At 42.3% G+C, this 72089-nt stretch overlaps 1 protein-coding gene across 1 annotated transcript; it reads right to left on the bottom strand.

Annotated features, from left to right (window-relative positions):
- Positions 1 to 18441: 18441 nt before the first annotated feature.
- On the bottom strand, positions 18442 to 42697 carry LOC128645774 (uncharacterized). Its single transcript, XM_053699007.1, has 4 exons — positions 42557 to 42697; positions 40104 to 40421; positions 37907 to 38028; positions 18442 to 18966 (listed from the first exon to the last, which is right to left on the bottom strand). The coding sequence occupies exons 1-4, from the start codon at positions 42582 to 42584 to the stop codon at positions 18751 to 18753; spliced, it is 684 nt and encodes a 227-aa protein (XP_053554982.1). The 5' UTR covers positions 42585 to 42697; the 3' UTR covers positions 18442 to 18750.
- Positions 42698 to 72089: the final 29392 nt, after the last annotated feature.

Here is a 72089-nt window from a genome sequence, read left to right as displayed (position 1 = left end):
TTTCTCCAGGGGGGCACTTGCGATTGTGCACATATGGAGGAGCCTCCACTGATTGACTCTTTATTTGTAGATAGTAAAATGTTAACAAAAATGGAGGATATATCACAGGTGCTTTCTTGTTATTATAAGGATCTATACTCCCTGAAAAACTCAAATGTATCTGCACGTGAAGATTTTTGGAGTAAGATTTAATTCCCGTCATTACTAGCTGATCAAATTGAAAATTTGAACCTTCCTATTTCCGAATTGGAAGTGTCAAGAGCAATCCAAGATTTAGCTTTGAATAAAGCCCCAGGCCCAGATACACTCCCCAACGAATTTTATAAAATTGCAATGGTAATAATTTTGCCATACTTAACCTCACTTTATAATGATGTATATACAAAGGGTAACCCCCCTCTCCTAATTTTGCGGCCTCATGTACTACCTTAATCCTTAAACAAGGCAAGGATCCAAACAAGAAGGAATCATATAGACCCATAGCCTTGCTGAATTCAGACTATAAGATTCTCACCACCATCTTGGCCTCGAGGCTTCAAACAATCCTTCCTAGTGTTATTCATAATGACCAGGCGGGCTTTATGTCCAAGCGTAATTCTTCAGCCAGAGAGGGGTTGGTGAGTGGAGGGGAGGGGGTCACCCCTGACCTAGCAGTTATTGCAATAGATGCTGAGATCACTTAATATATTCTTTACAACATTTTGGTTTTCATGGCAAATTCCTTAACTTTGTCAATAACCTTTATAATGCAGCCTCTACAAAAATGTTAATCAATGGTTGGACCTCTTCAGATATCTGGCTTAAAAGAGGAACCCGCCAGGGGTGTCCTCTTTCCCCTCTCCTCTTCAATATCTCTATCGAACCCTTGGCCATATGTATCAGGCAGCAGTTGGAGGGGATTAGGATTGGCCTGGAGGAGTTGAAAATAGCTCTGTATGCCGATGACATCCTTATATATATGTCTAATAGTACTAGCAATATTCCTAAACTTTTATCTATTATTGAACAGTCGGCTCTTTCTCTGGGTACAGGGTGAATACTACAAAATCGGAACTCATGTGGATTAAACAACCCAAGGAACCTATGTTAAGTATACCTTTTAAAATAGTCTCTGGAGCTTTTTAAATATCTAGGGATAGTGATATCCCCTAATCCAGATAATTCGTTTACCCTTAATATTATCCCAGTACTTAACAGAGTTAAGGAGAATCTGAAAAACTGGCAGAATCTTCCCCTCTCCTTGTCAGGCCGCATAGCTCTATATAAAATGATTTGTCTCCCTAAAATATTATATGTATTACAAAACACTCCATTGATTATAAGAGGAAGAGATTTGACAATATTTAATATTTCCTTGAGAAAATTCTTGTGGCAAAATAAAAAAAACAGAATTTCCTTAGTTAAACTTTCTCTCCCTAGAGAATTTGCGGGGCTGGCTTTACCAGACCTAAAGCTCTACAACTATGCCTTTTTACTGCGCTTAATTAGGGACTGGGTATATGAGAGGGAATATGGCACCAATAATAACCTAGAAAGGAATGTAACATATCCATATCTACCCTTAGCAATTATCCACTGTAATGCTGGTGGTCAACTGTCAAAGGAGGTGAAAAAGATGAGAACAATCTATAATCCCCTCCAAGTCTGGTGGAAAGTTTGTAAACTTCTAAGTGTAGAACACAGGGTCTCTAAATTTATGCCACTATCAGGTAACCCTCAATTTCAAGTGGGACTCCAATTTTCACCCTTCCAGAGATGGAACATGTTAGGTTTGAGTAAGGTTTCTCAACTACTGGACTTTGAAAGGACATGTATAAAATCCTTTGGTTCATTGAGAGTGGAATATAATCTTCCCCAAAAAGATTTATTTGCGTACTTACAAGCAAGGCATTTTGCACTTAACATAATAAGCACTTATGGCTGGAACTGGTCTCAGGGGCCCATAGAGAAAAGGCTTGCTCTAGCTAAATCTGGTCTCATTTTAATTTCAACCAGTTATGAAGACCTGAGCTCTATAAGGGGTGTTTCTAATTTGGAAAAGATCTCCACTAAATGGGCCACAGCTTTAACACAAGATCACATAGAGACTAGTTATATCCAATTTTCAATTTCGGAAACAAAACGAGTCACCCTCTCCTCTACATGGAGAGAATCACACACTAAATTATTATTAATGACATTTTTTACTCCGGAAAAGGGTTCGCGGTATGGTAATCTCAAATTTAACTCTTGCCCTAAATGCTCTCTTCCCTCTGCCAACCTTATACACATGTTTTGGGAATGCCCAAAGTTGCAACAATTCTGGTCCAAATTACAATATTGGCTTAATAACATTTTAGGGACTTCATCCCTGAGATTAAAAGCATTTCATATTATATTTTTTTGGAAGGACCCAGAAGTCCAGCTGGGCAATACTAAAATCGTTACTATGGCCATATTAGCAGCCAGATATTTAATTCTCAAAAAATGGAAGGGAGGGGCAGCTCCAAGTATTCCAGAGGTCAAAAATTGTCTAGAAAAACAATGTATCCTTGAGCAAATGGATACTAACTTAAATGAAGAACGAGAGGTCATTTCAGTTTTTAAGAAGTGGTCATTCTTTATTAATTCCTTTCCTCTGAGCGAGATCGACCTCCTAATCTATCCGTTCAGAAATTCAGAAATTGTATTGCTGGGCATTTGGTAATTTACCCATTTTCCCCCCTCAATCTATTTTTCCTTCCCCCCCCCCCACCCTCTACTCTATTCCCCCTTCTTTTTCTTTTCTTTTCTTTTTTTTTTCTTTCTTTCCAGTCCACATCAAATAGGGATGACTGTTCCTGATAGAAGGGCAAGTCACGATTTATTGTTAGTTGTTATTTGGCTGTATTTTAAGTTATAGGGGAAATAAAAACTTTTTCCATCAGGTTATCATATAATTGAGTGGAGCAATAATTGAGTCTTAGTAATAGGTTGGTTAGCCTAATTTAACGAATCTAGATTTATTTTGCAAGCACCAAGTGAGGTGCTGTACTATGTTATTTGAGCTATATTTTCTTCTTTTTGTATGTCTCCTTATGATAACATATGTTCAAATGAATTTGTATAACCTGTTGGATAATAAATAAAGATTTAAAAAAAAAAAAAGTGGAAAAGGTTAGCTATTCCAGAAATTCTATAGTGCCAGTAAGATAGATATCGAAAAAAAAGGATATTTTTTGGATACCTTAGCCACACCTAGCTTATCATCAGAGCAACTAGAAAGTATCAACCAACCAATTACAGAAGAGGTAGAAACAGTAATTAAAAAAATAAAACCTAACACCCTAACATAAACCCCTAGTCTAAATACCCCTAATCCGCCACCCCCTGACATCACCGACACTAAATAAAGTTATTAACCCCTAAACCGCTACCCCCGCATCGCTAACACCTAAGTAAACCTATTAAGCCCTAAACCGCCGCCCCCAACATCGCCTACACAAAATAAACGTATTAACCCCTAAACCGCCGGCCCCCACATCGCTACTACTATAATAAAACTATTAACCCCTAAACTTCCGGCCCCCTACATTGCAGACACTAAAAAAACCTATTAACCCCTAAACCGCCGCCCCCCACATTGCTACTACTATAATAAAACTATTAACCCCTAAACCACCGTCCCGCCACATTGCAACACAACTAAATTAAACTATTAACCCCTAAACCTAACTTTACCCTATATTTTAAATTAAATTTAGAATATAACTATCTTAAAAGAAATAAAAACTTACCTGTGAAATAAAAAAAATAAGATTAAACTATAAATAAACCTAACATAACTATTTGAAAAAAGAAAATAAAGTAAAAATAAAAAAAACTGCATTACAAAATTAAAAAAACTAACACTACGAAAAAAAAAAAATCTATTACCAAAAAAACCCCACTAAAATGAAATTATGAAAAATAAAAAAACACTAAGATTACAAAAATAATAAACAAAATTATCCAAAATAATACAAATTAAACCTAGTCTAATAGCCCTATAAAAACAAAAAAGCCACCCCAAAATAAAAACACCCCCTAATCTATCAATAAACTACCAATAGCCCTTAAAAGGGCCTTTTGTAGGTCATTGCCCTAAGTTAAACAGCTTATTTACATAATAAAATTACAAAGTCCGCTCTAAAAGTAACCTTCCACCGATCAACCCCTGAAAATAAAAAAACCTAAGTCTAAAAAAAACCTAAGCTACCTATTGCCCCTAAACAGGCATAACACCCAAAAAAAATAAAAAAAAGACCTAACACTAACTTCCGAAAATCTACTCACAGTTCCTTAAGTCCGGACATCCATTTTAATCCAGGTGGCGAGAAGTCTTCATCCAGGCGGCGACATCTTCCTCCATCGCGGGGGAGTCTCCTATCTTCATCCCTGTGGAGCAGAGCTGTGGAAGTGCGGAGCTGATCAGGACTGGCAGCGCCGACAACGACATCCAGCGTGGAACCTCTTCATGCGATCACCACCGCACACTGTAGCTTGAATGCAAGGTACCCCTTTTATATTGGGGTACCGTTACATTCCTATTGGATGAAAAATTCAAATCAGCCAATAGGATGAGAGCGTCTTAAATTCTATTGGATGATTTTGAACAGCAAATAGAAATTAGCCAATCAAATTTCCAACTTACCTATAGTAAGCAGTTCACAGAGATTTGTAATATCATTAAAAATAGACTACCATTACTAGAAAGTGATAAAGATCTACACACAATGGGGCCTATTTATGAAAGCATCAACCGAAAATACGCTGGATTTCCGCATCGTAATTGTTGCGAGATTGATCCGACCTAGTCATCAAAGCGTCAAGATCGGCAAATGTTGAAATTTGTGACGTAACATACGATCCCGCAATCTCAATCCGACGCAAATCAATGCTTACGTCATTACAGATGTTCCGAATACACATTCGACTCTATTTGACACTTTTTCTAATTTGCACAAATAAAAAGAGAGAAATGCTCAACCTGGGAACGAACAATAGCATAATAGCTTTTTACAATTTATCAAACATTTAACAGGTACGCTTGCGGCTTTTCCGACGCAGCGTACCTGGTTTTCAAACCGCCACCCTTGAGGCCGTGGATGCCATAGAAATCAATGGGAGTCTGAAAGCAACGAAAGCTTATGTTCGATGCTGCAAAAGAATAAAATATACCCCATTGATTTCTATGGTTGAAAAAAAAACAGTCTAAACACCCTTAATCTGCCGCCCCCGACATCGCCGACACAAATAAAATGTATTAACCCCTATTCTGCCGCTCCCCAAAACCGCCGCCACTAAATAAATGTATTAACCCTTAAACCTCTGGCCTCCCACATCACCAACACTAACTAAACCTATTAACCCCTAAACCGTCAGCCCCCCACATCGCCAAAAACTAAATTAAGCTATTAACCCCTAAACCTAACAACCTTTTAACTTTAAATTAAAATTACAATTTAAAACTAATTTTAAACTACAAATTAACCTACCCTAACTATTATACTATTAAATTAAAATACCAATTAAATAAACTAAATTACATATTAAAAAACCTAACCCTACTAAAATTATTTAACCCCTTAAGGACCAAGGCCATTTTTCAATTTCTTTCCCTTAAGGACCAGGGCTATTTTTACATTTCTGCTTTGTTTGTGTTTAGCTGTCATTTTCCTCTTACTCATTTACTGTACCCACACATATTATATACCGTGTTTCTCGCCACTAAATACCATTATTTTCATCATATCTTATAATTTATTATTAAAAATATTATAAAATATGAGTAAAAAATGGAAAAAAACACACTTTTTCTAACTTTGACCCCCAAAATCTGTTACACATCTACAACCAACAAAAAACATCCATGCTAAATAATTTCTAAATTTTGTTCTGAGTTTAGAAATACCCAATGTTAACATGTTCTTTGCTTTTTTTGCAAGTTATAGGGAAATAAATAAAAGAAGCACTTTTTTTTTTTTTTTTTTTTTTAATAATTTTTATTGAGGAATATTCAGAGGCATACAATAGTCATAAAAACAGGTTCTTGCATTGCATGTCACGTACAGTAAGATTTAGTGTTACAAGAATGAGAAAACAAACACAGAAAATAAACGCAAGTGTAACAATTTACATATCATGCAACCATGAGATACATAGAATGCCAAATATTGAAATGCCTTTTAAATAAAATCCTAGGCCGCTCTTGGACCATCACAAGCATTTAAGATAAAAGAAGGCATGTGCAAACAAAAGAGACCACTTGTGGGTCTCGTTGGTAAACCTCAGTTTTTTATAATTTTATCTCATACTAATATGAATAGTGTGTAAATTAAGTAAGGTGCTAAAGGGATAGTAGTATTACGTGCATATATATATTTGGACAATCTTGCATAGATTAAGAAAAAAAAATAATGCTGAGTATAATGGTAACCTGCAAGATTTAGCTAGAAAGGAGGGTATATAGGGTGCGGTATATGTGAGAAAAACCGCGTAGTCAGTCCTCCCACTTAAGGAAGGCATATTAAGTGGAGTGGGGGGGTGGAGGTGATGAGTTACCTACGAGAAGTAGATAAGAGATGTCAGCTTGTCTTCTAAATTTGCCAAACAGCTGCACAGGAAATAGGTTGTAATTGGGCTAACTACTATAGGTGGTTATTTAAACTAGGTGGGTAAAACTTAACATGACTCTAATTAAGGTCTCAAGAGCATGTGGAAAACTAGGGGAGAAGTAAATATAGATTAGCTACTCATGATAGTAGCGCTGCATTATGAGTGTTGTAAGTATATAGATCCCAAATGATGGGAATGTTAATGCAGGGCCAGCCTGCAACAGGGACATACTTGGAGTATTGAATTGATGTTGTACTTCATATTGTAGTTGGGCGTGATTTAGATATGTATACTAATCAATATATTAATGGGCTAACAAACAAAAAATAGGGGATAATATTATTCCACGCCGAGATTGATATCTATCTAGGACGAGGAGGGGAACAAAACTTACTATAGGCAGGCTCAAACCTGTTAGGTATTAATATTAGTAGCTAGTTATCTAAGGGGATCTTGCCCTTAAAAATAAGTGAACAGGGAAGCGTCTCCTCACCCCAAAAAATTACACACTGGGACTGAAGAGATAATGAGATTCACAGAAACATATAAAATGCAGATGTTATAAGGGGAAGATTTCTATAGGGAGAGCAAGCGCTAAAGCAGCTGAATAAAACATTAGTGTGCTTCTGCTGCCTAGGCACGGGCCCTATGCCCAGAAACAGGCACACACCTTATATAAACTGTCACCCACATTTAAATGCACCTCAGATGTGGGAGATGTTTAGGGCGGTATAATAGAGATGTGTAAGGAGTAAATAGAGTAAAAGAGCCATCTTTCAAAAGTTATAAAACATAAACAGCTTAGTCTGCTTTCAAACAGTTGAGAGGAAGCATGTAACCAAACAAAAGTTAAATAAGGAATGTTAGTATTAGCAAGGCATCTATCCCATATATGTATCCTATTACTTCACTTGAAAAACAAGATATATTTGTAGATAAATAGTGTCTCAGTTTGTATTGTTGATGCTAAGGAAGCCCAAGAATAATAGGACCCTTAAATGTAAATAGGTAAATAACACTTTAAATGTGAAGACAGGATACTAAAACAGATTATACATTCTAGCATGTATGCCCAGGAGAAAAAGTGCTGTGAGATCTTGTAATTGAGATAGCATCAAAAGTCAAATAGTAACATATAGGGAGAGTACTATTGTTGATCACTAAAACCAAAACTATAAGTGCCCCTGTTTGGAATAAATAGACTAAACTAATAAGATCTACTTTAACTGATTTTCCAATCCAACTTAAGTATCCTAGAAATATGTGCATACCGATATAAACATTTTAACAACCTTAGTGTTGATTCCTACCTAGTCCCTAAATCTGATAAGAAATGTCCTATCTATATATTGATATTATGGGACCTGAGTAGACAGTTTTAATAAATAGACTGGTATAAGCACTCAAAACAATAGGGACACAACAATTAGGACAGATTGTATATAAAGAATATTATCATGGGATATAAAACTATATCTAAATTATAGACTCAGATTAACATATTATGTAGGTATAGAAAATATTATATGTGAGATGGCTAGAACAGTAAACAACATAGCAGATATCTGTTGCGCAGAACTATATATAAACAAACATGAACACTTGGAATTTGTACATACATGAAAATTAGCATAATAATTATAAAGAGAAACATCAAAGCTCATTTGTTGTGATCTCATAACTATGATGAGCTGGAGAGCCAAACAAATACTATACTTTAGATGCGTTAGTCCCGGCACTTAGGCCGACAGTGAGCAAGGGCAAACACAGATCATCAGGCAATCAAGGACTCTATCAAAGTTTGATAGGCAGTTCTCCAAACCTGGTCCTTAAATGGCCAGTGTCGGTAGGAACAGGTAGAGTCTTCAACCAATGCCAGATTTGGAACTAGGCAGCGTAGGGAGTATGATCACTGGCCAGACTGCTTCGATTGTGCTTAGAAAGTCCCAGCTGTTCTGAGCCGGTTTCCCAGTAAATACAGTCTTTCGTGTTTTCTTGCGTTTGGCCCCGATATCTGTAAGACAAGCATTCCTCCTGACTCCTTGTCGCTCACTGTTATTGCGCTCCCAAGTTATGTTTGCTGGTTTATTCTTCTTTGTCTGTGAATGGCTCCGGTCTTGCTCCCGGAACACAACCGTTGTCTTGCTAGTTTGGGCAATGTTTGGAGTGTGCAAGTGCGTGCCTGGGGTACATAGAAGAGATGACAGATCAGCCACTAAACCGACATTATCCAGCTGCTGTCCATACAGACTGTCAGGCGGTTCTGTAGGGACTTGCATAAACATCCCAGCATGTACGTCTCTCTGTTTAACAGGCAGTTCCTCTGTAGCGTATACATCCATGCTCAGTAAGAAAATGTGATCATCAGGACTTGAAGGATCCGTGATTGGTATCTGACTTGGTAGGAGTTTATTCAGCTTTTCAAAGACAATCTCCAAGTCCCGTTTTAGTTCTCCAAAATGGTCAGCCAAGAGTCGTGTCATCTCTGACTCCCATCTGTTCAAAGCCTCCATTATGCTGTGCAGGTAGTTGAGATCTCCTATTGTGTGAACTTTAAGTCCAGCTGGTGCGAGTAGTAACAGGCTGACTATAACTATGGTGTTACAGCCATATCACAAGTGAATCCGAGTTATCAGTCGACAGTGTTGTCACAAGATAGTCAGTTGAAAAGAGCGTTTGTATGCCAAGATGGCGATTCGCGCCTCTGCTGTAATCTATGTAGCATAGATTTCAGTGTCTTTTCTTTCTGTATCAACGCTCCATATGAATGCCTTTGCTTGTTAGTCATCAGTATTAACTAGGCTATCTGCTAAAATCGTAAAATAACATGGTTTTGAGGCAAAAAATGTCATTTTAAACAAAAAGTGTTCAGGAGCTCTTGCTATGTGCGACTGATCTCTTTGGCAGTTGGCTACGGGAGTTCTAGAAATATCAGCCTCCAACGACAATAGGAAGGGGTTAATTAGGGAGCATGCAGGGAGCTTGTAGAGTTAATTTTAGCTTAAGTGTAGTGTAGTAGACAACACAAAGTATTGATCTAGGCCCAATTTGGTATATTTAATGCCACCATTTCACCGCCAAATGCGATCAAATTTTTTTTAAAAAAACAATTTTTTTTCGCAATTTTAGGTTTCTCACTGAAATTATTTACAAACAGCTTGTGCAATTATGGCACAAATGGTTGTAAATGCTTCTCTGGGATCCCCTTTGTTCAGAAATAGCAGACATACATGACTTTGGCGTTGCTTTCTGGTAATTAGAAGGCTGCTAAATGCATCACACGTGTATTATGGCTAGCAGTGAAGGGGTTAATTAGGTAGTTTGTAGGGAGCTTGCAGGGTTACTTTTAGCTTTAGTGTAGTGATCAGTCTCCCACCTGACACATCAGACCCCCTGATCCCTCCCAAACAGCTCCCTTCCCTCCCCCACCCCACAATTGTTCCCGCCATCTTAAGTACTGGCAGAAAGTCTGCCAGTACTAAAATAAATTTTTTTTTTTTTAAAAAAAATATTTTTTAGCATATTTACATATGCTGTGGTGTAGCATCCCCCCTTAGCTCCCAACCTCCCTGATCCCCCCCCAATACAGTTCTCTAACCCTCCCCATCTGCCTTATTGGGGGCCATCATGGGTACTGGCAGCAGTACCCAGTTTGCAAAAAAAAAGTATTTTTTTATTTATTTTTTCTGTGGTGTAGCTCCCCCCCCCCCCCACAGACCAACCCCACCACCTGCCTGATCTTTTTTTTTTTTTTTTTTTTATACTTTTTTTTTTTAAATTTGTACTCCAACTTTTTCTGTAGTGTAGCGGTTCCCACCCGCTCCCTCCTCGTGCACGCCTCCGTGAGTGCCCCCGGACATCCTCGCCCACAATCCCGCCCCCTCCACATCACCGATCAACATCAATGGCCGCCACCCGCCTCCCACACAGGCTCCCACCCACCAACAATACCGGCCATCGATACCGGCCATTGATGGCCAAGGGGTGTTATTGCAGAATGCGTCTGGAAGCGAGACGCTTTAAACCCCTAATGTCGTACAGGGTACGTCGCTGGTCTTTTAAGACCAGGTTGTGTGCGACGTACCCTGTACGACATGCGTCGTTAAGGGGTTAAATATACAATTAAACATTGTTATAAATTACTAAATTGCAAAAAAAAAACCACTAAGTTACAAAAAATAACAAACACTAAATTACGAAAAATAACAAACAAAATTATCCAAAATTATCCAAAGATAGCAGCTCTTTTACCTGTAATAAAAAATACAAACACCCCCCAACAGTAAAACCCACCACCCAACCAACCCCCCCGAATAAAAACCCTAACTCTATAAAAAACCTAAGCTACCCATTGCCCTGAAAAGGGCATTTGGATGGGCATTGCCCTTAAAAGGGCATTTAGCTCTTTTACAAGCCCAAACCCTAATCGGCTGTTCAAATCAGCCAATAGAATTTCAGTAGCTCTTATTCTATTGGCTGATTTGAACAGCCAATAGGATTTTAGAAGCTCGCCTCCAATTGGCTGATTTGAATTAACACTAAAATCAGCCAATAGGAATGCAAGAGACGCCATCTTGAATCGCATCCCTTGCATTGAAGCTTCAGTTTATGGCGGCGACCGTAAGAAGAGGAGCTCCGTGTCGGATGGCTTCAGGATGGACCCGCTCCACTCCGCAGGGATGAAGATAGAAGATGCCACTTGGATGAAGACTTCTTCCGCCTTGATGGATGAAGACATTGTCGCCTGGATGAAGACTTCTTCGCCTGGATGGATGAAGACATCGCCACCTGGATGAAGACTTCTTCCGCCTGGATGGATGAAGATATTTCCGCCTAGATGTCGGAACTTCAGAACTGTAAGTGGATCTTCAGGGGTTAGTGTTAGGATTTTTTTTTAATTTTTTGGGTGGGTTTTTATTTTAGATTAAGGTTTGGGCTTGTAAAAGAACTAAATGCCCTTTTAAGGGCAATGCCCATCCAAATGCCCTTTTCAGGGCAATGGGTAGCTTAGGTTTTTTTTAGAGTTAGGATTTTTATTTGGGAGGGTTGTGTGGGTGGTGGGTTTTACTGTTGGGGGGTGTTTGTATTCTTTTTTACAGGCAAAAGAGCTGATATCTTTGGGGCAATACCCCACAAAAGGCCCTTTTAAGGGCTATTGGTAATTTATTGTAGGCTAGGGGTTTTTTTTATTTTCGGGGGGGCTTTTTTATTGTGATAGAGCTATTAGATTAGGTGTAATTTTTTTTATTTTGGATCATTTCGTTTGTTGCTTTTTGTAACTTAGTGTTTGTTTTTGTAATTTAGTACTTTATAATAATGTTTAATTGTATACTTAAATAATTTTAGTAGTGTTAGGTTTTTAATATGTGATTTAGTTTATTTAATTGGTAGTTTAATTTAATTTTAGTATAATAGTTAGGGTAGGTTGATTTATAGTTTAAAATTAGTTTATTTTAATTCTACAGGTAAGTTTTAATTTATATTAAGATAGGGATCTTGTAATTTTAATTTAAAGTTAAGGGGTTGTTAGGTTAAGGAGTTAATAGCTTAATTTAGTTTTTGGCGATGTGGGGGCTGACGGTTTAGGGGTTAACAGGTTTAGTTAGTGTTGGTGATGTGGGAGACCAGAGGTTATGGGGTTAATAAGTTTATTTAGTGGTGGCGATGTCGGGAAGCGGCGGAATAGGGGTTAATATTTATATTAGTGGCGATGCGGGAGGGTGGCGGCTTAAGGGTTACTAGGTAGTTTATGGGTGTTAGTGTACTTTTTAGCAGTTTAGTTGGTATAAATAAAGTTGTGAAAAACCCGAATAACCGCATCATCGATGACTGTTCATTAACAACAGTCCGATGCTCATCGCACTGTACTTGGTGCGCGTGTTTTTGACGATTTTTTTTAAAAATATGAAGATCGTATTCAGATCCGCATCCGCAATGTTTTGCGATGTTAGGCGAGTGTATTGACGCCCGCGAATGCAACATAAATATCCCCCAATATCTAGACATTGCAAATTTATTTCTCGAAGATCCAAAACTATGAATGACATAGTCAGGAAAGATTTTGCACTGGTAAAATAGGCTTGAGCAGAAATAAGAATTGGTTAACCCTGAGAATAGGCTTTTATAGATGTGGAGGAAAGCCCTGTAAATGTTGTAATTATGCTTATGATGGTGATACATTTGTGTCATCACAGACAGGTAGGATTTTTAACATCAGACAACGTATAAATTGTAATTCTACATGTGTGGTGTATTTGATAACTTGCAAAATTTGCAATTTTCATTATGTGGGGCTCACCTCAAGGATGCTAAAAGATAGATTAAGGGAGCATCTATTGTCGTTGGAGGCTGATATTTCTAGAACTCCCGTAGCCAAGCACTTTTTCAAACATAATTCACATTTGAATGCCTTTAGCTTTCAGGGCATTGAATTAGTGAATATAGGCTGTAGAGGAGGAGATAGATTTCAAGCGTTATGTAAACACAAATCACACTGAGTTACTTAATACTCTAATCCTCTAATCTAAAATTATAGATACCTGTCAGATACATATTTTCACTTATCTTGTTAAGCAACAGTCACTCAAACCTTATCTTACACTTAACGCTCTACATTATAATATCCTATGGAGACGCCATAGTTTAACACCTACTATGACTAACTAACCTACCTACCTAGATGTTACTATTAGTTATATACATTTTGTATTTAATTGAAGGTCCAAAAGTGACCATATTTTTCAGGTTTCCTTTTGTCATTATGTTTTCTAACTTAAAATGTCCAACAGTGACTTTAGCTATCAAAGGAAATAGTTCTATTTAATTATATATATTTCAGTTGCTAGATATGTTATTTCTCCTTGTTTAATATTTATACTATATCAGTTGCTAATTTTTCTCTTTATTTTCTAAGGTCCAAGAGTAACCATGGCAAAGCCTAACTTCACTCGCCCTTGAACCACTAGACTATATGGGTCCAAGAGTGACCGCCTGAGTAAAGTGGGGAACATTCACTAAGATATAAAAATGAGGTTTAACTCTATAAGTCCACATTTATTTATGACACTTATACCAGCTACGGTTCATGTTACTACTCCTTTTGGTGCATATTTTGTACAAGCTACATTTTCCTTCCACAAACTATGGGCATACTATGTACTACAGTATGTATTAATTTAAATTATTTATGTACAGTACATTACAATGGTATGGAAACGGCGTGTACAACTACAACCTATAAGATCTACTATTATTGCTCACATATTTGTCACGTATGATACTTGCATGCACCCTAATATTGTATTATCAGTTGTTAATGGACATATCTTATAAGTTATATTTACTTAAAACCTCAATAAAAGATTAAAGAATATAAAAATAAAAAAATGTAGCCACCAATAAGCAAGCGCTATCCAGGGTGCTAAACCTAATATGGGCCGGCTCCTAAGCTTTCCAATATTGCTTTTCAAATAAAGATAGCAAGAAAATGAAGAAAAATTGATAATAGGAGTAAATTAGAAAGTTGCTTAAAATTACATGCTCTATCTGAATCATGAAAGACAACAATGTGGGTTTAGTATCACTTTAAGTATTTGTTATGGAAAAGCTCAAATACTAATTTTCAGTTGTCCTCTCTAAGTATACAGACAAATATAACATAAGGAGGCTTTGGAGTAGATTTAACAAGCAGTGGATGCTGCTTTCAATCCCTAAAGTTTCAGGTCCACTTGAAACTTAAGTTAAGAAGCAGCAGTCGTAAGACCGCTGAACCTTAACTTGTCTGCTACCTTTTAGGTGTGCAGGGGGCGGCATTGCACAAGTATTTCATGAGAAATGCTTGTGCAATGTTCGGCATTTATCGATGCCGGGTGGACATGATCCGTTACAGCTAATCATTTGATAAATTGACCCCTTTGTGTGTATAAAAAGTGAGGAAAATTGATATACCTGCAAGCTCAACCCTTTATAATAAGTTGTGGCTCCAAAGAGAAAAATCATCTAATTCATAGTAAAAAATAAATATATAGGAACAGTTTCCCATTCATATTATACTCTTCAGCTGGTATAACAAGTCACTGGAAACCCATTAAGGGGAATCCAGTTTTACAGTATATTGTCAGGGTACAGTATTTTTTTTCTCCTAGACACATTCCTAAGCACTCTTTATACAGTGTATAAAATGTATGCTATAGGAATTGCTTCTTTATTTGTATTTATTTTTTTAGTTATAAATAGCTGGTTTTATGCTGCAGCTTTAGTCTATTGAAATGTGGACATTGCTTGCAACAGGTAATTAAAGTCAGGGATTTAAATACTTGTTGTCAGTTCCATCATATTTTAAGAGGTAGATTGTTCTGGTTTTACCCAGTCTAATTGACTACTGCATTCTATGTGTAACCTATATGTTTGTGTTACTGTGAGTGTGTGCGCAAGTATGAAGGTCTATGTGCGATTTGTGTATTTGCGTATGCAGCACAAGAGAGTTTGGGTTTTGTCCTGAACTAAAGGTGGCAACTCTAGGAGCAACACATGGGGACTAGGGAAGAAGGGGTCCACTGAGCAGCAGCACATGGGGACTGGGCGAGGAAGTAGCTGACAACCTCGCACCGCCACTTGGGAATCAGGTAGGCTTTTTTTTAAAATTGAATAAACTGTTCCTATTCCCTTTCTAATGCTTTGCAATTACTAGTTGTCTTTTCCAGGTGATCCTGCATGGGGGGGGGGGGGTTTCAGGTCAATAGTTTAGTATGGGACCCGAAAAATCTAGTGGCAGCCCGGCATTATGGTCTCCCAAGCTACCACCTGTTCCACTGCAATCAATCAAGAACTTTTCTGCCAGATTAATTTTACTTTTCATTGTGCCACAAATACTGCATATCTCTACTAATCCTTCCATTGGTTTATTTTAGCCTCAAGAATAAATTCCAAAATCTTGACCCTAACATATAAAGTCCCATGAATACTGCACCCTCCTGTATTTCTGCCCCTGTTTGCAAATCCTTTCTTGCATGTCTCCTTCACTCTGCCCATGACCTACTTATCTGCACATCTCTCATCACTTCGTCTCTTGTCTACAGGACTAGCCTGACACAAAGTGACACAAATCCCCACATTTTTTTCTCATGATTTAGACAGATCGTACAGTTCCAAAGTTTCCAAATTTACATCTATTATCAAATTTACTTTGTTTTCTTTGTTGAATAGAATACCTAGGTAGACAGCATGCACATATCAAGACTTATATAGCAGCAGTTTTGCAAGATGCTTTTGAGCACTAAATGACAGCAGTGTTTGCACAATCTATAACATTGTTAAAAGCAAAACTGCTGCTATCTAGTGCTCCAGACACATACACGCTCCTGAACCTACATACCTGCTTTTCAACAAAGGATACCAGGAAAACAAGTTAAACTGGAAAGTTTTTTGGGCAAAATTGTACACTCTATTGGAAGCATTAAAGAAAAATGTTGGATTTGATGTACCTTTAAAAACATGTATGTGTAGGGATGCATACAGTCTTCAATAAGATGCTTCTCTTGACTCCTCCCTCTCAACTGTCCTACGTATTTCCTTTCCAATGTAAATGTAATGTGAGTCCACCTCTCCTGCTTACCCCTCTCATGTAAAATTGGGTTATAGCCTTCAACAAAAATAATAAATGAAAAAACCTCAAGGAAACAAATTCCCCTAGGGGGCGCTAATATTCAAACCACAGGTGTATAAATGTTAAGAAATGAAGTGTGGTCCACCAACTTATATTGGTAAGATATAGTCCCAAAACATCCAATGATGATGATCCCAAAGTTTAATTGATTATGGAGTAGATGTATAGGGCTCAAAGAAAGCTCAAAATTTGTCACCTTACAATTCCAAGCTACACACATCCTTGAGCTGCTCCTCTTTGCCAATACCCCTCAGGGGTCAAACAAATACTAGACAAGCAAAAAGAAAAGGGCGCTTCATGTGTAGATCAATATGTGATTCAAAGATATACGTTATGGTAATGCTAGGTACTCTCACAGTGTAGCAGCACCCTAATGTGCTCCCTCCAGCAGGTGAACACCACATGGAAATATAAGGTAGCAATTAAACGATAGGCACTCAGGTTTTTAAAAATATATAAAACAAGTTTAATAAAAACCATTAAGAGTGCATAAGTAGGGGGTTGAGAACCAGTGTGACAAACCCCTTGGTACATGTTTCATTTTAAGATCTAAATCAGAAGTATTAAATGCTTCTGTACCCCAAGAAACTATAACCAAAATCAAACTTACTTGCTCCTTCATAATACAACCTCATAAATTAAAATATTTAGGCGTGTACTTAACAGCCAACCTCCAAGACCTATTCGGAGCCAGCTTTAAACCACTAACAGATAATATAACTAATGATCTCTCTAGCTTGAGTAACAAATCTATTTCCTTGCTGGGCAGAACTCCGGTAATTAAAATTAAAATGCTACCTCAAATTCTCTATTTATTGCAAACGCTGCCTATCCCTCTGTCACATCATTACATTCCAAGGTTGCAAGCAATCATAGGGCAATATATATGGAGAAACATTAGGCCACGAGTACAGAAAAACACAATGTTTCTCTCAAGAGATAGAGGTGGACTGGGTGTACCAAACATAGTCCAATATAGGAAAGCAACAATTCTGCAGTGACTAGTGGAGTGGAGCTTTAACTCCGATGACAAACAATAGGTAAAAAAAGGTAGGGACATACTACAAATGGAAAATGTAGGAACATTAGCCTGGTTCCCACCCAACAAGAGAACCAAAGAGATTAATAATTACCCACTTTTGGTAGAATTACTTGACGTACGGGACAGAATACTAAATACATCCACACACATCTCCTCTCGTTATGCACCCATGACACCCTATAGACACAAACCAGACCTATCACTTCCATCTTGGCCAACCCAACAAACTGCTAACCCTCATATCAATGACTGCATTTAAAAAAAAAAATTGACAGGTAGCAAACTTTTGGCCAGGACTGAACTGGCAGATAAAGACAGGGAAATGTTTTCATCCTGGTTCACCTACACCCAACACTATGTCCTAACACACAAACAAAAGAATGACTTTACCAGACCACTTACTGTATTTGAAAACCTCTGCATACAACAGTCATCACCTAGGCACTCTATTTCTATTATATATAATTTACTCATGTCAAATGCTGAACCAGCCTATCCTTCATACATTTATAAATGGAATGAGGACTTAGGTTTACAAATGAATCGCCGGGACTGGGATAGGGTTTTCGAACACCATAAGGAAGCTTCCATCTCAGCAAGAATCATTTTAATTAACTTCAAACTAAATTTCCAGGTGGTATCTAACTCCACATTAGGGGATGTGGAGAAGAAGAAAATCTAATACATATATGGTCGTCTTGCGATAGATTAGGAAACTACTGGTCGGAGATCACAAAGCACATTAACACAAATTTTAAACATACATTTGCAGGACGACCCTGGCATACTCATTTTTTATTCACTACAAAAATAAAAAATATGATTAAAAAATCCCTTTTATACATCATGGTTAATAGCACTGAAGCCCTCATTCCACTGAGGTGGAAGTCTGAGGAAGTGTCCACTTTGGGGTTATGGAAAAGATAGATTACGTATCTACTCCAATTGGAAAGGTACCACTGAATGGCTACAGGGAGTATAGAAATACATCAGATGTTGCTGGATAATATATAGTAACCATTTTTTCCCTCTTCCTCCCCAACTCCTCTTTCCCCCTACCCGCTACACCATGAGGATACACAATTTCTATATAAGCAAACCGTAATTACCAACTACAACCTAAAAATTATGGACATATTTATTTAGATATGAACATTACTGTAATACATTTTGTTATTATTGTTCTTGATACAAATTTATTTGGACTTTATTGAATTTTGAAAAAAAAAGACTGAGCTACACTATACGGTGGGATACAGACTCTGGGTCATTACCAAGCATTTGTACTCACATGGATTACAATTATGGACCAGTGCTTGAACACATTGTACTTATGACTCATGCACATAATGTAAAACTCTGTATAGTGATATGTACCCCCGATGTTTACATACTTTTGTATATTAATAAAGCTAAAAAAAAAGAGATTTCAAGTTCTTAAGAGAAACATGCTGTTTGTCTCTGGCTGTGCAAGGATGCTGTTTTCAACTTGGGGGCTCAGGATGCTGTGTTTCTCCGGGCGGCTCAAGATGCTGTTGCTGCTTATGTGAGTCGGGCTTAGATTTGTTAACGTTTCTCCCTCTGGTTCCTGAATACAGATCTCATTTTGACTTTGCTCCTCAGCACTTTCAGCTTTGTTAATTCTCTGGAGATATAAAAAATATATATAAAGAATGATGAATACTCAAGAAAAGTTTGTGTTATTGTTTTTTAGTTTTACAGCAGAGACAGCGCCCTCTATAACTGCTTTAGTGCCAACTGATTCTGCAGCACTATTCATTGATTGACATTAAATCATCACACATCTGTCCTGATTTCTTAAGTATTTATTAATTGCTAAAATTGCCATAAAAAGGAGGGAGAACTTGGCCTTGATGTTTCTGATCCTTGCTTCCTGCTGGACGCTGGTTTTTATATTTTTATTCTGTGACATATATGAATCCCCTTGGCATTAACTTGAATCTGGACCCGATAGAGCTACTTAAAAGTTATTTCCATTTATTTATAATGTTTTACTGCAGCAACCAATTGCTGACACAAGGTATCTCATCCCTGGTGGTCAATGATGATAAATCTGGAAATTTAAAGAAAAGCTTGTGCCTCTTTATTTATCGAGTTTGTAAATTTCCATCTAAAGGGGAGGAAAGTCCACGGCTTTATTCATTACTTGTGGGACTTAAGAACCTGGCCACCAGGAGGAGGCAAAGACACCCCAGCCAAAGGCTTAAATACCTCCCCCACTCGCCTCATCCCCCAGTCATTCTTTTCCTTTCGTCGCAGGAGGTGGCAGAGAGGTGCTGGAAAAATGGAGGTCTCTTATGAGGGGTTCTACCCCTCGCTATGGGACAGGAGTTTAAGTAGCCCTTCAAGCTTCTCGATTGAGGGCCTTGGTGAACGTTAGAGTCTGGAGATGCAGAGGGAGCTTCCCTTTGCGACACCATCCCGACTCATTCTAACAGCTCCTACAGCAATCGGCATTGACGAGTTTCACAGATTGCGTTCTTCTTTCAAGTCCATGTCAGGAGCATAGCTACCACCTGTCACACTTGAATGGCCGTGTTCCAGTTCCACGACGTAGATTCTGGTAAGATCGTTTCATATTTTATGTCATGATAACGCAGAAGACAGGGCCACAGTGTGGCACCTTTATCTTTATAGAATCAAGGGTTAATATTCCTATAAGGGGATTATTGAACAGGAGGGGGTATGTACATGATAAGATTATTGTGTGATTGCTGTGTTATGTGCAAGGACATGGCTCTGGCATTTTTTGTGGAATTGACAGGTTCTTTTCTGGGAGTTTTTGTGCAGTCTTTTTTGGCACGCTTTCTTCTCGGCAGGGGCGGTCCTGCGTAGACATCCTTGTGACTGGGTGGGGCCTCTTCACTTCCGGTCTGATCTGCGACAGAGGAGACGAAACGGTTTCTACAGTCCGGGTCATAGGAGGTGGTTAGTGCCTCGGCCATTGGTGGTTATAAGGGTGTCTGTCTTATTTTTTTTCTAAAAGCTATGGAGGATTCTGATGCGTTAGAGGGTACTCCCTTTTTATCTAACTCTTATACCTGTGTTTATTGTGAGGTTTTGGTAGACCTGCCTGCTCAACTGTGTTCAACATGCCTTGAGAGGGCTATAACTTCCAAACATAAGAGAATGTCTAGCACTACTGAGCCGTCCACCTCTGATGGGTCACCGTCCCGTGAGGTGCGCTCCCTAATGGCGTCCCCTATCCCACATGCAGCGCCCCAGGGTCCGACTGTTACCCCTTCGGGGGAGATTGCTTGGCCACCTAATTTTGCGGATAAGCTTGAAACGGCAGTCGCTAAGGTGATCCATGCTTTGCCATGTTCTGCTAAGCGCAAGCTTAGAGCTTTTCATAGTGACCCGCCTCGGGATTTGTCTATGTCGGACACCCCGGAGGGGTGGTAAGATGATGAGGCCCATTCCAACGCATCGGATGGGGCCCTTTCAGGGTCGGAGACCCTGTCATCTAAACCTCCAATAGAGGAGGAGCCAGGTTTTAGGTTTAAGATGGAGAACTTGCGTATCTTACTAAAGCACGTACTGGCTACTTTAGAGGTTCCGGAAACAAAGCTTCCAGAAGAGCCCTCCATTCCTAAATTAGATAAGGTCTACAAGGACAGGGTGGTTTTTCCGGTGCCTGTCAAGATGGCGAACATTATAAAGAATGAGTGGGAGTGGTTAGTTTCTTCCTTTTCCCCCTCTTCTCATTTTAAAAAGCTTTTCCCCATCCCGAAGGCCCAGCTGGAGTTGTGGGGGACCATTCCCAAGATGGATGGGGCCATCTCCATGCTCGCTAAGTGCACAACGATTTTATTAGAGGATAGTTCTTCGTTCAAGGAGCCAATGGATAAAAAGTTGGAAAACATGTTACGAAAGATGTTTCAACACACAGGGTTTGTTTTTCAACCGTCAGCGGCGGTCGCCGTGCTTGCTGGAGCTACGTCATATTGGTGCAATGCCTTATTTGATATGATTGAGGGCGAACCCTCTTTCCAGGAAGTGCAGGAGACGATTAAGGCCCTAAAGGTGGCCAATTCCTTCATTCGTGATGCTAATATGCAAATTATCTGCCTGAATGCTAAGGTATCAGGTTTTTAGGTTCTAGCACGCAGGGCTATGTGTCAGGGTGCTAGGAATCAGACTGAGACAAGAAGTGCAAAAACAATCACACCTTTATTAATAGCAAAAAATAATAAAAAGTCCACAAAACAAATAACAAGCCAGAGCTGGTAGTCAGACGAGCCGAGTCAGGAGCCAAAGTGAATAGTCAGACGAGCCAAGTCAGGAGCCAAAGCGAGTAGTCAGACAAGCCGGAGTCAGGAACAAGGAGAACAGCAGAGTCAGGAACAAGCCAGGAATCAGGAACCCGGAGGAACGTCAGACAGCCAGGAAATACACAAGAGCTCTCACAAACAGGTCTGAGACAACGCAAGGGCAAAGCATACTGAACAGAGGCCCTTTAAATAATAAGTAATGACATCACAATTCTGAGACTGCATCCTGTCTCACACTGATGATGTACACCAGTCTGGCCATAAAAGGAAGTTCAGGAAATGAGCAGCATCACACAGTATGCACCAGAGTCAGCAAGAGAGGTGAGTAAAATGGCTGCCAGCAGCACATGGCAAACAAAGCAGGGAAAAAACCCTGACAGTACCCTCCCCTCAACGACCCCTCCCTGGCGGGAGGACAAAAGGCTTATTGGGGAAACGGGCATGGAAGGCATAGAGGAGGGCGGGAGCATGAACATCAGAGGAGGGAACCCATAAACGCTCCTCCGGACCGTAGCCCCTCCAGTGAACCAAATACTGTACGCGGCCCTTAGACATACGAGAGTCAATAATGCTGCTGACCTCATACTCCTCATGGTTGTCAACAAAGATAGGACAGGGACGAAGCAACACAGTGGTAAACCGATTACAAACCAATGGTTTCAAGAGGGAGATATTAAAAACATTGGAGATGCGCATTGCAGGAGGAAGGTCAAGAGCATAGGCCACAGGATTGACACATCGGAGTATTTGAAAAGGACAAACATAATGGGGAGCCAGTTTATTGGAAGGCACACGAAGGTAAAAGTTGTGGGAGGACAGCCAAACTCTCTCACCAACCTGGTAGGAAGGTGCGGGCAGACGCCTACGATCGGCCTGGAACTTTTGGAGCTGCATAGAATGATGAAGGCAATCCTGAATCTGCAACCACGTGGAACGGAGTTGCCGGAGATGCTCCTCCAAAGCCGGAATACCCTAAGACATGAATGAATCGGGCAACAAAGATGGTTGAAACCCATAATTCGCCATGAACAAGGATAACTTGGAGGAAGCATTAATAGCACTATTACGAGCAAACTCTGCCCAAGGTAACAGTTCAGACCAATTATTGTGGTGATCTGAGACATAGCAATGGAGGAACTGTTCCAGAGCTTGATTAGACCGTTCCGCATCCCCATTGGATTAAGGGCGATATGCCGAGGAGAAGGAAAGCTGGATCCCCATTTGAGCACAAAAGGAATGCCAAAATCTGGAGACAAACTGGCTACCCCGGTCCGACATGATCTCCTTGGATAACCCATGTAAACGGAAGACCTCACAAGCAGAAATTGAACCAAGCTCCTGAGCGGTAGGCAACTTCTTCAAGGGAATGCAATGTGACTTTTTAGAAAAAAACGGTCAACGACCATAAGGATAACAGTATTGCCATTGGAAATAGGGAGCTCAACAATGAAGTCCATGGAAAGATGTGTCCAAGGATGCTCACCATTAGCAATAGGTTGAAGAAGACCCACAGGAAGACGTAGAGGAGTCTTATTCTGTGCACAAACTGAGCAGAGGCAACATACACAGCAAGATCAGAACGAAGACCTGGCCACCAGAATTGTCGAGTGACAGACCAAATCATTTGGTTCTTGCCTGGGTGACATGCGGCTTTAGGATAGTGGTAAGTGTGCAAAAGTTTAGTTCGAAGATTCTCAGGAACAAAACACTTACCACTAGGTTTCTCAGGAGGTGCATTGGTTTGTGCAGCCAGGATCTCCTCTCCCAAGGGAGAAGTCAAATTAGTACGTATGGTAGCCAAAATATGGTCAGGAGGTATAACTGGAGTAGGTACAGACTCCTCCTTGGACAGAGGTGAAAATTGTTGAGAGAGGGCATCAGCCCTAACATTCTTACTACCAGGCAGGTAGGAGACCACATAATTAAACCGAGACAAAAATAGCGCCCATCTGGCCTGTCGGGCGACAAACGTTTCGCTTCAGATAGATAAGTTAAATTCTTGTGGTCAGTAAGAATGAGCACTGGCACGCTAGTACCCTCAAGAAGATGCCTCCATTCCTTGAGTGCCAAAATTATGGCCAGTAATTCCCTGTCACCAATTTCATAATTGCACTCCGCTGGAGACAATTTCTTAGAGAAGAAACCACACGGATGCAAGGAACCATCAGGCGTAGGACGTTGAGACAAGAGGGCACCTACTCCAGTCTCAGACACATCAACCTCAAGAATGAAAGGCAGGAAATGGTTAGGATGAGCCAGAACTGGAGTGGCAGCAAAGGCAGACTTAAGACTATCAAAGGCCTTAATGGCAGTAGGTGACCAATGGAGTGGATCATTCTCTTTACGGGTCATGTCTGTGATAGGTTTGACCAAGGAAGAAAAGTTTTTAATAAACTTTCTATAGTAATTGGCGAACCCCAAAAAACATTGAATAGACCGAAGACCAACTGGGCGAGGCAACTGCAGTCTCTGAAGAACCAGTGTAACATCAGAACGATGAGCCTCAAGTGTGGGTGAGTGTATGAAGATAACATCTAAGTACACCACAACACACTGTTGCAACATATCTCGAGGACATCATTAATAAATTCCTGGAAAACAGCAGGAGTATTACATAGGCCATAGGGCATTACAAGATACTCATAATGCCCGCTCCTGGTGTTAAATGCTGTTTTCCATTCATGGCCCTCCTTGATCCTAACAAGATTGTACACGCCTCTCAAATCAAGTTTAGTAAAGACTGTAGCTCCCTTGAGGTGATCAAAGAGTTCCGTAATGAGCGGAATAGGGTAAGCATTCTTAATGGTAAGATGATTAAGACCCCTATAATCGATGCATAGTCTTAACTTGCCACCCTTTTCTTCACAAAGAAGAAGCCAGCCCCTGCAGGAGAGAAGGATTTGTGGATGATCCCCCGCAACAGAGCATCAGCAACATACTCCTCCATAGCACAATTCTCCGCAACAGACAGAGGGTAAACCCTGCCCCAAGGAGGAATGGCTCCGGGTTGCAGGTCTATGGCCCAATCGTAAGACCGGTGAGGAGGCAACGTACCGGCACGCACCTTGTCAAAAGTGTTTCAAAATGGAGAGCCCCAACAGCCATGGATAATGGAGCAATTTCGTGAGTAATGAGTGCGGACTGAAGGGGCCTGCCATCAATGGCCTCAATAGCAATCGGAACAGACCGAGGCAAAACAGGAATGGAGTGCTTTGTTACAAAAGCACTGTCAATGAAATAGCCCGCAGCACCAACAAGAGCCTGGGTTACTATGGAGGAGTCCACCCAGGAAAGGACAACTGTGACCAAAGGTTTCTCCTTGTCAGGGTTTTTTCCCTGTTTTGTTTGCATGTGCTGCTGGCAGCCATTTTACTCACCTCTCTTGCTGACTCTGGTGCATACTGTGTGATGCTGCTCATTTCCTGCACTTCCTTTAATGGCCAGACTGGTGGACATCATCCGTGTGAGACAGGATGCAGTCTCAGAATTGTGATGTCATCACTTATTATTTAAAGGGCCTCTGTTCAGTATGCTTTGCCCTTGTGTTGTCTCAGACCTGTTTGTAAGAGCTCCTGTGTATTACCTGGCTGTCTGAAGTCCCTCCTGGTTCCTGATCCCTGGCTAGTTCCTGACTCTGCTTGTCTGACTACTCGCTTTGGCTCCTGACTCGGCTCATCTGACTACCAGCTCTGGTTTTTATTCCTGGCTTGTTATTTGACTTGTGGACTTTTTATTATTTTTTGCTATTAATAAAGGTGTGATTATTTTTGCACTTCTCATCTCAGTCTGATTTCTGGCACCCTGACATTACGCAAGGGCCATGAATCCTGATGGTGCTAATAATCCACCTTTACCTGCCATAATTTCAAGGATGGATGAACAGGATCACCGCTTGGATCAATTTGCACTAGCCCTGCAAACCCTGCTGACTAGCACTGCAAATTTGGACCAAAATGTCCCACAAGTTATGGCTGCTCCTGTTTCCGCTGCTGCACCTAGTCCTACCAGGAGCATGTCCGGTTCGGCACCTCTACCTCAGCGTTATGGAGGCGATCATAATCAGTGCAGAGGGTTTTTGAACTAGGTGGGCATTTACTTTGAGATGTTACCTCAGGCGTTTCCCTCTGACAGAGCTAAGGTGGGATTTCTCATCTCGTTACTCTCTGACACAGCTCTTGCCTGGGCTAATCCCTTGTGGGAGACTAATAAACCTGTGATTTTAAATTACCCTGAATTTGTGGCCTCCTTTCGAAGGGTATTTGATGTTCCGGCTCGCTCCTCCTCTGCTGCTAAACGACTCATGTCCATTCAGCAAGGTACAAGATCTGTTGCTCAGTATGCCATTGAGTTCTGTATGCTTGCCGCAGAGGTAGGTTGGAACAATGAAGTTCTAGTTGCCGCCTTCTTTCATGGGCTCTCTGATGCGATTAAAGATGAAGTTGCTGCCAGAGATTTACCAAAAGATCTCGAGGCATTGGTGTCTTTTTTTATCCTAATTGAAATCAGACTAAGTGAGAGGCCCTCTTTCAAGGAGCGCTTGCAGAAGCCTCCTGTTCCGTTGTCATCTACGTCTTTGTTCCCACCTATGCCTCCTGGTCCCAAGTCACCAGGTACTGCTGAGCCGATGCAGTTGGGATTTACGCGTCTCTCCACGGCGGAGAGGGCCTTTAGGAGGAGGGAGGGGCTCTGCCTCTATTGTGGGTTACAGGGCCACCTTTTGAAGTCTTGTCCTACACGGCCAGGAAACGCTCACACCTAAGGTCCTGTTGGGGGCAGACCTTGGGTGGTTTATCCTTGTCCCCGGAAACCGCTAAAGGAGAAACCTTTGGTCACGGTTGTCCTTTCCTGGGTGGACTCCTCCATAGTCACCCAGGCTCTTGTTGACTCCGGTGCTGCAGGCTATTTCATTGACAGTGCTTTTGTATCAAAACACTCCCTTCCTGTTTTACCTCGGTCCGTTCCGCTTGCTATTGAGGCCATTGATGGCAGGCCCCTTCAGCCTGCACTCGTTACTCACGAAACTGCTCCGTTATCCATGGCTATTGTGGTTCTACATTTTGAAACCCTCCAGTTCCAGGTGATAAACTATCCACATTTTCCAGTTGTTCTGGGTTATCCCTGGCTCCAAAAGCACAATCCCAGTCTCGACTGGCGCAGGTCCGAAATATTGTCGTGGTCTCCGCAATGTATTTCCACTTCTCTTCGGAAACCAGTTAAAGTATTGTGCACTTCTTCGGTATCTCAATTGAGGAGTACCGAGAATTCCTAGATGTTTTTGACAAGGTGAGTGCCGGTACGTTGCCTCCTCATCGGTCTTACGATTGTGCCATAGACCTGCAACCCGGAACCATTCCTCCTCGGGGCCAGGTTTACCATCTGTTGCGGAGAATTGTGCTATGGAGGAGTATGTTGCTGATGCTCTGTCGTGGGGGATCATCCACAAATCCTGCTCTCCTGCAGGGGCTGGCTTCTTCTTTGTGAAGAAAAAAGATGGCGGGTTATGACCATGCATCGATTATAGGGGTCTTAATCATCTTACCATTAAGAATGCTTACCCTATTCCGCTCATTACGGAACTCTTTGACCACCTCAAGGGAGCTACGGTCTTTACTAAACTTGATTTGAGAGGAGCGTACAATCTCGTTAGGATCAAGGAGGGCCACTAATGGAAAACAGCATTTAACACCAGGAGCAGGTATTATGAGTATCTTGTAATGCCCTTTGGCCTATGTAATGCTCCCGCTGTTTTCCAGGAATTTATTAATGATGTCCTACGAGATATGTTGCAACAGTGTGTTGTGGTGTACTTGGAGGACATCCTCATACACTCACCCACACTTGATGCTCATTGTTCTGATGTTACACGGGTTCTTCAGAGACTACGTGAGAAAGGCCTGTTTTGTAAACTCGAGAAATGTGAGTTCCATCAGACTCAAGTAACCTTCCTAGGTTATGTTATCTCTGTTGCAGCGTTCTCCATGGATCCTAACAAGTTATCTGCAGTTCTGCAGTGGCCTCACCCAGTTGGTCTTCGGTCTATTCAACGTTTTTTGGGGTTCGCCAATTACTATAGAAATTTAATTAAAAACTTTTCTTCCTTGGTCAAAGCTATCACAGACATGACCCGTAAAGAGAATGATCCACTCCATTGGTTACCTACTGCCATTAAGACCTTTGATAGTCTTAAGACTGCCTTTACTGCCGCTCCAGTTCTGGCTCATCCTAACCCTTTCCTGCCTTTCATTCTTGAGGTCGATGCATCTGAGACTGGAGTAGGTGCCCTCTTGTCTCATCGTCCTACGCCTGACAGTTCCTTGCATCCGTATGGTTTCTTCTCTAAGAAATTGTCTCCAGCGGAGTGCAATTATGAAATTGGTGACAGGGAATTACTGGCCATAATTTTGACACTCAAGGAATGGAGGCATCTTCTCAAGGGTACTAGCGTACCAGTGCTCATTCTTATTGACCACAAGAATTTAACTTCTCTATCTGAAGCAAAAACGTTTGTCGCCCCGACAGGTGCTATTTTTGTCTTGGTTTAATTATGTGGTCTCCTACATGCCTGGTAGTAAGAATGTTAGGTCTGATGCCCTCTCTCGAAAATTTTCCCATCTGTCCAAAGAGGAATCTGTACCTACTCCAGTTATACCTCCTGACTATATTTTGGCTACCATACGTACTAATTTGACTTCTCCTTTGGGGGAGGAGATCCTCGCTGCAGAAACCAATGCACCTCCTGAGAAACCTAGTGGTAAGTGTTTTGTTCCTGAGAATCTTCTAACTAAACTTTTGCACACTTACCACTATCCTAAAGCCGCAGGTCACCTAGGTAAGAACCAAATGATTTGGTAGACAATTTTGGTGGCCAGGTCTTCGTTCTGATGTTGCTGCGTATGTTGCCTCCTGCTCAGTTTGTGCACAGAATAAGACTCCTCGACGTCTTCCTGTGGGTCTTCTTCAACCTATTGCTAATGGTGAGCGTTCTTGGACACATCTTTCCATGGACTTCATTGTCGAGCTCCCTGTTTCCAATGGCAATACTGTTATCCTTATGGTGGTTGATCGTTTTTCTAAAATGTCACATTGCATTCCCTTGAAGAAGTTGCCTACCGCTCAGGAGCTTGGTTCAATTTTTGCCCAGGAGGTCTTCCGTTTACATGGGCTACCCAAGGAGATAGTGTCAGACCGGGGTAGCCAGTTTGTCTCCAGATTTTGGCACTCCTTTTGTGCTCAAATGGGGATCCAGCTTTCCTTCTCCTCAGCATATCACCCTCAATCCAATGGGGCTGCGGAATGGTCTAATCAAGCTCTGGAACAGTTCCTCCATTGCTATGTCTCAGATCACCACTATAATTGGTCTGAACTGTTACCTTGGGCAGAGTTTGCTTGTAATAGTGCTATTAATGCTTCCACCAAGTTATCCCCCTTCATGGCAAATTTTGGGTTTCAACCATCCTTGTTGCCCAATTCATTCATGTTTCAGGGTATTCCGGCTTTGGAGGAGCATCTCCGGCAACTCCATTCCACGTAGGTGCAAATTCAGGATTGCCTTCATCATTCTATGCAGCGCCAAAAGTTCCAGGCTGATCGTAGGCGTCTGGCCGCGCCTTCCTACCAGGTTGGTGAGAGAGTTTGTCTGTCCTCCCGCAACTTGAATCTTCATGTGCCTTCCAATAAACTGGCTCCCCATTATGTTGGTCCTTTTCAAATACTCCAACGGGTCAATCCTGTGGCTTACGCTCTTGACCTTCCTCCTGCAATGCGCATCTCCAATGCTTTTCACATTTCCCTCTTGAAACCATTGGTTTGTAATCGGTTTACCACTGTGTTGCTTCGTCCCCGTCCTATCTTTGTTGACAACCATGAGGAGTATGAGGTCAGTAGCATTATTGACTCTCGCATGTCCAGGGGCCGCGTACAGTATTTGGTTCACTGGAGGGGCTACGGTCCGGAGGAGCGTTCATGGGTTCCCTCCTCTGATGTTCATGCTCCCGCCCTCCTCTGTGCCTTCCATGCCCATTTCCCCAATAAGCTTTTTGTCCTCCCACGGGGAGGGGTCGTTGAGGGGAGGGTACTGTCAGGGTTTTTTCCCTGTTTTGTTTGCATGTGCTGCTGGCAGCCATTTTACTCACCTCTCTTGCTGACTCTGGTGCATACTGTGTGATGCTGCTCATTTCCTGCACTTCCTTTTATGACCAGACTGGTGGACATTATCCATGTGAGACAGGATGCAGTCTCTGAATTGTGATGTCATCACTTATTATTTAAAGGGCCTCTGTTCAGTATGCTTTGCCGTTGCTTTGTCTCAGACCTGTTTGTGAGAGCTCCTGTGTATTACCTGGCTGTCTGATGTCCCTCCTGGTTCCTGATCGCTGGCTTGTTCCTGTCTCTGCTGTTCTCCTTGCTTGTCTGACTACTCGCTTTGGCTCCTGACTTGGCTCGTCTGACTACCAGCTCTCGTTTTGATCCCTGGCTTGTTATTTGACTTGTGGACTTTTTATTATTTTTTGCTATTAATAAAGGTGTGATTATTTTGGCACTTCTCATCTCAGTCTGATTCCTGGCACCCTGATACTCCTTTAGCGGTTCCAGGGACGAGGATAAACCACCCAAGGTCTGCCCCAGACAGGACCTTAGGTGTGAGCGTTTCCCGGCCGTGTAGGACAAGACTTCAAAAGGTGGTTCTGTAACCCACAATAGAGGCAGAGCCCCTCCCTCCTCCTAAAGGCCCTCTCCACCATGGAGAGACGCGTGAATCCCAACTGCATTGGCTCAGCAGTACCTGGTGACTCGGGACCAGGAGGCATGGGAGGAGAGGGAGGCATGGGTGGGAACAAACACATAGGAGACAACGGAACAGGATGCTTCCGCAAGTGCTCCTTGAAAGAGGGCCTCTCACTTAGTCTGATGTTAATTAGGATCAAAAAAAAGACACCAATGCCTTGAGATCTTCTGGTAAATCTCTGGCAGCAACTTCATCTTTAATTGCATCAGAGAGCCCATGAAAGAAAGAGGCAACAAGGGCTTCATTGTTCCAACCTACCTCTGCGGCAAGCGTATGGAACTCAATGGCATACTGAGCAACAGATCTTGTACCTTGCTGAATGGACATGAGTTGTTTAGCAGCAGAGAAGGAGCGAGCCGGAACATCAAATACCCTTCAAAAGGAGACCACAAATTCAGGGTAATTTGAAATCACAGGTTTATTAGTCTCCCACAAGGGATTAGCCCAGGCAAGAGCTGTGTCAGAGAGTAACGAGATGAGAAACCCCACCTTAGCTCTGTCAGAGGGAAACGCCTGAGGTAACATCTCAAAATAAATGCCCACCTGGTTCAAAAACCCTCTGCACTGATTAGGATCGCCTCCATATCGCTGAGGTAGAGGTGCAGAACCGGACATGCTCCTGGTAGGACTAGGTGCAGCAGAGGAAACAGGAGCAGCCATAACTTGCAGGACACATTGGTCCAAATGTGCAGTGCGAGTCAGCAGGGTTTGCAGGGCTAGTGCAAATTGATCCAAGCAGTGATCCTGTTCATCCATCCTGGAAATTATGGCAGGTAAAGGTGGATTATTAGCACCATCAGGATTCATGGCCCTTGCGTAATGTCAGGGTGCCAGGAATCAGACTGAGACGAGAAGTGCAAAAACAATCACACCTTTATTAATAGCAAAAAATAATAAAAAGTCCACAAAAAAAATAACAAGCCAGGATTGAAAACCAGAGCTGGTAGTCAGACGAGCCGAGTCAGGAGCCAAAGTGAATAGTCAGATGAGCCGAGTCAGGAGCCAAAGAGAGTAGTCAGAAAAGCCAGAGTCAGACACAAGGAGAACAGCAGAGTCAGGAACAAGCCAGGGATCAGGAACCAGGAGGGATGTCAGACAGCCAGGTAATACACAGGAGCTCTCACAAACAGGTCTGAGACAACTCAAGGGCAAAGCATACTGAACAGAGGCCCTTTAAATAATAAGTGATGACATCACAATTCTGATGATGTACATTTCACACTGATGATGTACAACAGTCTGGCCATTAAAGGAAGTGCAGGAAATGAGCAGCATCACACAGTATGCACCAGAGTCAGCAAGAGAGGTGAGTAAAATGGCTGGCTAAAATCGTGGTCGTGGACATGACCTATAAGACGAGACTGCTGTCTTTGCCTTTTAAGGGCAAGATCCTGTTTGCTCCAGGTCTGGATTCTATCATATCCACGGTTACAGGAGGCAAAAGTGCCTTCCTTCCCTAGGATAAGAAGGCAAGCCTAAAGGTTCTAATTATCGTCCCTTCCGTGGGGATAAGGCGCAACGCCAACAGCCCACATGGGTGCCTCGAAGCCTGCCGAAGCCTGGAACAAGTCTAAGCAGAACAAGAAGTCTGCATGAAGGGGCGACCCCCGACTGGTCTGCGGACTGATTGGGGTCAGATTGTCTCTATTCTTAGACGACTGGTTGCAGGATGTTCAGGCACCGCCATTCCATCTGGCAGAGGCCCACACTAGGGTCCTGCTGCAGTTACTTCAATATCATGGTTGGAAGGTCAATCTCGAAAAGAGTTCTCTGGTTTCCAGTACCAGGGTGGAGTTCTTTCTCATGGACAAGCGACGCACAAAGATGGTGTCTACTTGTCTTGCCCTTTAGTCTACGGTGAGACCATCTGTAGCTCAATGCATGGAAATGATTGGGCTCATGGTCTCCAGCATGGACATCATTCCATTCGCCAGATTTCATCTCAGACCTCTTCAATTGTGCATGTTGAGACAGTGCAACGGCAATCATTCCAATCTGTCACAGCCGATATCCATGGATGCGCGGACTTGGATTTCCCTTTCCTGGTGGATCCACCCGGACGCCAGAGATCGATCTCATGGCAACAAGGTTGAATTGCAAGCTTTCCCGATACAGATCGAGGTTGAGGGACTCCAAGACAGAGCTAATAGATGCATTAGCAATGCCTTGGGGGTTCGGTCTAGTATACATATTTCCTCCGTTACCGCTTCTTCCTCGTGGAGTGGCTCATATAAATGGGAGAGAGTGTCCTCCATTCTGATTGCTCCCTTGTGGCCAAGAAGGACGTGGTTTGCGGATCTGGTGAGGATGTCATCCTCCCCGCCATGGAGGTTACCCTGTTGCAGGGATTTGCTGGAGCAGGTTCCTTTTAAACATTAAAATCTAGATTCTCTGAGGCTGCGTGGAGATTGAACGCTTAGTCTTGGCAAAAAGGGGTTTTTCTGAGAATGTGATTGGCACTCTAGTTCAGGCAAGAAAGCCGGTCACTCGACGCATCTATCATAAGGTGTGGAGGACTTACTTATCCTGGTGTGAGAGTCATGGCTACCCTTGGCACAAGGTAAGGGTATCCAGGATTTTGTCCTTCCTCCAAGAGGGTTTGGAGAAGGGTCTCACTTCTAGTTCCCTAAAAGTACAAATTTCGGCTTTATCTGTTCTGTTGCATCGGAGACTCGCTGATCTCCCTGACATCCAATCTTTTGTTCAGGCTCTGTCTCGAATCAGGCCTGTTTTTAGGCAGGCTGCTCCCCCTTGGAGCTTAAACTTGGTTCTTAAGGTCTTACAGAGGGTTCTGTTTGAGCCTATGCATTCTCTTGACATAAAGGATCTCTCATGGAAAGTTCTCTTTCTGTTGGCCATTGCATCGGCACGCAGAGTCTCTGAGCTGGCGGCTTTGCAATATGAGCCCCCTTATCTGGTGTTTCATGCGTATAAGGCTGTTCTTCGCACAGGCTTGGGGTTTCTCCCCAAGGTGGTGTCTAACCGTAACATCAATCAGGAGATAGTTGTTCCTTTTTTATGTCCTAGCCCTTCTTCTCCTAAGGAGAGGTTACTTCATAATCTGGATGTGGTTCATGCTTTGAGACAATGTAAATCACTTTTTGTTGTATATTCAGGGAAGCGCAGGGGTCAGAGGGCTTCTGCTACTTCTTTGTCTTTTTGGCTGAGAAGCTTGATCCGCTTGGCTTATGAGAAAGGGGGACATAAGCCTCTTCAGAGGATTACAGCTCATTCCACTAGAGCAGTAGCTTCATCCTGGGCCTTCATAAATAAGGCTTCTATGGAGCAGATTTGCAACGCGGCGACCTGGTCCTCCTTGTACATCTTTACTAAGTTTTACAAATTTGATGTTTTTGCTTCTGTGGCAGCTGTTTTTGGGAGAAAGGTTCTACAGGATGTGGTGCCCTCAGATTAAGGGTCCGCCTTTTACCCTCCCGGTTTCATTCAGTGTCCTCCAAAAGCTTGGGTATTTGTTCCCACAAGTAATAAATGAAGCCGTGGACTCTCCTCCCCTTTAGATGGAAAACATAAATTATGCTTACCTGATAATTTTATTTCCATCATGGGGAAGAGAGTCCATGGCCCCCGCCTGTATCTCTGAGGGGCGGACCTAAATTTAATATATTCTTCTGACACCATTTATACCCTGAAATTTCTCCTACTGTTTCTTGTTCCCTCGGCAAAATGACTGGGGGATGAGGGGAGTGGGGGAGGTAGTTAAGCCTTTGGCTTGGGTGTCTTTGCCTCCTCCTTGTGGCCAGGTTCTTAATTCCCACAAGTAATGAATGAAGCCGTGGATTCTCCTCCCCACAATGGAAATAAAATTATCAGGTAAGCATAATTTTTGTTTTGTGGTTTCTTAATAAGGCACAGAAAAAAATTGGAATGCATACAGATAAATCTAAAGAACAATTGTATTTAAAAGTTGAATGCAGATAGAGCAATATGGCCTTAAGTGCATTGAATTTAAAAAGCAAAATTGAGCAGAGAAGGGAATTATAACAATTTTAAATAATCACTTTGGATATTTTTCAAGTTTCATCAACAACCCAGCTAGCTATCCAATTGCCACCACTAACTGGCTGACCTTTGTTTTAAACAGGTTACGTAGAGATTTTACAGTTTACAGATGCAAACTGAAGTTTACTGTAACATTTCCCCTCTTTTAACACATTCCCAATAATCTATTATACCCGCTGCAGTGTAATATTTTTTTTTTAAAATAGCTTGTTTACCTTTATTTTGTCATTTGAAATAGACGGTTTTGCCTGCTAAAACCACAACCTATACTGGTAATTTCTTCCAGTGGGGTGGGAAAGAAAGGTAGTAAAATGTTCATTTACAAAGATAGGTACTACAATTTTCAATTTACATCTGCTCTCCCTGCAAGCACAGTCAATTGTAATGGATTGTGGTTTCAAAAAGCAAAACACATTAAGTTAATGATGTGTGGCATATTTTTCCTTTGATTCCCACTGGAGGCATGTTAATAAAAAAGCAGAAATAGAGAAACAGAGGCGCCACCATGGCCTAGTACAACCAGAGCAAATGTGAATAGACACAAATAGATGTAAATACTCACAAACATAGAGCACCCAATGGAGCAGAAAGAAGCAAACAAAACATAGCCCAGTAACGTTTGTACAGGAGCAATGTAAGACCATAAGATTGTACTTACAAGATGCAAAGCACCTCCAGGTGCAATATCAGCATACTGGGACCTCACAGTAGCCCAGTTGACTGTATACTTCCAGGCAAGCCGCAACACCCAAATTACTCAGCAGAAAAACAACAGTGACATACACCACAATAGCAAGTGTGTATTTAAAAAAAGATATACTTTATTTAAAAAGCTACGCGTTTCTCAGCCTCCTGTGGGCTGTTTCATCAGGCTATGGTTAACAATGTTAAAAAACACTTGCTATATAACAAAGATCAGAATAAAAATAGTGTGCTGATAGACAATTAACAACTCACACCTGTATGTATTCACAATTAATTGGTTGGTATGGTAACAGCAGTGAACCTAGAGCATGTGACACACAGGTGTTTTGGTTGGCATAACAGCCACATATAAACAAAAAACTAAAAAGATTCCCAGGTGTTGAATAGGCCTAGCAGCCACATATAAACATAACCCTGGACAGCTTGTTCGTAATAAACAAATCCCAATAAACCAACAATTCACATCCCTCAAAGATAAAATGACAGAACACAATAGCATAAAAAACATATATAACATATGTAAAAAAGTGCAGCAATATAATACAATATGTTTCACAATTGTATGTTCATTCTTAAGATAGGTGTTCATGACCAAACATGTTATTCAGATTCATACAAGGTAAATAAAGATAAATAAATAAAGATCCTTTTTCCGGAAATTACATAACTTGGTAGTTTGTCTATCGTATTAACCCCTCCCAGCAACTAGTAGTGCCATTATTTCATTTTAAATGATCTCAGAATTAAATCTATAATCTTGGGGCACAAAAACTCAAGATCACAGCCTTCTTATTTGGCCGCATAATACCTGAAAGTCAATGAATTTAAACTGGGCATAGTAGATCAAACAGGCAGCAGTCAGATACAGTGATTATGATCTACGATCAAACAAGGAGGAGACACGGTTTGCCAGAGAGCCCAGAGCGTGTGTATGTAATGTATAATCAGACATCATCGCCACTAGAAAACTACCTCAAATTGTGACTACGTGTGTTTGAGGGCGTGTGTCTGTATTCCAATCAGTGATAGAGATTGACCGGAGCATGGAGGGGGCGGGGCCATGAGCATAAGAGCTCTCAGGAATACGTAAGCAGATAACAGGTTTCAATGGGGCCTATAATAATCCCCTTCAGTACAAGTCTGCACTAAGTGTTCAGAGGTATAAAGTGTAATGTGTGATGTATGATCGATGGTCCCCCAATGTGTATACAGTAACCCCTAATCTTAAATATAAAATGATTGTGAATATAACGTGAAAATTCTGACACACCTGAGTGTGAGTATTGTAAATAGACAGATTGTGCTCTGTATCCGCTCTGTGAAATCTAATAGTGTGTGTAGTACTAAAATAGCAATGTCTACAAGGTGATGGTGAGGGAAGAATTTAGTAACATGTAGCATTACAGCTAAATATTGTATATTTCTAAACTAGGTGATATGTCACCTATGTGCACAGGGTTGTAGTTTGTCTGGCCCCTAAGGCTATAGAGGGATTGATATAAAAGGCAAAAAGATATATACTTCTTATTAGGTTTGCCATATAAGCATTAGTCTATGTGTGAGTGGAATAGGAAGAGAAAAACTATTTGTGAAATGTCAGATAGTGTGAGGGAGTGTGTGCTAAACTAATGTTTGTGATATGAAGTGTAAAAGAATTGACCACAAAGTGACAGATAATTAAGTGCTGTGTTCCTATTTAGGGATGTGGTTAATATAGTGAGATGTTGTAATATATTCTTATACAGACATGTAGGTGCAAAAAGAGGTGTAACACCTGTGTATCGCATGCTCTAGGTTCACTGCTGTTACCATACCAACCAATTAATTGTGAATACATACAGGTGTGAGTTGTTAATTGTCTAACCTATCAGCACACTATTCTTATTCTGATGTTTGTTATATAGCAAGTGTTTTTTAACATTGTTAACCATAGCCTGATGAAACAGCCCACAGGAGGCTGAGAAACGCATCGCTTTTTAAATAAAGTATATCTTTTTTTTAAATACACACTTGCTATTGTGGTGTATGTCACCGTTGTTTTTCTGCTGAGTAATTTGGGTGTTGCGGCTTGCCTGGAAGTATACAGTCAATTGGGCGGCTGTGAGGTCCCAGTATGCTGATATTGCACCTGGAGGTGCTTTGCATCTTGTAAGTACAATCTTATGGTCTTACATTGCTCCTGTACAAACGTTACTGGGCTATGTTTTGTTTGCTTCTTTCGGCTCACTCAGGAACCAAAATCACAGGATTCTACAAAGAAATCTGACTGAGTATTCTGCTGGGAGACTCCAGTTAGCTGGACCACTGCACAGTTCCAGTCTGCCCCATTAGCACCATTGGGTGCTCTATGTTTGTGAGTATTTACATCTATTTGTGTCTATTCACATTTGCTCTGGTTGTACTAGGCCATGGTGGCGCCTCTGTTTCTCTATTTCTGCAGACACTGAACTTCAGGATGACCGTCCTTTGACAGAGAGCTGCCCCTTCTTCTGGATTACTGTCACTCACTGTTTTTTACTGTTTTTTATGGACTTTTTCTTGGTAAAACTATTTGATAACGTTGGATGTTGTTTTATATAATAATGGTTCTATCTTTATTTTAATTTTTGTTTGGTTTGTTTTTGTCTTTACTAGAAGGCGCCCCCTAAGGGTGTGTGGTATCTCTGTGTACACCACTCTCTATACATGTTAATAAAAAAACTTTTTAACACCATATAAAAATCGCATATTATTTTAAGCTTATTAGGCAAAGCATTATACATAATTGATAACATACTTACCATAAAGAGAATAACACAGAAAATTATGACTCCAATTAGAAGAACTCCACTTATAATTCCAAATGCAAGTCCATCTTTATTCTTGCGATCAGAGTTAGGCAATATATCTTTTGAATTTGTATCTGCAGAGGAATAAATGCAATTTTATAAATGAGTAAAACAACTATCACAATTGTATCTGAATATATGGAATAAAGTATAAAAAGAAGCACACATTTTGACCTACATTATCAATTAGGTGTTTTGAGTAACGATTTGTTACCTCTGAACAAATAATAACAAAATAATTACAAAACATTTCTGTTGTCTTGTTATAGAATAATATATTAGCCAAGTCTAAACATTTTTAAAACAAATTAACATCTTATTAGCTAATATTTACTAGCCAAACTCTATCCCCACTTGCCTGTTTTGAAGGAGCTTGAGTCTGCAGAGGACAAGGCTAGTTGCAATCACTTTGTCACTATAAAGAGCATTGTTTAACTGATGTTAACTGCTAAACCCAATTAGGGACCTATATGTAGTAGGGTTAGCCTACAGAGGTCTGCATGCTGTAATTCCAACTCTGTGAATTAGGAAATCCACAATTTTTGGGGCTGAATTACATGAAAAGGGTTAAATAGTAAAAATACATTTCAAAGTTGTTTTACTGCCCATAACTAATAATTTTATCATTTATATAACTTTAGCTTTCTGTTTTACACAATCAAATATCGATAAGAACGAAAATTCTTTAAAATTCGAAACGACAATTCTTAAAAATTCGTAAACCGAATGTTATTTTTGATTTTCGAATGTTGCTTTCGATATTTTGAATTTTGCTTTTAAATCGAATGTTGCTTTAGAATTCTAATGTTGCTTTCGATTTCGAAAGTTCATAATAGTTCAAATATACACATTCAAATTTCAAATGTGTATATTCGATATATTCTGAACAATTGAAATCAAAATGGATTTGCATTATTTCTAGATATCTTTTTAAAATTTGATCTTATATTCTAAAATTAACATAAAATTTGAATATTCGAACGATACCATTATTTGAAATTAGAATGTTAGAATGTTTGATAAACATTCAAAATTTATGTAGAACGGACGAATGTATCAATTTTTTTTGGAATGTTATGAAATATTCACCCATCACCATGTCCTATAAATAAGCCTGTTCCACCGTATCACCCCTGTATTATAGTTGTAAATAATAATTTGTATTAGGTCACATAATTCTGCCCTTTAACTGTTCCCACTGGTTGTCATCTGCTCCTTGTAACTTCTATATGAAATCTCCTCCTTATGCTCCCTATAACCAATGACAAAAGCAATTACACATCAGCACATACTCCCTGGGGTCCACAACAACTAGGTTTTCCATCCTGACTATGAATCTCCTGCTGGAACCTTGCACTTGGACATTTGGGATTAACAGTGTTCTGTTTTGGTTTCCAAGCTGGTATTTATCAGGCAGAGAGACCTCCCAACCACCTTCCAGTCCACACAGAGAATCTGACATACAGAAATCCCTCTGCCGGCTACAATTGATGTCTATGTTGAATATTACAACTGAATCTTCTGTGGTATATAATAATATCAGCAACTTTCTGACCAGGTGAGTTTAGGACATATTTCTAATAATGAACAATTGTAGGATCATCAATTCACACTATTGCTTTCATATCCTAATAAAATCTTATTAAACTCATGTAAAACTCAAAATAGAATTGGATGTGAATATATTTCAATTGAATAGAAGCATTTTTGCAGTACACAAGTTATGGCTGTTTCAGTGACTGCTTTTACTGTTCACAAAGCATATATACATATGCCCCTTGCACGTCTTTTCACACACAACATCTGCTAAGACCGCCTGCAGCGGCATATATTTGTCAGCCATAAGGACACAGCATTTGCTCTGTGCACAGGAATGTGCTGTCTGAATGCAGATGCACATGGGGCCCTGTAAAGATAGCACTGATATAAAAGTCACTTTTACTGTAACCATTATTGCTAATACAAGTGTTTTGCAAAATGCTGCTATTAAAAATGTATATACATTTCCCCTTATGATCACAACATTTTCTGTACTTTGTAGACATTAAATAATAATAATATAACAGAGATATTCTATTAATATTCAGTTTTTCACAACTTATCAAAAAGAACAGCTGAAATCACATTTTCCCTTTCATAGATTTGTTACCTATTACAATGACACGTATGGTACTCAGTACTCTTCTCGGTCTGCTGTTGAGAGAGACCTCATATACACAGGAGTCATTCTTCTGAGCATCTCTGAGGACACCGCATCCACTGGATGCGTTAAGGTCAAGTCTAGATCTGTATGTATCATGGACGCTTATCTGATTATCAGAACATGTAATATTCAGAATATAGACACTGGGACAACACTTCAGATCTAAAACGTCACTACTGTTCTGACAACCCAAGCCACAAATAAAGATGTTTGATCCAACTTGAATATGATGAATTTCTGCACCAACTGATGAGATAAAGAGGACTAGAATAAAAAAAAAATAGAAAATTGTTTATCATTTTCTCCTGCACCAGGCTGGATATAAAACAAGAGCAATAAGCATTTCACAAATTGTTGATAAATAATAAATGTTGAGTTACTAAAAATAATAATTATCATAACAAGAAGCGTAAGGGTACAATTAACCTTATCTAGAGTCATTTGACTTTCTGCTTCATGTCAACAAGAATCAGGTTAAATTAAATCTAGATAGAAATCCGTAGCTGCCTGTCACTGGATAATCCTACTACCTCACTGAGACAGAGCAGTAACTGTGGTTACTGTGAAAAACACTTTGTATACCTTTAAAATACATGCAACATTCGCCTGCTGTATATTTGTTATGTCTGTGACATATCACATTGATGTGATATAATGGTGTAAAAAAGAAAATATCCTCAGAAGAATATATAGACAAAATCAGACACTGTATCTCTCTATATATAGGCAAATGCAGACACTATCTCTCTAGAAACATTTTAAAATATGGGGGTAGATTTAATAAAGGGCGAGCGGATATGATTCGCTGTAGTGAATCATGTCAGCTTAACCTCACTAAATGCCGACAGCATACGCTGTCGGCATTTAACATTGCCCAAGCATTTCTGATGAAATGCTTGTGCAATACCGCCCCCTGCACATTCGCGGACAAATGGCCGCTAGCAGGGGGAGTCAATCATCCCGTTCAAATCAGATCGGGATGATTGCAGTCCGCCACCTAAAAGGTAGCGGACAAGTTAAGGAGCAGCAGTCTTATGACCGCTGTTTCTTAACTTGAGTTTCCAGCAAGCCGGAAACTTCGGGCGGAGACAGCAGTCCGGCCCTAAGAATTTATAATTCAAAAACATACAAGGAACAGTCACCCTAAGTTCTTATGCTATGATAAACAACTATCAGGGAATGAGCAGCACATTGGTTGAGAATAAGTTAGGGAAATATTGCTATTGGCATGGATCTTGAAAATTAAATTACTGCAGTTAAAGGGACAGTCTAGTCAAAATTAAAATTTCATGATTCAGGTAGGGCATGCAATTTTAAACAACTTTCCAATTTACTTTTATCATCAAATTTGCTGTGTTTGCTTGGTATTCTTTGTTGAAAGCTAAATCTAGGTAGGCTAATTTCTTAGCCCTTGAAGGCCGCCTCTTATCTCAATGCATTTTGACAGTTTTTCACAGTTAGACAGCGTTAGTTCATGTGTGCCATATATATAACATTGTGCTCACTCCCGTCGAGTTACCTAGGAGTCAGCTCTGATTGGCTAAAATGCAAGTCTGACAAAAGAAGAGATAAGGGGGCAGTCTGTTGAGGCTTAGATACAAGGTGATCACATAAATAAAAAGTGTATTCCTATAACAGTGTTGGTTTTGCAGAACTGGAGAATGGGTAATAATGGGATTATCTTTCTTTTTAAACAATAAAAACTCTGTCCCTTTCAGTTACATTTCTCTATTTTTCTTGTCTGCTGTGTCAAAAATAATTTCTACATTTTGCTTCCAAAAAAAATCAAAACATACAAGATGAAAGTATGTGAGTAGTCAGAAAAGCAAATACAAAAATATTCAGGAGACTTGAAAATATGTTCCTGATACAGACGCAAAGAATATAAAGTCTTATCACAGCAGAGTTCTAAACTTAATCAAGCTGATATAATTAAATAAACTAATACATAACAGATTCTGAAATCCTTATTCCATTAGAGAAAGTTAAGTATATAGGTAGCTTAAGGCAAACTGTACGTTTTTTTTATTTATTACACCACCCCAAGACTTAAGTGAAACACCAACAACTAAAGAGATGGGATAACAGACAATAAAATGCTATTTTTAAACTTAGACACACAGATAGATAGATAGATAGATAGATAGATAGATAGATAGATATAGACAGATATAAAGAGATAGATATAAAATACATAGACAGATATTGACAGAGTGGGGTGACTCTTCCTCCCTACTTTAACATGCATGTGCAGGGGATGGTTGTTCTTTTAGAAAGTAATTTTTCTTATTTCTGAATAAAAGTTATAAAAGCCCTGTACTAGAACACTTTGGGAAAATTAATTTGCAAACTTTCTGCTGACAATCTGCCTTACAGTAACTGCACACAATGAGTTTTACCTAGAAGCGGATATATTGCAGCCATCATAAGCAGTGAAACTCCCAGCAAATGACAGAACGATAACTTTTTAACTTCTGGTTTCTGACTAGCTGTATATCCACCCTACGAAACAGCTGGCCATTCCCCCATCCTGTTTATTGGTGCTGATTCTGTCTGTCTTCCTCTGATTATTCAATAGATTCCAAGGTTTCAAAACAATTTCCAGGAACATTTCCAGTGGGCTGCGAATGGTCTGTGTATTACATGATGCAACACTTCCTTGAAATATTTTAAAGGAAAAGCACCTCAAAATGTTCTGTTAAGCATTTTAAATTTGCCATAAGCATGGAACTACTGTTGATCTCTTACATACCCTGTTACTTTGGACAATAAGAAATTGCTCCTTCATTCTCTGTTTTTATTGTTTTAGCATCTTGATTTCTGTTGTCTTAAAATGATTTACATTATGTTATAATTTATTTCCTGCAGATGATTACAGCAAGATTTTAGATATCAGTAAACAAACTTGCATTTTCAGTTACTAAAGCTGTACCATAAAGAACTACAAGAATTCAATATTATCAACATAAATGGATTATAATCTACCAAATTGGTGAAAAAACATATAATACATAATATAATAACTGATATACCATATGAACTATAACATTCATTCCACAAACCTTTTAAAGGGACACTGAACCCAATTTTTTTTTCTTTTGTGATTCAGATAGAGCATGCAATTTTAAGCAACTTCCTAATTTACTCCTATACATCATTTTTTCTTTGTTCTCTTGCTATCTTTATTTAAAAAAGAAGGCATCTAAGCTATTTTTAGTTCAGGACACTGGACAGCACTTGTTTATTGGACGGTTAAATTAATTAGCAAAAACTACCCAGGTTGTTCATCAAAAATGGGCCGGCATCTAAACTTACAATCTTGCTTTTCAAATAAAGATACCAAGAGAATGAAGAAAATTTGATAATAGGAGTAAATTAGAAATTTGCTTAATATTGCATGCTCTATCTGAATCACAGAATAAAAAATTGGGGTTCAGTGTCTCTTTAACTTGATTTCAGTGTGAAGCCTAATACCCATCAATTAGCAGCTTATGACAATAGATTTGAACCAGTTTTCTTTTGCATTTCAGTCAGCTGTTCATACATAGAACGGTGTTACAAATTACTGAAATAGAGGATACCGTACGTAACACTGCTTAAACTCACCTATTGTAACTGATAACATTTTAAATTATAGCACGTTTTTATGTAGATTATATCTGTATATTGCTGATTTTTTATAGTTGTGGCCATAACATTTTACACACAATTACAATTATTTTATCTGTCATATACCCTTTTTTTAATTTTACGTATTTCATATGAATTCAACATTTTTTATACTATTTTTATTATTTCATTATTGCCTACCTACACCCTCTAGCTCTCTCCAAAGCGCCACTCTAAACAACCCTTTTTTTTGTGCAACTGTATACAACCCTGTGTGAGAGAATCACAGTATATTATTATTATTATTATTATTATTATTATACTTTCTGAGTTTGCTTAGAGGGCAAGATTTGAGTTACAGATAAACCTGTTTTGTTTTGTAAAATAAATAATAGAAGTAAATTATAATGCTCCAGGTGAACTCTGTGAAAGAGATCACAAAACAAAGGCGCCTCCTAGCGTGATATTGTTTGGCACTATACTAGGTGTAAATGTGCAAGAGCGTACTCACAAGTAAGGTAGCACCCAAGTGGGGCAGGCTGGGAGATTTCAGTGACCCAGCTCACTGATCCAGCGTGAGAACCGTGTTCCCAAATCTTATCCAATGCTTTTCCAATGCACGAAACAAGCTAAAACTCTCAAAGTGAATTAAAACTTAAATTTAATAAAATATATGTAAAAACAAAGGGTCTAATATTAACCCTATGCATGTAAAATACAGAGAACAACGCGTTTCTCAGATCTCTGTCTGTTTCCTCATTTTCTTTTGTGATTCAGACAGAGCGTACCATTTTTTTAAAAAAGTTTCTAATTTACTTCTATTATTAAATTTGCTTTGTTCCTTTGATATTCTGTGTTGAAGAGATACCTAGGTAAACATCTGGAGCACTATATGGCAGGAAATAGTGCCGCCATTTAGTGCTCTTGCAAATGGATGACATTTTTGCAAAGCTGCTGCCACATAGTGCTCCAGACATGGTCCGGCTCCTAAGCATATGTCCCTGTTTTTCAATAAAATGATAATAGAAGTAAATTAGAAAGTTGTTTAAAATTGAATGCTTTATCTAAATCATGAACATGTACAATACATTTTAATATATACATATATATGAAGAAAATATATATATATATATTTCAACATAATATATATTGCTATTATATATTCAAGAAACTATAAACAGCATGAATCTAAATTATGTCAATACGTTCAGATAAAGTTCACTTAAAGGGACAGTTTACTCAAAAAATGTCTCCCCTTTATTTGTTCCCAATGATCCACTTTATCTGCTCAAGTGTAAATGTTTACAAGTATTTCCATTACCTTTATATTGGCATTTGAAATAGTTTATTTAGCTTGTGGTATCCCCACCCATCCTGAACATTTTTGGCCTCAAGGCCAAGCTGTGTAAACAGTAAGTAGAAGAAATTACACTCCCAGTGGATTATAGAAGAGATAAGGTAATAAAATGTTCATTTTCCATTGTTCTCTCCAAGTATTGGTGATTGGTTTATGGACAGACTAGTACTAAAGCCTGTGTACATGGGCCATTTTTTTGCAGTACAGCGGTTCCACCCCTTGCTCTCTCTCTCCCCCCTCTCTTTTGCTCTCTCTCCCACCTCTCTTTTGTTTTCTCTCCCCCTATCTTTTGCTCTCTCTCCCCCCTCTTTTGCTCTCACTCCCCTCTCATTTGCACTCTCTCCCCCCTCTCTCTCTTGCTCCCTCTCCCCTCTCTTTTGCTCTCTCTCTCCCCTTTATTTTGCTTTCTCTCCTCCTATTTTTTGCTCTCTCTCCCCCCCTCTTTGGCTCTCTCCCCCTTTTCTTTTGCACTCTCTCCCCCTCTCTTTTGTTCTCTCCCCCCTCTTTTGTTCTCTGCCCCCCCTTTCTTTTGCTCTCCCTGCCCCTCTTTTGCTCTCTTTCCCCTCTCTTTTGCTCTCTCTCTCCCCTCTTTTGCTCTCTCTCTCCCCTCTGTGGCTCTCTCCCCCCTCTCTTTGGCTCACTCCCCTCTCTCTTTTGTTCTCTCTCCCCCCTCTTTGGATCTCTTCCCCCTCTCTTTTGTTCTCTCTGCCCCTCTTTGGCTCTCTCTCCCTCCTCTCTTTTGTTCTCTTCCCCCCCCCCCCTTTGGCTCTCTCCCCCTCTCTTTTGCTCTCTCCCCCTCTCTTTTGGTCTCTCTCCCCCTCTTTTCTCTCTCCCTCCTCTTTTCTCTCTCCCTCCTCTCTTTTGCTCTCTCTCCCCCCTCTTTTGCTCTCCCCCTCCTCTCTTTTGCTCTCTCTCCCCCATATTTTGCTCTCTCTCCCCCTTCTCTTTTGCTCTCTCTCCCCCCTCTCTTTTGTTCTCTCCCCCCCTCTCTTTTGTTCTCTCTCCCCCCTCTCATTTGTTCTCTCTCCCCCCTTGCTTTTGCTCTCTCTCCCCCCTCTTTGGCTCTCTCCCCCCCCTCTCTTTTGCTCTCTCTCTCACCTCTTTGGCTCTCTCCCCCCTTTCTTTTGCTCTCTCTCCCCCCTCTTTGGCTCTTTCCCCCTATTCTTTTGTTCTCTCTCCCCACTCTTTGGCTCACTCCCCCCTTTCTTTGCTCTCTCTCCCCCCTCTTTGGCTCTCTCTCTCCCCTCTTTTGCTCTCTCTCTCCCCTCTTTGGCTCTCTCCCCCCTCTCTTTTGCTCTCTCTCCCCCTCTCTTTTGTTCTCTCTCCCCCCTCTTTTGCTCTCTACCCCCCCTCTTTTTTTCTCTCTCCCCCTCTCTTTTGTTCTCTCTCCCCCCTCTTTGGCTGTCTCCCCCTCTCTTTTGTTCTCTCTCCTCCCACTCTTTTGCTCTCTCTCTCCCCTCTTTTGCTCTCTCTCTCCCCTCTTTGGCTCTCCCCCCTTTCTTTTGCTCTCTCCCCCCCTCTCTTTAGCTCTCGCCCCCCTCTCTTTTGCTCTCACCCCCCTCTCTTTGGCTCTCTCCCCCCTTTCTTTTGTTCTCTTTTTTCCCTATTTTTTTGCTCTCTCCCCCCTCTCTTTTGTTCTCTATCCCCCTCTCTTTTGCTCTCTCTTCCCCCTCTTTTGCTCTCTCTTTCTCCCCTCTTTAGCTCTCTCCCCCCTCTTTTGCTCTCTCTCTCCCCTCTTTGGCTCTCCCTCTTTCTTTTGCTCTCTCTCCCCCCTCTCTTTTGTTCTCTCTCCCACCTTTCTTTTGCTCTCTCTCCCCCCTCTTTTGTTCTCTCTCCCCCTCTTTTGCTCGCTCTCTCCCCTCTTTTGCTCTCTCTCTCCCCTCTTTGGTTCTCTCCCCCCTTTCTTTGGCTCTCTCCCCCCTCTTTTTCTCTCTCCACCCCCACTTTTGCTCTCTCTCCCCCTCTTTTGCTCTCTCTCTCTCCTCTTTGGCTCTCTCCCCCCTTTCTTTTACTCTCTCTCCCCCCTCTTGTATTCTCTCTCCCCCCTCTTTGGCTCTCTCCCCCCTTTCTTTTGCTCTCTCTCCCCCCTCTTTTACTCTCTCTCTCTTCCCTCTTTGGTTCCCCCCCTCTCTTTTGCTCTCTCTCCCCCCTCTTTGGCTTTCTCCCCCCTCTCTTTGGCTCTCTCTCCCCCCTTTCTTTTGTTCGCTCTCCCCCCCTCTTTTGTTCTATCTCCCACTCTTTGGCTCTCTCCCCCTCTCTTTTGTTCTCTCTCTCCCCTCTCTTTTGCTCTCGCTCCCCCCTCTTTTGTTCTCTCTCTCCCCTCTCTTTTGCTCTCTCTCCCGCCTCTTGTGTTCTCTCTCTCCCCTCTTTGTCTCTCTCCCCCTCTCTTTGGCTCTCTCCCGCTCTCTTTTGCTCTCACTCCCCCTCTCTTTTGCTCTCTCTCCCCCCTCTTTGGCTCTCTCCCCCTCTCTTTTGCTCTCTCTCCCCCCTCTCTTTTGTTCTCTCTCCCCCTCTTTGGCTCTCTCCCCCTCTCTTTTGTTCTCTCTCCCCTCTCTTTAGTTCTTTCTCCCCCCTCTTTGGCTGTCTCCCTCATCTCTTTTTTTCTCTCTCCCCCCGCTTTGGCTCTCTCCCCCCTCTCGTTTGCTCTCTCTCCCCCTCTTTGGTTCTCTCCCCCCTCTCTTTTGCTTTCTCTCCCCACTCTTTTGCTCTCTCTCTCACCTCTTTGGCTCTCTCCCCCCTTTCTTTTGCTCTCTCTCCCCCCTCTTTGGCTCTTTCCCCCATTCTTTTGTTCTCTCTCCCAACTCTATGTCTTACTCCCCCCTTTCTTTTGCTCTCTCTCCCCCCTCTTTTGCTCTCTCTCCCCCCTCTTTTGCTCTCTCTCCCCCCTCTTTGGCTCTCTCTCTCCCCTCTTTTGCTCTCTCTCTCCCCTCTTTGGCTCTCTCCCCCCTCTCTTTTGCTCTCTCTCCCCCTCTCTTTTGTTCTCTCTCCCCCCTCTTTCGCTCTCTACCCCCTCTCTTTTTTTCTCTCTCCCCCCTCTTTTGTTCTCTCTCCCCCCTCTTTGGCTGTCTCCCCCTCTCTTTTGTTTTCTCTCTCCCCTCTTTGCTCTCTCTCTCCTCTCTTTGGCTCTCTCCCCCCTCTCTTGCTCTCTCTCTCCCCACTTTTGCTCTCTCTCGCCTCTTTGGCTCTCTCCCCCCTCTCTTGCTCTCTCTCTCCCCTCTTTGGCTCTCTCTCCCCTCTCTTGCTCTCTCTCTCCCCACTATTGCTCTCTCTCTCTCCCCTCTTTGGCTCTCTCCCCCCTTTCTTTTACTCTCTCTCCCCCCTCTTGTATTCTCTCTCCCCCCTCTTTGGCTCTCTCTCCCCTCTCTTTTGTTCTCTCTTCCCTCTCTTTTGTTCTTTCTCCCCCATCTCTTTTTTTCTCTCTCCCCCCTCTCTTTTGCTCTCTCTCTCTCCTCTTTTGCTCTCTCTCTCCTCTCTTTGGCTCTTTCCCCCCTCTCTTTTGCTCTCTCTCTCTCCCCTCTTTGGCTCTCCCCCCCTTTCTTTTGCTCTCTCTGCCCCCTCTTTTATTCTCTCTCCCCCCTCTTTTGCTCGCTCTCTCCCCTCTTTTGCTCTCTCTCTCCTCTCTTTGGCTCTCTCCCCCCTCTCTTGCTCTCTCTCTCTCCCCACTTTTGCTCTCTCTCTCTCCCCTCTTTGGCTCTCCCCCCCTCTCTTGCTCTCTCTCTCCCCTCTTTGGCTCTCTCCCCCCTCTCTTGCTCTCTCTCTCCCCACTTTCGCTCTCTCTCTCTCTCCCCTCTTTGGCTCTCTCCCCCCTTTCTTTTACTCTCTCTCCCCCCTCTTTTATTCTCTCTCCCCCCTCTTTGGCTCTCTCTCCCCTCTCTTTTGCTCTCTCTCTCTTCCCTCTTTGGCTCTCCCCCCCTCTCTTTTGCTCTCTCTCCCCCCTCTTTGTCTCTCTCCCCCCCTCTCTTTTGCTCTCTCTCCCCCCCTCTCTTTTGCTCTCTCTCCCCCTCTCTTTTGTTCGCTCTCCCCCCTCTCTTTTGTTCGCTCTCCCCCCTCTCTTTTGTTCGCTTTCCCCCCTCTTTGGCTCTCTCCCCCCCTCTCTTTTGTTCTCTCTCCCCACTCTTTGGCTCTCTCCCCCTCTCTTTTGTTCACTCTCTCCCCCTCTTTTGCTCTCTCCCCCCTCTTTGGCTCTCACCCCTCTCTTTTGCTCTCTCTCCCCCCTCTTTGGCTCTCTCTCCCCCCTCTCTTTTGCTCTCTCTCCCCCTCTATTTTTTTCTCTCTCCACCCTCTTTTTTGTTCTCTCTCCCCCCTCTTTGGCTCTCTCCCCCTCTCTTTTGCTCTCTCTCCCCCCTCTTTGGCTGTCTCCCCCCTCTCTTTTGTTCTCTCTCCCCCCCCTCTTTGGCTCTCTCCCCCCTTTCTTTTGTTCTCTCTCCCCATTTTTTGGCTCTCTCCCCCCTCTCTTTTGTTCTCTATCCCCCTCTCTTTTGCTCTCTCTTCCCCCTCTTTTGCTCTCTCTCTCTCCCCTCTTTAGCTCTCTCCCCCCTCTCTTTTGCTCTCTCTCTCCCCTCTTTGGCTCTCTCTCCCCCCTCTTTTGCTCTCTCTCTCCTCTTTGGCTCTCTCCCCCCTTTATTTTGCTCTCTCTCCCCCCCTCTTTGGCTCTCTTCCCCCCTTTCTTTTGTTCTCTCTCCCCCTTTCTTTTGTTCTCTCCCCCCCTTTCTTTTGCTCTCTCTCTCCCCTCTTTGGCTCTCCCCCTCTCTTTTGCTCTCTCCCCCCTCTCTTTTGTTCTCTCTCCCCCTCTCTTTTGTTCTCTCTCCCTCTCTCTTTTGCTCTCTCTCCCCCCTCTTTGGCTCTCTCCCCCCTCTCTTTTGTTCTCTCTCCACCCTCTCTTTTGCTCTCTGTTCCCCCACCCCCTCTTTTGCTCTCTCTCTCCCCCTCTTTTTGGCTCTCTCTCCCTTTCTTTTGCTCTCTCTCCCCCCTCTTTGCTCTCTCTCTCTCTCTCTCTCTCCCATCTTTGGCTCTTTCCCCCCTTTGTTTTGCTCTCTCTCCCTCTTCTTTTGCTCTCTCTCCCCCCTCTTTGGCTCTCTCCTCCCTCTCTTTTGTTCTCTCTCCCCCTTTTCTTTTACTCTCTCTCCCCCCTCTTTTGCTCTCTCTCTCTCCCCTCTTCGGCTCTCTCCCCTCTTTTGCTCTCTCCCCCCCTCTTTTGCTCTCTCCCCCCTTTCTTCCTCTCTCTCTCCCCTCTTTGGCTCTCTCCCCCCTTTCTTTTGCTCTCTCTCCCCCCTCTTTGGCTCTCTCCCCCCTTTCTTTTGCTCTCTCTCCCCCCTCTTTGGCTCTCTCTCTCCCTCTCTTTTGTTCTCTCTCCCCCTTTTCTTTTACTCTCTCTCCCCTCTCTTTTGCTCTCTCTCTCTCCCCTCTTTGGCTCTCTCCCCCCTCTCTTTGGCTCTCTCCCCTCTTTTGCTCTCTCCCCCCCCCTCTTTTGCTCTCTCCCCCCTTTCTTGCTCTCTCTCTCCCCTCTTTGGCTCTCTCCCCCCCTCTTTGGCTCTCTTCCCCCCTTTCTTTTGTTCTCTCTCCCCCTTTCTTTTGCTCTCTCTTCCCCCTCTTTTGCTCTCTCTCTCTCCCATCTTTGGTTCTCCCCCCTCTCTTTTGCTCTCTCTCCCCCCTCTTTGGCTCTCCCCCTCTCTTTTGCTCTCTCCCCCCTCTCTTTTGTTCTCTCTCCCCCTCTCTTTTGTTCTCTCTCCCTCTCTCTTTTGCTCTCTCTCCCCCCCTCTTTGGCTCTCTCCCCCCTCTCTTTTGTTCTCTCTCCACCCTCTCTTTTGCTCTCTGTTCCCCCACCCCCTCTTTTGCTCTCTCTCTCCCCCTCTTTTTGGCTCTCTCCCCCTTTCTTTTGCTCTCTCTCCCCCCCTCTTTGCTCTCTCTCTCTCTCTCTCCCATCTTTGGCTCTTTCCCCCCTTTGTTTTGCTCTCTCTCCCTCTTCTTTTGCTCTCTCTCCCCCCCTCTTTGGCTCTCTCCTCCCTCTCTTTTGTTCTCTCTCCCCCTTTTCTTTTACTCTCTCTCCTCCCTCTTTTGCTCTCTCTCTCCCCCCTCTTTGGCTCTCTCCCCCCTCTCTTTGGCTCTCTCCCCTCTTTTGCTCTCTCCCCCCCTCTTTTGCTCTCCCCCCCTTTCTTGCTCTCTCTCTCCCCTCTTTGGCTCTCTCCCCCCTTTCTTTTGCTCTCTCTCCCCCCTCTTTGGCTCTCTCCCCCCATTCTTTTGCTCCATCTCCCCCCTCTTTTGCTCTCTCTCTCTCCCCTCTTTAGCTCTCTCCCCCCTCTCTTTTGCTATCTCTCCTCTTTGGCTCTCTCCCCCTCTCTTTTGCTTTCTCTCTCTCCCCCCTCTCTTTGGCTCTCTCCCCCCTCTCTTTGGCTCTCTCCCTCCTCTTTGGCTCTCTCTCCCCCCTCATTTGCTCTCTCCACCCTTTCTTTTGCTCTCTCCCCCCTCTTTGGCTCTCTCTCCCCCCTCTTTGGCTCTCTCCCCCCTCTCTTTGGCTCTCTCCCCTCGTTTGCTCTCTCCCCCCCACTCTTTTGCTCTCTCCCCCCTTTCTTGCTCTCTCTCTCCCCTCTTTGGCTCTCTCCCCCCTTTCTTTTGCTCTCTCTCCCCCCTCTCTTTTGCTCTCTCTCCCCCTCTTTTTTTTTCTCTCTCCCCCCTCTTTTTTGTTCTCTCTCCCCCCTCTTTGGCTCTCTCCCCCTCTCTTTTGCTCTCTCTCCCCCCTCTTTGGCTGTTTCCCCCCTCTCTTTTGTTCTCTCTCCCCCCTCTTTGGCTCTCTCCCCCCCTTTCTTTTGTTCTCTCTCCCCATTTTTTGGCTCTCTCCCCCCTCTTTTGCTCTCTCTCCCCCCTCTTTGGCTCTCTCCCCCCTTTATTCTGCTCTCTCTCCCCCCTCTTTGGCTCTCTTCCCCCCTTTCTTTTGTTCTCTCTCCCCCTTTCTTTTGCTCTCTCTTCCCCCTCTTTTGCTCTATCTCTCCCCTCTTTGGTTCTCCCCCCTCTCTTTTGCTCTCTCTCCCCCCCTCTTTGGCTCTCCCCCTCTCTTTTGCTCTCTCCTCCCTCTCTTTTGTTCTCTCTCCCCCTCTCTTTTGTTCTCTCTCCCTCTCTCTTTTGCTCTCTCTCCCCCCTCTTTGGCTCTCTCCCCCCCTCTCTTTTGTTCTCTCTCCACCCTCTCTTTTGCTCTCTGTTCCCCCACCCCCCTCTTTTGCTCTCTCTCTCCCCCTTTCTTTTGCTCTCTCTCCCCCCTCTTTGCTCTCTCTCTCTCTTTCTCTCTCTCTCTCTCTCTCCCATCTTTGGCTCTTTCCCCCCTTTGTTTTGCTCTCTCTCCCTCTTCTTTTGCTCTCTCTCCCCCCTCTTTGGCTCTCTCCTCCCTCTCTTTTGTTCTCTCTCCCCCTTTTCTTTTACTCTCTCTCCCCCCTCTTTTGCTCTCTCTCTCTCCCCTCTTTGGCTCTCTCCCCCCTCTCTTTGGCTCTCTCCCCTCTTTTGCTCTCTCCCCCCCTCTTTTGCTCTCTCCCCCCTTTCTTGCTCTCTCTCTCTCCCCTCTTTGGCTCTCTCCCCCCTCATTTGCTCTCTCCACCCTTTCTTTTGCTCTCTCCCCCTCTTTGGCTCTCTCTCCCCCCCTCTTTGGCTCTCTCCCCCCCTCTCTTTGGCTCTCTCCCCTCGTTTGCTCTCTCCCCCCCACTCTTTTGCTCTCTCCCCCCTTTCTTGCTCTCTCTCTCCCCTCTTTGGCTCTCTCCCCCCTTTCTTTTGCTCTCTCTCCCCCCTCTCTTTTGCTCTCTCTCCCCCTCTCTTTTTTTCTCTCTCCCCCCTCTTTTTTGTTCTCTCTCCCCCCTCTTTGGCTCTCTCCCCCTCTCTTTTGCTCTCTCTCCCCCCTCTTTGGCTGTTTCCCCCCTCTCTTTTGTTCTCTCTCCCCCCTCTTTGGCTCTCTCCCCCCTTTCTTTTGTTCTCTCTCCCCATTTTTTGGCTCTCTCCCCCCTCTCTTTTTTTCTCTATCCCCCTCTCTTTTGCTCTCTCTTCCCCCTCTTTTGCTCTCTCTCTCTCCCCTCTTTGGCATTCTCCCCCCTCTCTTTTGCTCTCTCTCTCCCCTCTTTTGCTCTCTCTCCCCCCTCTTTTGCTCTCTCTCCCCCCCTCTTTGGCTCTCTCCCCCCTTTATTCTGCTCTCTCTCCCCCCTCTTTGGCTCTCTTCCCCCCTTTCTTTTGTTCTCTCTCCCCCTTTCTTTTGCTCTCTCTTCCCCCTCTTTTGCTCTATCTCTCCCCTCTTTGGTTCTCCCCCCTCTCTTTTGCTCTCTCTCCCCCCTCTTTGGCTCTCCCCCTCTCTTTTGCTCTCTCCTCCCTCTCTTTTGTTCTCTCTCCCCCTCTCTTTTGTTCTCTCTCCCTCTCTCTTCTGCTCTCTCTCCCCCCTCTTTGGCTCTCTCCCCCCTCTCTTTTGTTCTCTCTCCACCCTCTCTTTTGCTCTCTGTTCCCCCACCCCCTCTTTTGCTCTCTCTCTCCCCCTTTCTTTTGCTCTCTCTCCCCCCTCTTTGCTCTCTCTCTCTCTTTCTCTCTCTCTCTCTCTCTCTCTCTCCCATCTTTGGCTCTTTCCCCCCTTTGTTTTGCTCTCTCTCCCTCTTCTTTTGCTCTCTCTCCCCCCTCTTTGGCTCTCTCCCCCCTCTCTTTTGCTCTCTCTCTCCCCTCTTTTGCTCTCTCTCCCCCCCTCTTTTGCTCTCTCTCCCCCCTCTTTGGCTCTCTCCCCCCTTTATTCTGCTCTCTCTCCCCCCTCTTTGGCTCTCTTCCCCCCCTTTCTTTTGTTCTCTCTCCCCCTTTCTTTTGCTCTCTCTTCCCCCTCTTTTGCTCTATCTCTCCCCTCTTTGGTTCTCCCCCCTCTCTTTTGCTCTCTCTCCCCCCTCTTTGGCTCTCCCCCTCTCTTTTGCTCTCTCCTCCCTCTCTTTTGTTCTCTCTCCCCCTCTCTTTTGTTCTCTCTCCCTCTCTCTTCTGCTCTCTCTCCCCCCTCTTTGGCTCTCTCCCCCCTCTCTTTTGTTCTCTCTCCACCCTCTCTTTTGCTCTCTGTTCCCCCACCCCCTCTTTTGCTCTCTCTCTCCCCCTTTCTTTTGCTCTCTCTCCCCCCTCTTTGCTCTCTCTCTCTCTTTCTCTCTCTCTCTCTCTCTCTCTCTCCCATCTTTGGCTCTTTCCCCCCTTTGTTTTGCTCTCTCTCCCTCTTCTTTTGCTCTCTCTCCCCCCTCTTTGGCTCTCTCCTCCCTCTCTTTTGTTCTCTCTCCCCCTTTTCTTTTACTCTCTCTCCCCCCTCTTTTGCTCTCTCTCTCTCTCCCCTCTTTGGCTCTCTCCCCCCTCTCTTTGGCTCTCTCCCCTCTTTTGCTCTCTCCCCCCTCTTTTGCTCTCTCCCCCCTTTCTTGCTCTCTCTCTCTCCCCTCTTTGGCTCTCTCCCCCCTTTCTTTTGCTCTCTCTCCCCCCTCTTTTGTTCTCTCTCCCCCCTCTTTGGCTCTCTCCCCCCCTTTCTTTTGCTCCCTTTCCCCCCTCTTTTGCTCTCTCTCTCTCCCCTCTTTGGCTCTCTCCCCCTCTCTTTTGCTCTCTCTCCTCTTTGGCTCTCTCCCCCCTCTCTTTTGCTCTCTCTCCTCTTTGGCTCTCTCCCCCCTCTCTTTTGCTTTCTCTCTCTCCCCCCTCTCTTTGGCTCTCTCCCCCCTCTCTTTGGCTCTCTCCCTCCTCTTTGGCTCTCTCTCCCCCCTCATTTGCTCTCTCCACCCTTTCTTATGCTCTCTCCCCCTCTTTGGCTCTCTCTCCCCCCTCTTTGGCTCTCTCCCCCCTCTCTTTGGCTCTCTCCCCTCTTTTGCTCTCTCCCCCCCCTCTTTTGCTCTCTCCCCCCTTTCTTGCTCTCTCTCTCCCCTCTTTGGCTCTCTCCCCTCTTTCTTTTGCTCTCTCTCCCCCTCTTTTGTTCTCTCTCCCCCCTCTTTGGCTCTCTACCCCCTTTCTTTTGCTCTCTCTCTCTCCCCTCTTTGGCTCTCTCCCCCTCTCTTTTGCTCTCTCTCCTCTTTGGCTCTCTCCCCCCTCTCTTTTGCTCTCTCTCCTCTTTGGCTCTCTCCCCCCTCTCTTTTGCTTTCTCTCTCTCCCCCCTCTCTTTGGCTCTCTCCCCCTCTCTTTGGCTCTCTCCCTCCTCTTTGGCTCTCTCTCCCCCCTCATTTGCTCTCTCCACCCTTTCTTTTGCTCTCTCCCCCTCTTTGGCTCTCTCCCCCCCTTTCTTTTGCTCTCTACCCCCTCTCTTGCTCTCTCTTGCCCTCTCTGGCTCTCTCTTTCAAACCCTTTGCGTTCTCTGGCCAAGCCCCCATCGCGGCAGCCCGTCCGGCCACACCCCCAGTCATGCCCAGTCATGCCCCTCACCACATCCGACCATGCCCCCATCGCAGCGCTCCCGTCGGTCACGCCCCCTAACACGCCGCTTTAGCCTTGCTCTGTGTTGAGTGCTCTCTGCTGTCAGGATCCAAATGGCTAGGTATGTTTGTCCTGTGCAGTCTCTACTGAGCATGACTGCATCTGACAAACATACTTGGCCTTTAGTATCTTTTGTGCTCTCTCCCCCCTCTTTGGCTCTCCCCCTCTCTTTTGCTCTCCCACCCCTCTCTTTTGCTCTCTCTCTCCCCCTCTCTTTTGTTCTCTCTCCCCATCTCTTTTGTTCTCTCTCCCCCTCTATTTTGTTCTCTCTCCCCCTCTATTTTGTTCTCTCTCCCCCTCTCTTTTGTTCTCTCTCCCCCTCTCTTTTGTTCTCTCTCCCCCCTCTTTGGCTCTCTCCCCCCTCTCTTTTGTTCTCTCTCCACCCTCTCTTTTGCTCTCTCCCTCCCCCCCTCTTTTGCTCTCTCTCCCCCTCTTTTTGACTCTCACCCCCTCTCTTTTGCTCTCTCTCTCCCCCTTGTTTTGCTCTCTCTCTCCCCTCTTTTTTTCTCTCTCCCCCTTCTTTTGTTCTCTCTCCCCCTTTTCTTTTACTTTCTCTCCCCCCTCTTTGCTCTCTCTTTCCTCTCACCGCCCTCTATTTGGCTCTCTCCCCCCTCTCTTTGGCTCTCTCCCCTCTTTTGCTCTCTCCCCCCTCTTTTTTTCTCTCCCCCCTTTCTTGCTCTCTCTCTCCCCTCTTTGGCTCGCTCCCCCCTTTCTTTTGCTCTCTCTCCTCCCTCTTTGGCTCTCTCCCCTCTCTTTTGTTCTCTCTCCACCCTCTCTTTTGCTCTCTGTTCCCCCACCCCCTCTTTTGCTCTCTCTCCCCCCTTTCTTTTGCTCTCTCTCCCCCCTCTTTGCTCTCTCTCTCTCTTTCTCTCTCTCTCTCTCCCATCTTTGGCTCTTTCCCCCCTTTGTTTTGCTCTCTCTCCCTCTTCTTTTGCTCTCTCTCCCCCCTCTTTGGCTCTCTCCTCCCTCTCTTTTGTTCTCTCTCCCCCTTTTCTTTTACTCTCTCTCCCCCCTCTTTTGCTCTCTCTCTCTCTCCCCTCTTTGGCTCTCTCCCCCCTCTCTTTGGCTCTCTCCCCTCTTTTGCTCTCTCCCCCCCTCTTTTGCTCTCTCCCCCCTTTCTTGCTCTCTCTCTCTCCCCTCTTTGGCTCTCTCCCCCCTTTCTTTTGCTCTCTCTCCCCCCTCTTTTGTTCTCTCTCCCCCCTCTTTGGCTCTCTCCCCCCTTTCTTTTGCTCCCTCTCCCCCCCTCTTTTGCTCTCTCTCTCTCCCCTCTTTGGCTCTCTCCCCCTCTCTTTTGCTCTCTCTCCTCTTTGGCTCTCTCCCCCCTCTCTTTTGCTCTCTCTCCTCTTTGGCTCTCTCCCCCCTCTCTTTTGCTTTCTCTCTCTCCCCCCTCTCTTTGGCTCTCTCCCCCCCTCTCTTTGGCTCTCTCCCTCCTCTTTGGCTCTCTCTCCCCCCTCATTTGCTCTCTCCACCCTTTCTTATGCTCTCTCCCCCTCTTTGGCTCTCTCTCCCCCCCTCTTTGGCTCTCTCCCCCCTCTCTTTGGCTCTCTCCCCTCTTTTGCTCTCTCCCCTCTCTTTTGCTCTCTCCCCCCTTTCTTGCTCTCTCTCTCCCCTCTTTGGCTCTCTCCCCTCTTTCTTTTGCTCTCTCTCCCCCTCTTTTGTTCTCTCTCCCCCCTCTTTGGCTCTCTACCCCCTTTCTTTTGCTCTCTCTCTCTCCCCTCTTTGGCTCTCTCCCCCTCTCTTTTGCTCTCTCTCCTCTTTGGCCCTCTCCCCCCTCTCTTTTGCTCTCTCTCCTCTTTGGCTCTCTCCCCCCTCTCTTTTGCTTTCTCTCTCTCCCCCCTCTCTTTGGCTCTCTCCCCCTCTCTTTGGCTCTCTCCCTCCTCTTTGGCTCTCTCTCCCCCCTCATTTGCTCTCTCCACCCTTTCTTTTGCTCTCTCCCCCTCTTTGGCTCTCTCTCCCCCCTTTCTTTTGCTCTCTCCCCCCTCTCTTGCTCTCTCTTGCCCTCTCTGGCTCTCTCTTTCAAACCCTTTGCGTTCTCTGGCCAAGCCCCCATCGCGGCAGCCCGTCCGGCCACACCCCCAGTCATGCCCAGTCATGCCCCTCACCACATCCGACCATGCCCCCATCGCAGCGCTCCCGTCGGTCACGCCCCCTAACACGCCGCTTTAGCCTTGCTCTGTGTTGAGTGCTCTCTGCTGTCAGGATCCAAATGGCTAGGTATGTTTGTCCTGTGCAGTCTCTACTGAGCATGACTGCATCTGACAAACATACTTGGCCTTTAGTATCTTTTGTGCTCTCTCCCCCCTCTTTGGCTCTCCCCCTCTCTTTTGCTCTCCCACCCCTCTCTTTTGCTCTCTCTCTCCCCCTCTCTTTTGTTCTCTCTCCCCATCTCTTTTGTTCTCTCTCCCCCTCTATTTTGTTCTCTCTCCCCCTCTATTTTGTTCTCTCTCCCCCTCTCTTTTGTTCTCTCTCCCCCTCTCTTTTGTTCTCTCTCCCCCCCTCTTTGGCTCTCTCCCCCCTCTCTTTTGTTCTCTCTCCACCCTCTCTTTTGCTCTCTCTCTCCCCCCCTCTTTTGCTCTCTCTCCCCCTCTTTTTGACTCTCACCCCCTCTCTTTTGCTCTCTCTCTCCCCCTTGTTTTGCTCTCTCTCTCCCCTCTTTTGTTCTCTCTCCCCCTTCTTTTGTTCTCTCTCCCCTTTTCTTTTACTTTCTCTCCCCCCTCTTTGCTCTCTCTTTCCTCTCACCGCCCTCTATTTGGCTCTCTCCCCCCTCTCTTTGGCTCTCTCCCCTCTTTTGCTCTCTCCCCCCTCTTTTTTTCTCTCCCCCCTTTCTTGCTCTCTCTCTCCCCTCTTTGGCTCGCTCCCCCCTTTCTTTTGCTCTCTCTCCTCCCTCTTTGGCTCTCTCCCCCCTTTCTTTTGCTCCCTCTCCCCCCTCTTTGGCTCTCTCCCCCTCTCTTTTGCTCTCTCTCCCCTCTCTTTTGCTCTCTCTCCTCTTTGGCTCTCTCCCCCCTCTCTTTTGCTTTCTCTCTCCCCCCCCTCTCTTTGGCTCTCTCCCCCCATCTCTTTGGCTCTCTCCCTCCTCTTTTGCTCTCTCCCCCCTTTCTTTAGCTCTCTCCCCCCTCTCTTTTGCTCTCTCCCCTCTCTCTTTGGCTCTCTCCCCCCTCTTTGGCTCTCTCTCCCCCCTTTCTTTTGCTCTCTCCCCCCCTCTCTTGCCCTCTCTGGCTCTCTCTTATCTTTTGTGCTCTCTCCCCCTCTCTTTTGTGCTCTCTCCCCCCTCTCTTTTGCTGTCTCTCTCTCTCTCTCTTCATCCCCCCTCTTCTGCTCTCTCTATCGCCCCTCTTTAGAGCTCACTGACAGTCTCTCATGGCAGTCCGGACGGCCCCTGCATCTGGCCCCGCCTGGCCCCGCCCGTGTCACGATCAACCATGCCCACGTTATGCCAGGCCCCGTCCACATCACGCCCCGCCCACATCGCACCTGCCCGGTCCCGCCCACTCCACCACACGCCAGATCAGTTGGAAGGCCAGGTGTTTTTGTCCTTGCGCGCAGTCTCTACTGCGCATGACAGCTTCGGACAAACACACTTGGCCTTTTATTATATAGGATAATATATATCAGCCATTAAAAATGTATGTTTTAAAAGCATTTAAATCTTATTAATTTCTACACATTAAACAGCTAACGATAAACCTTTAGAAACCCCCTGTTGGTGGGATTATTTTATCTCTCCTGACACTATGTAATATGGAGTTCCATCAGGTAAGAATACTTGAGGAATCTCCAACTGCAATTTACGAAGTAGCAGTCTAGACCACTGATTTCTAAGTTCTGTTAGGTCACACAATTTGGAGCATGGAACAATCATAGTTTTCATAGCAGCTTTACAGAAAAAGAAAGCAAAATAGCAAAATGTATGCTTACCTAATAAATGAATTACTTTCATGATGGAGTCCACAAGTCATCACGTGTGGGAATTAACCCCCTTAACACCAGAAGGAGGTTAAAGATACCCCAACACACCAAAACATTAAATACCTCCCACTTCCCATTATCCTCAGTAATACATATTGTCAAGTAGTTGAGGAAAACAGGAAAGACCCAAGAAGTGGCAACTGCTCTAGCAAAATGAGCGTCCAGAGATAACCACTGCCAGTTCCTCCCTAGGGTTGCCACCTTTTCCTCAAAAAAAATACTGGCTATGGGTGAGGGCGGAGCCTCAAAAGGGCAGAGCCAGAAAGAGAAACCGTACAAAAGTAAAACAGTAGTCATAGGCAGTGTTCCTTCTTAGGTCACATTTTGTGATCGTCCCAGCAGTGAAACAGTTAATAATGGAACCATACCTTGCCTTCTGCATTGTGTAGTGTTTCTTAATTGCAGGGTGCAGTTCCCTAATTCAGTGTTTTTCAACCAGTGTGCCATGAGAGATCCTCAGGTGTGCCGCGGCAGACTGACAACAGTGCTGGGTTGTCCCTCTTTCAAATTTTGAAATATTGCGATGTATGTGACAGGCTCATCAGGCATCATTTACAACCATGACATTGACATTCATTCACAGACAATCATTATGATTGTTTGTGAATGAATGTCAATATGTCATGTATAGTTTGTAGGAGGCATGGCATGACAGCAAAGTACAGTGTGTGTGTATATATATATATATATATATATATATATATATATATCCTGTATTAGGCTACAATGTGTGATTTTGTAAAATGTTGGGATGGTGGTGTGCCACAGAATTTTTTTATGTAAAAAAGTGTGCCACGGCAAAAAAAAGGTTGCAAATCACTGCCCTAATTTACCGTTTCACTGCTGGGCTGCTCACAAAATGTGGTCTTAGAGAGGGAACACTGGTCATAGGTCATGGGGGGCAAGTTTACATTTTATTAAACTATGTAATGAAGGCCCATACAATCTAAATAACAGAATTTAAAACAGCGGTCCTATGAAACAATCCAGCAGGATAAACAAGGGGCTTTATTTTAAATCTGCCCTGATCACTTCCACCTGCTATCAAAATAAGCATGTGAACATGGCAATAAGACAGGGACATTTAAGTCTAAAATCTCCAATGAGGTATTTAAGGTCAAGCAGACTATTAGATGTACTGACAAATTTGTAGTCTATCTCATTGAATGTGGATGTGGTCTACAGTATGTAGGACAGACCACAAGACAGCTCAAAGAAAGAATTAGAGAGCATTTACTGCAGATTAAGGGGAACAAAACTGATTTGCCTATATACATTTTAAAGAAAAACATGGTGGTAATGCTGAGAGTTTTAAATATATGGGGATAAGTAAATTATTTAAAGACTGGAGAGGGGGGACATAGAACAAAGATTACTCAGGACCGACTCAAAATGGATTTTTAACTTGGATTGCATCTATCCTAAAGGATTAAATGATAATTTTGAAATAGTACATCTGTTTTAATCTATATGACAATTTATTGAGCGAGTTCTAATTGTTGAGCATGTATTATCATACTAGCCCAACTGTCTTACACTAATATCTCGTCTTAAACCTCGCCCAATCATATATTTCCATTTATAGGTCCAGTCCTAGACCTTCATCTCATTGATCCAGTGTAAATTTGATATTTCCTTATTCTTTTGATATTTATTACTTTTTGATATTTATATATTTATTTTATGACACTTACTTCTGATATTATAAATCTAGATATTATTTTAGGATATTTTTTAGTTATTTTGTATCTGTTACGATCATATTTTTAAATATGTTTTTAACAATGTATTTTTAATTCCTTTTTAATTTTGGTGCTCTTTGCATGTACTGTATATGTATAAATGCCTAAGAGAACACTCATTCAACACTTTTGGCTTAAGACATTAGTATGTATTAATGTATACCACTGTAAATCCTAGATGATATTTAGCCTAAAATTCTCATAATTAATTTGGATGGATTTTTAACCAATTAACAAGAGATTTTTTATCCATTATTAATATATTACTTCTAGATCAGTAACTGCAAGGCTATTATTCATTATCATAATTAATTATTGAATTTACATACGTATATTTAACATTCTCCTTCACTAACTATTGGTTATCATATTGCCATTTACTTTCACATTTTCCCTTAAACAATATGGCTTCCTCCGTAATAGAGAAGTCTCTACCGTGAATGACATGAAACCGGATATGACGTCAATATTGACGTAACCGGAAGTGATGTCACACGTAGCTGTGAGGTCGGCCGAGTTTGGAAAGTTTGGTGGCAATAGAGGTGGGTAGCTTAGATCCAGATTGAACCTTCTATCCTTTAAAAATACTAACCACACTAGCCTCACTATGTCTTGAGAAAGGTCCTCTGATAGGGCTGAAACGCGTAAACGATAACGAAGCAGAACTTGTGAGGCTATATATTAGTCTAGGATAATTGTTTGGGTGAGTTCATTACTGATAGAACCCACTTTGTATATACATATGGTATATTGCTTTTTCCACTTTAGGTACCATTTTTTATCCGGATTCCAAGCACTTGTGATTTTTACAGGATTATCATCTTTTAAGGAATATTATTGACAATCATTGGGACTTTTTTCATTTGGGCTTATATTGGGACTATCACTATTGAGTTTATATAACTATAGGACCCTTAGTGTGCCGGCACACATCGCTATCTAGGCCAGGTGCTCTATCGATCTACATTTATTTATCTGGTTCATATTTATTTAAAATTGATCATAAACTATATATTTGAGTCACACCATTTCACACACTGTATTTATTTGTTTAGTTAAAAAATACATATACTCCAGTTTGTAGAAATGTGAAATAAAAAAGAAGGCGCCACCATAGTGCACGATCAGTGGAATAAACAAGCCCCAAATGTGCAAATGTAGCTGGTACTTACAAGCTTCCAGACACTTGAGAAGTGTCACAACCGCCTTCTGGAACCTTTAGAGTCGTCCAGCTGACTCACACTCTCGCATAGGTCAATCCACTATTTGGGGTATCAGGTTGGATACCGGCTGTGTTTCTCTCCCAACAGGACCACATTTCGCAAATATGGTCTTAACTCTAGCAGGCTCTTATCCTGTATTGGAGGTCGCCTAACCCGGTAGGCTGAATTACACAGTTATACGGGTATTGGTAACACACTGTGTAAAAAAATCCTCAAAGTGTGATCCAAAATAGATAAAAACAAGTTTGTGGGAACAACGTCTTGTAAAAATAAAAATGACTTTATTTAACAACACAACGTTTCTCGGTCTTAGGTGACCGTTTCATCAGGTGCATGATGCACCTGATGAAATGACGTAAATCGACGTAAATTCAGAATATACCTTTCTGAACTATTATTGGTTCCATTGGGGAATACCTACACATCAGTATCAGCTAAGTTACTGAGTTTGTTTGGTTTAAAATAAGTTGGGACTTTATATCACTATTGACATTCACTGTGATTTTGTCGATGTTCATTATGTATGACTAGCAAGTTTGTGAATAATTTCTTACATTGTCTACCATAACATATCTGCTGGCGCACTGTTCTTTTATTTTAAAAATACTCCAGTTTAACTGCATCACATGGGGTTAACCCATACACTCCTTTGCAAGTAGCTTAGCTACTTTACACTGTATTCCTATTTACACTAGTTGCATTCTCCTTAGCTTATTTACACTAATGGTATTCTCTTTGGCTCCTATTTGTGGTCCAGGGTATCGTTTAATCCAGTACTAAGTTTTTTTATTTTCATTTCCACATAATATTATTCTCCTTATAATTTGTGGTTTATTTCTATTTTGGTTTCTATGGTAACATACCTATATTTTTTTAAAATTTTTGTTGTTGTTGCTGTTTTCATTTTGATGTTGAATTTGATTTTTATCTAGGCCTATCATCCTATCAGATTATGGTCTTAAATATTATATGATCCAACTTGGACCATTTATCAATCCATTCCTAGTTTATTGTGCTTTTCTTGAGTCGTTTGATCCCCTCATCTATTTTGTAACTACCTATATTGATTGTATCTATCTATTGTAATTGTACATTTTAATAAGTTTTAAAATAAATATATTTTTGCTTATCTGTCCCCTGGGTGACACATTATACAATATATATTTATGTATAGATGTTAGGCTGTTGTTGGATAATCTTTTCAGTTACCTGTTCAATACTTTAGCCTTTTGGCACTCCTATATCTCTAATATTTGGTTAACCAGATTTTGTTAGGAAGTCTCTCATAGTGAGCTTGTATTTTACCTAGGCGCCGGTAACTATATATTCCATTACCTACACTTCCCATTATCCTCAGTAATAAATATTGTCAAGTAGTTGAAGAATAAAAGGAAAGGCCCAAGAAGTGGCAACAGCTCTAGCAAAATGAGCGTCCAGCGATAACCACTGCCAGTTCCTCCCTAGGGTTGCCACCTTTTCCTCAAAAAAAATACTGGCCATGGGTGAGGGCGGAGTCTCAAAAGGGCGGAGCCAGAAAGAGAAACCGTACAAAAGTAAAACAGTAGTCATAGGTCATGGGGGGCAAGTTTACATTTTATTAAACTATGTAATGAAGGCCCATACAATCTAAATAACAGTTTTTTTAAAACAGCTGTCCTATGAAACAATCCAGCAGGATAAACAAGGGGCTTTATTTTAAATCTGCCCTGATCACTTCCACCTGCTATCAAAATAAGCAATTTAAGGAAATGTGAAACAACTTAAAATGTGAATCAATATGCTTGCCTAACATCGCCAAACATTGAAGCCGCGGATCTCAATACGCTCTCCTTATTTATAAAAAAAGCCATCAAAAACACGCGCACCAAGTATGGGGCGATGAGCATCGGACTGTTGTTAACTATCAGTCATCGATCTCGCGTCTATTCGGCTTTTCCCCAACTTTATTTATACCATTTCACTAAACACCGTCACTATACTAAAATGTTTAAACCCTATCCCGCCACTCCCACGACATAGCCACAACTTAAATAAGGTTATTAACCCCTATCCCGCCGCTACTAAATAAACTTATTAACCCCAACACCTTTGGCCTCCCACATCACCACCACTAACTAAACCTATTAACCCCTAAACCGTCAGCCCCCCACATCGCAAAAAAATAAATTAAGCTATTAACCCCTAAACCTAACAACCTCTTCACTTTAAATTAAAATTACAACATCCCTATCTTAAAATAAATTAAAACTTACCTGTAGAATTAGAATAAATTAATTTTAAACTATTAATCAATCTACCCTAACTATTATACTACAATTAAATTAAACTACCAATTAATTAAACTAAATTACATATTAAAAAACCTAACCCTACTAAAATTATTTAAATATACAACTAAACATTCTTACCTAAAAGTCCTAAATTACAAAAAACAAACACTAAATTACGAAAAATAACAAACCAAATTATCAAAAATATTTTTTTATACCTAATCTAATAGCCCTATCAAAATAAAAAATCCCCCCCCCCCAAAAAAAAACCTAGCCTACAATAAACTACCATTGGCCCTTAAAATGGCCTTTTGTGGGGTATTGCCCCCTAAGATATCAGCTCTTTTACCTGGCAAGAAAAATACAAACAACCCCCCCAACAGTAAAACCCACCACCCAACAAACCCCCCCAAATAAAATATTAAAATAACCTAAGCTACCCATTGCCCTGAAAATGGCATTTGTATGGGCATTGCCCTTAAAAGGGCATTTAGCTCTTTTGCTGCCCATACCCTAATCTAAAAATAAAACCTACCCAAAAAACCCTTAAAAAAACCTAACACTAACCCCCAACGATCCACTTACAGTTCTTGAAGTCCCGCTTGAAGGATCTTCATCCAGCCGGCGAAGTCATCATCCATGCGGCAAGAAGTCTTCATCCAGACGGCCTTTTCTATCTTCATCTAGCCAGCGCGGAGTAGGTCCATCCTGAAGACATCTCGCGTGGAGCATCCTCTTCATATGGTCGCCGCCGTACACTGATTTTTCAATGCAAGTGACGCAATCCAAGATGGCATCCCTTGCATTCCTATTGGCTGAAAGATTTCAATCAGCCAATAGGAAATAGAGCTGCTAAAATCCTATTGGCTGTTCCAATCAGCCAATAGGATTGAGCTCTCATTCTATTGGCTGATTGTAACAGCCAATAGGATGAGAGCTCAATCCTATTGGCTGATTGGAACAGCCAATAGGATTTTAACCTCTCTAATTCCAATTGGCTGATTGAAATCTTTCAGCCAATAGGAATGCAAGGGACGCCATCTTGGATTGTGTCACTTGCATTGAAGAATCAGTGTACGGCGCCGACCGTATGAAGAGGATGCTCCGCGCCGGATGTCTTCAGGATAGACCCGATCTGAGCCGGCTGGATGAAGATAGAAGAGGCCGCCTGGATGAGGACTTTGCCGGCTGGATGAAGATAGAGGCCGTCTGGATGAAGACTGCTTGACTCATGGATGATGACTTCGCCGGCGGGACTTCAAGAACTGTAAGTGGATCGTCGAGGGTTAGTGTTAGGTTTTTTTAAGGTTTTTTTGGATGGGTTTTATTTTTAGATTAGGGTCTGGGCAGTAAAAGTGCTAAATTCCCTTTTAAGGGCAATGCCCATACAAATGCCCTTTTCAGGGCAATGGGTAGCTTAGGTTATTTTAGATAGTTTATTTATTTGGGGGGTTGGTTGGGTGGTGGGTTTTACTGTTGTGGGGGTGTTTGTATTTTTTTTTTGCCAGGTAAAAGAGCTGTTATCTTTGGGGCAATGCCCCACAAAAGGCCCTTTTAAGGGCCATTGGTAGTTTATTGTAGGCTAGGGTTTTTTTATTTTGGGGGGCTTTTTTATTTTTATAGGGCTATTAGATTAGGTGTAAAAAAAATATTTTTGATCATTTGGTTTGTTATTTTTCGCAATTTAGTGTTTGTTTTTTTGTAACTTAGTTGTTTTTTTTTTGTAATTTAGTACTTTGTAAGAATGTTTAATTGTATATTTAAATAATTTTAGTAGGGTTAGGTCTAATATGTAATTTAGTTTATTTAATTGGTAGTTTCATTTAATTGTAGTATAATCGTTAGGGTAGGTTAAATAATAGTTTAAAATTAGTTTATTTTACTTCTACAGGTAAGTTTTAATTTATTTGAAGATAGGGATGTTGTAATTTTAATTTAAAGATAAGGGGTTGTTAGGTTTAGGGGTTAATAGCTTAATTTAGTTTTTTGCGATGTGGGGGGCTGACGGTTTAGGGGTTAATAGGTTTAGTTAGTGGTGGTGATGTGGGAGGCCAGAGGTTTAGGGGTTAATAATTTTATTTAGTGGCAGCGGTGTCGGGGAGCGGCAGAATAGGGGTTAATAACTTTATGTAGGTGGCGGTGATGTCGGGGGCAGCAGATTAGGGGTTTTTAGACTCGTGGTTTATGTAAGGGTGTTAGGTGTAAACATAACTTTTTTTCTACCATAGAAATCAATGGGGTATACTTCATTGTCTTGCAGCATCGAACATAAGCTTTCGGTGCTTTCAGGCTACCATTGATTTCTATGACATCCACGGCCTCAAGGGTGGCGGATTGAAAACCAGGTATGCTGTGTCGGAAAAGACGCGAGCGTACCTGTTAAATGTTTGATAAATGGGGAAAGTGTCAAATAGAGCAGAATGTGTATTCGGAACATTTGTAATGACGTAAGCATCGATCTGCGTTGGATTGAGATTGGGGGATCGTATGTTACATCACAAATTTCAACAATTGCCGATCTTGAGGCTTTGATAACTAGGTCGGATCTATCTTGCAACAATTACGATGCGGAATTCCATTGTATTTTTGGTTGACACTTTGATAAATAGCCCCCTCAGTTTCTAAGTTTCCCAGACTCTTTTTCTCATTTTCATACAATTTTACACATATTTACAATGCTTTTACCCCTAGATTTCAAAAAGTAGGTGTCTGTCTCTACTTCCACACCTACCCTCTATGGATGCGTTAGGCCAGGTGTCCTCCTAAAAATACTGGACACCCACTGTATAAACAGGGGGGGGGGGTGATGGTGGGATGAATCAAACACACATTTTATTTTAATATATATATATATATATATATATATATATATATATAATTCTTTAAAGGGACACTAAACACCTGCTGCAAATTCTGCAAACTAACTTCTGCTTTTAATTCATAAATGTACTCTAAATCTAGTAAAAAAGGATTTTTAGGCAGTCTGTAAAGCTTACCCCCAGTATATTCAAGAAGAGTGTTGTCAAACAGAATAGTGATGCTGAGCTCAATGCTGCTATGTGTGCTGCCATGTTGTAACGCACGTTGCTCACAGGCACAGCAGTCAGGTGATGTGCATGGCAGATAATTGTATAAATAAAGTTAAGAGGATTATCAGAATGCTCCCTCACTGTGGTGCTGAGTGCTGTATAAACATCGTATGTGCCTCATATTTATATAAATAAACATTCAGTTTGTCCATTCATTGTTTTATAATCAAAGCAATCAAAACTTTCTGCATTAGAAATACTTCTGCACTATTGAGTGCACAGCTAGAGGAATGTTTGTTTTAGCTAATAGCAGGCTACACCGGGAGGAGTGGGGAAGAGGAAGGAGGGGAATGCTCCGTGTGAAGAAGGCAGGCAGCTGAAAAACTTACATTTTAATTGCTAGAAGATTTATGCACTTAGTGCAATAGCAGGCTACACCGGGAGGAGTGGGGAAGAGGAAGGAGGGGCATGCTCCTGGGGAGAAGGCAGGCAGCTGATTAACCCTGTATTTACATTTTACTTCAAAAGACAATAAGCCATTTTTTTAAAAAAGATGCTTACACAGTGCATAAATGTTCTAGTAAAATGTAAATACAGGGTTAATCAGCTGCCTGCCTTCTCCCCACGGAGCATGCCCCTCCTTCCTCTTCCCCACTCCTCCCGGTGTAGCCTGCTATTGCACTAAGTGCATAAATCTTCTAGTAATTAAATTGTAAGTTTTTCAGATGCCTTCCTTCTTCACACGGAGCATGCCTCTCCCCCTCCTCCCGGTGTAGCCTGCTATTAGCTAAAACAAACATTCCTCTAGCTGTGCACTCAATAGTGCAGAAGTATTTCTAATGCAGAAAGTTTTGATTGCTTTGATTTTAAAACAATGAATGAACAAACTGAATGTTTATTTATATAAATATGAGGCACATATGATGTTTATACAGCACTCAGTTAGCACCACAGTGAGGTAGCATTCTGAACTTGATATATACAATTATCTGCCAATATATTCAAAGTGTCTCTGAATAACTAATGACAAATATTTCTAGTGTGAAATAGCAAATATAGCTTTAAGGAAAATCCTGTTGATAGTATGTGTTAAACTAATATTGATTTGTATTTCATTTCATTTAATAGTATATATGGCAATTTGCTAAATGACACAATATACATAATTATGAAGTGGCAGCACAAAAATATAAAGTGAAATACACTGAAATCTTGTGAATTTTAAGAAAAATATTATTTCAGAAAATTGTACTGAAACTGTACTGTTCAATGAATACATAAAAACATAAAAAAAAACATTCCATTTCAACAGGTGTTCATAAAAAGAAATAAACAAGTGAAACTTTATTTCTTCCATCTCATTAATATGGACGACTGTTGTCTTGAGTTTTTGTCACATGATGGAATATAATTTATAAAAAGGTATAAATCATTTTTTAACCTATGCTTTTCAAAAATATATAAATATGAGGCACATATGATGTTTATACAGCACTCAGTTAGCACCACAGTGAGGGAGCATTCTGATAATCCTCTTAACTTTATTTATACAATTATCTGCCATGCACATCACCTGACTGCTGTTCCCGTGAGCAACGTGCATTACAACATGGCAGCATACATAGCATTACCAAGCACCGGATCAGCAGTCTGATTGAAGATGCTCTTTTTGAACTGTTTGGGGTAAACTGAGCATCAAGGATAGGGGTTAATGCTTAGTTTGTTATTATTAGTAAGTATAAGTTAGTTCAAACAATTTTTAGAAGGTGTTATAGGTCCCTTTAATACCAGAAATAAGTAAAGTGAACTATTTAAAAAAAAGCAATCAATAAAAATTAACATTTTTACTGTACATTTTACACTAACACTGTTTAAGCCCCTGAACTGCCAGAGAGGGATGCATATCTCCTTTACACAGCCATCTAGCAGACAAGGGGTTAAATAGTTAGTTGTACTAAGCTAAAGAAATGTGACACCGCAAAGTATATTACAGCTTACATGATCTCAGCAGGACTGGTAGGGAAGAGGACAGTTCTTTTCAGTCCGGGAGAAAGTAAACACACTTAACTCCGTTCTTCTCTATGCAGACCCCCCCCAGGGGAGGGGGCACTGGCTGACTGCACGTGAAGTGTTAGAAAGCATGGGAATTTGTATTTCCCAACTAGTGCCCTGCATTACAGGAACATAAAATAATGCAGTGACCATTTCAAAGCAGTACTCAGTGTAAAAAAAACCTGACATTTAAGTGTCCGTTTTTTCCCTGCAATTTTTACCAGACAGCTGGCTAAAAAAAAAAAATAACCGGCTTTTACATTGCCTGTATTTTACTTATGACGGCACCGGCTCCGGCTATGTCGGTAAAATACAGGCTGGGTGGCAACCCTATTCCTCCCTGATGATTGACATAGGCCACTGCTATGACATTGTCTGACTGAAACCACATAAAAGATTCCTGTATAAGGTCAAGCAAACTCTGGAGAGCTCTGAAGATTGCACTATTTATGGGTAACCTCACCTCTTGAGAAGACCACACTCCCTGCACATTCTGAGGCCCCCAGACTGCACCCCAACCTAACAGGCTGGCATATATGGAAATTACTACCCACACTGGCAGAAGAAAGGAAGCGCCCTAAACCATGGAATTTTGAATCTGACACCATGTTAGAGACAGTCTTGTCTGGTGGTCGAACAGCATCCTCTGAAACAAATCCTTTGCGATTGAGGGGCCCGAAGATGAAATCTACATCTGAGGCACCCTCCATGAGACCCATAACAAGCAATGGAAGCGAGAGGATTTAGCTGCAGAGGGGTACAAGCCTATTGCAGCTTCTGTCTATGCTGATCTGTCAGGGACAGTGATAAAGTCACTAAATCGATTATGAAGCCCAGAAAAGACACATGGATGTGAGGACGGAGTTAGAGCTTTTTGAAAGATTTACTTTCCAACCTTGACTCTGCAGCAACTGAAGTATCATCTGAGTGTGAGACACAGCCAGAAGAAATGAGGGAGCGTGAACAAGGAGGTCATTTAATTAAGGAACTACAGATATTCCTTGAGCTTGAATTACAGTCAACAGGGTCTCTAAGCACTTTTGTAAACACTCTGGGGGTTATAGTCGGACTGAAAGGGAGGTACACAAATGTATAATGCTTGTGTAGAAAAGCAAATCACAAGAAGTTGACATGATCCCTGTAACTAAGGAAGTGTAAATAGTCATAGTATATGCTTAAAAGCTAAAACAGTCAAAGCAGCATTTTTTGGCATTAATGTGAATCATTTCCACTGCTGCATCACAAATACAAGATTTTGCTAATCTCAGAAGATTAATGAGGTCCTGAATCTCATCCAAAGTGGTTTACCCAGAAACAAGGTCACACGAAATAGAAGTAGCAGCAGCAACACAAGCAACATTAACTGCAAGCCAAAACAAAAAGCCTGCAAGCTGAAAGGTTCGGCTATGAAAAACTTCAAGTTTCCTGTCTAAAGGATTCTTAAAAGAAGAACTATCCTCCAAAGAACAGTTGTACACCTGGCAAGAGTGTAAAATAGCTACATCCACTTTATATATAATAGTTTCCCAAATCTCAGTAATAACAGAAGGAAGAAGAAACACGGATGGAACAAAGAGAACACCTGGCTTTTGCCGTTCCATAGAAATGACTTCAGCTACTACATTAGGCATGGGAATAGGAAGGCTGCTTAGGAGCAACCTTAAAGGGATACTAAACCCAAATGTTTTCTTCAATGATTCAGATAGAGTATGCTTTATTAAGCAACTTTCTAATTTACACCTATTATCAATTTTTCTGTGTTCTCTTGTTATCTTTATTTAAAAAGCATGAATCCAAAGCTTATGAGCCCGCCCATTTTTGGTTCAGCACCTGGGCAGCGTTTGCTGATTGCTGACTAATTGTGTTGTAATTGTAAATCACATTTTCATATAAAATTTTGAGGAATACAGTAAACTTTTAGAATATATTTATTAGGCAACTTGTAGACTTCTATTTTTGCCAGTTATATTATTGAAGAGGGATTTCAGCAACATAATATGATATTATATCTTGCATACTAATTAACCATACATTTTTTTTAAATATTTACCATGGCTACACCACAGTGACCAAGGTGGAACAACCATTAATAATAATGGATGTGTAGTAGCTATAAGTCACATATGTGGACTGACCACTCTTGTATATTAGACTACGATAAGCATACAACTTCATTGATCAATAAAAACACATCACACAAGATGGTATGAGCACAAGTAATTTATTGTATTGCCCCTCATAACCAATTATTTCTGTATA

The sequence above is a fragment of the Bombina bombina genome, chromosome 1 (genome assembly GCF_027579735.1).
Source record: "Bombina bombina isolate aBomBom1 chromosome 1, aBomBom1.pri, whole genome shotgun sequence".
In the NCBI taxonomy this organism is placed as follows: Eukaryota; Metazoa; Chordata; class Amphibia; order Anura; family Bombinatoridae; genus Bombina; species Bombina bombina.
Note: the sequence above shows the minus strand (reverse complement) of the source record. Positions and strands in the feature narration are given on the sequence as shown.

What these genes read in the sequence shown, in the direction of transcription:
- LOC128645774 (XM_053699007.1), bottom strand. Translation starts at nt 42,584, where the DNA reads ATGATGGCTGCAATATATCCGCTTCTAG. An exon ending in CATACGTGTCATTGTAATAG is followed by an intron (nt 38,029 to 40,103) that starts GTAACAAATCTA and finishes ATTCCTCTGCAG; the next exon opens with ATACAAATTCAAAAGATATA. An exon ending in TCTGTGTTATTCTCTTTATG is followed by an intron (nt 18,967 to 37,906) that starts GTAAGTATGTTA and finishes TTATATCTCCAG; the next exon opens with AGAATTAACAAAGCTGAAAG.